Genomic DNA, 60,564 nt, shown 5'->3' with positions numbered 1-60,564 from the left:
ATACCATGGTTAATACGAGTTAACATATTTAAACAAACAAATCCGAAGGATGAGTTTGTTTAAATATGTTAATGAGTAAGACACATGGTATATAAAATTTGTAATATAAATAAAATGATTGACAGCTTCAAGACCTTCAACTAATATTGGAAATTGATCACGTTACAGTTTTATCCAATGAAATGGAAGCTCGCGCAAGTCACTTTTGCGCCTCGTGTATGATATTCTGTGTATTTCATGTAATAGAACCCCTGAATTTGCAAAAAGGAAAGAAAATGACAGATTTACCCGATTTTTATTTAGTTTTGCGCCCCGTGTATGGTTGTTTGCGCAAGTAACTTCATAATGTCATCAGACTGAGGTAAACAAAAATATCGGATTCCAGCGGCGGACAAGGATTTATTAATTATTCTAGTGACGGTAAGAATTGTTTTTGTTTTGTTTTCAAGTATGATACAAATTAATCATATTTTACAGAATTTTCATCTCATTGAAAAATGCATATTTATACATTTCTAGTTTTCGTACAAACTGCTTTATTCCGTTATTTCATTAATTTGATTATTAGATTATTTATTAAAACACAATTTTAATGATAAAACACTGTACTTAAACAGTAGCGGGTTTAGGGAGCGTAGATAGTGTACGTTCCCCTAATTGATCGCAAAAAAAATCAAGTTTTTTCAGATATTTGTAGTCGATAAGTACCCCCTTTTTAAAATCGAAATTAAATCTGAGCTTCGCAAAGGAAATGATAGTTTCACATTTCATTTTTTTCACAACTTAAAGAAGAAACATTTAGTAATTGTTTCCAAAATTAGGGGAATTCGTAACAATCCTATATAGTTTGAAAAAGGTTTCTTAAGATTTGAGTACACATAATTTATTGCTTTTTGTTATGAAATGAAAACAAATGAAGATCTCGACCTTTTAGTACGTTTACGTGACAGTTTCCTAAATATTTAAGAGGCGGATACATTTAAAAAAAAAAGGTGGAGCTTCAGCCATGGAATAACATGAATATGAATATGTTATACCATGGCTGAAGCTCTGCCTTTTCCCTTTGAATTCTAGTTGAGTTGCATATTTAATTAGCAAAGTATGGTACAACATTAATTTGCATATAATATACCATGGTTTTGCCTCACCACACTTTTTAAGCAAATTATTTCATAAAAACATCAAAGGAAAAAATCTAATTTATGTTACAATGAATATTAATGTATAGTTAATCACCAAAATTTTTGGCAGTTATACTTTATTTAACATATACATCAACTGTCCCTCAAGTGCAGACCAATTCAATCTGCATATATGTAGTATGGCTTTTTGACTCCTTGAAGGTAAGAAGAAAACTAACTTTACAGGTATCTTTTTATTCATTAATTTTTGGAAAAATTTGTATACTGTAACATTTGGATGCATCAAATCAAAATCAAAATGGATGCCTTCATAGTTTAAAAGTTTTGAAGTTTAAGATTATAATTGAAATAATATTATCATTCCAAATTCTGTCAAAAACAGTTAGCAACAAATGCAAAAATGCTGATAACAGTTAACACAGTGGGTTGAAAACAGTTAACAGTTTCAATTTATCTCAGATAACATTTTACAACACCATGAAAAAGGCCAAAACAGGTTAACATAGGAAGATATTGCCCCCCCCCCCCCCCCTACCCTCTAATATTTGTCAACATTTACATCTCTCTAATACTCAGTGTAAAAATATTTATCAATAAGGGACTTTTGACGAGGGCAATAAGTTATATATGGACCTGTTCAGATTATATTGATAATTACTTTCAACACAGAAGTGCTGACTACTGGGCTGGTGATATCCTCGGGGAATAAAAACTTCACAACTCAGAAGTGCTGACTACTGGGCTGGTGATATCCTCAGGGGATAAAAACTACACAAGCTAATGAAACTGTAGCACTTTCAAGAAGAAAAAGAGAATTGAAATCATGGTCAAAAACTTTGTTCAAATTAGTCCTTTGTTCCATAACCATAGGAGCTAAGATACGAAGCAAGATTATTTACCAGTTATCTCACTGAACATGGGAGATAACTGTTTGTTGATGATTATGGTCTAACATTTAGTTGATCTTTGTGTGCAATTACATGGAGTAATACCAAGAACTTCTTAAAAAATGTTTCTACCAGAAGAAATTGAACCTGCAACATGTACTAACTGCCAAGTTTGATTTCAATTATATTGTGTGTTTTATGATTCCAGAAGAAATTTAAGTACTTACAACAAAAAAGATCTCTAGTGTGTGATATGTCAGGTTCAATAGAATGATGTCAGGCAATAAATGGAATGTAACTCCCATAGTGTTTGGCCTTATGAACTAAATAAAAAAAAGATTAAAATCTTTAAAAATAATTGATGCGTTTTGTTTATTTTTTTATAAAAATCTTTGTTTTGTCTTGAATGAACTTTGTTCCCCTCAGAATGATAACATTTTAGTCCTAAGATACTTTTCTTTAGATTCTTTTGATGAGAGTGCCATGGAATTCCATTCAAATACAGGAATCTGAAGAAGAAGACGAAATTAAATTACATCATGTAGTTACCAAATCACATTATGTAGTTACCAAATCATATCATGTAGTTATCAAATCACATCATATAGTTATCAAATCACATCATGTAGTTACCAAATCATATCATGTAGTTATCAAATCATATCATGTAGTTATCAAATAACATCATGTAGTTACCAAATCATATCATGTAGTTATCAAATAACATCATGTAGTTATCAAATCACATCATGTAGTTACCAAATCACATTATGTAGTTACCAAATCATATCATGTAGTTATCAAATCACATCATATAGTTATCAAATCACATTATGTAGTTACCAAATCATATCATGTAGTTATCAAATCACATCATGTAGTTATCAAATCACATCATGTAGTTACCCAATCTTCCTGTTATGCCCTTTTAAACCACTTTGATGTAATGAACAATAATTTTGCTAAGATTATTATGATTATCTTTAAAGTTTCAAGCAATTACTAATTCATAAATTATAGCTTATGGCACAGATAAACACATGTATAACAGTTTTACATTTAACAGCCCCTTCCCCTCCAGGTGAAACATAAGCTACTAGACAGAATTAAAGGACACTTGAAGAAAAAGGTTTTCAAAAGCTTGCTATGGTGAATGGTAAATGAAAAGACAGAGTCTGAACCTTTATGATAGTGTACATACAATTTTAATTTTCAATAATTAAAACACTCTTTAATACAATCAGTCAATAATTAACCACCGATTATGTGGTATACAAAGCAAATATTTTACAAAACACCAAATGACAAGAATGCCATAAATAACATTTATAACAGATGGAAACAAATGGAAACCAATAAATTAGGAGCTGGCTTCCGACAAGCAAAGGAAAATATAGTAGGGTTAAACATGTAGTTAAAAGCCTTTTATCTTGAAAAATCCCAAAAACCTTTATAGTTTTGTCAATGTCACTGATGTTTTACCATTCTAATATCACAAATCACAAGTAAAGTAAACTTTCATTTGATAATAGTGTTTACCTCTACAACACGAGAACCTGATAATAGTGTTTACCTCTACAACATGAGAACCTTGATAATAGTGTTTACCTCTACAACATGAGAACCTTGATAATAGTGTTTACCTCTACAACATGAGAACCTTGATAATAGTGTTTACCTCTACAACATGAGAACCTGACATTTGATAATAGTGTTTACCTCTACAACATGAGAACCTGATAATAGTGTTTACCTCTACAACATGAGAACCTGATAATAGTGTTAACCTCTACAACATGAGAACCTGATAATAGTGTTTACCTCTACAACATGAGAACCTTGATAATAGTGTTTACCTCTACAACATGAGAACCTTGATAATAGTGTTTACCTCTACAACATGAGAACCTTGATAATAGTGTTTACCTCTACAACATGAGAACCTTGATAATAGTGTTTACCTCTACAACATGAGAACCTGACATTTGATAATAGTGTTTACCTCTACAACATGAGAACCTGACATTTGATAATAGTGTTTACCTCTACAACATGAGAACCTGACATTTGATAATAGTGTTTACCTCTACAACATGAGAACCTGACATTTGATAATAGTGTTTACCTCTACAACATGAGAACCTGACATTTGATAATAGTGTTTACCTCTACAACATGAGAACCTTGACAATAGTGTTTACCTCTACAACATGAGAACCTGATAATAGTGTTTACCTCTACAACATGAGAACCTGATAATAGTGTTTACCTCTACAACATGAGAACTTTGATAATAGTGTTTACCTCTACAACATGAGAACTTTGATAATAGTGTTTACCTCTACAACATGAGAACCTGATAATAGTGTTTACCTCTACAACATGAGAACCTGATAATAGTGTTTACCTCTACAACATGAGAACCTGATAATAGTGTTTACCTCTACAACATGAGAACTTTGATAATAGTGTTTACCTCTACAACATGAGAACCTGATAATAGTGTTTACCTCTACAACATGAGAACCTGACATTTGATAATAGTGTTTACCTCTACAACATGAGAACCTGATAATAGTGTTTACCTCTACAACATGAGAACTTTGATAATAGTGTTTACCTCTACAACATGAGAACCTGATAATAGTGTTTACCTCTACAACATGAGAACCTGACATCTGTATATGACGGATCTTTGCTTTAAATGAACCAACTAATCGTCGACTGTTCAGGCAGAAATGTCTTTGATCCATAAATAATACAACAACCCTAAAATTGAAAAACATTATTTGGTTACCTACATAATGCACAGTTTTATATTTCAATCTGGTCTTGCTGATCATTTTCATTTTCTGTCTATCTATTAAAGTTTTCAAATTAGGAAACAAAAGGGCAAACTATTGGTAAAAACTGTCTTTAAAGGGTTAAAACTAAGGAATGTCTGAATTTTCCTAGGAGTTTAGTATTTTTAATTTACTTGTTTATCAAGAGATGACCAATGATTTTGCCCCTTGTTGACTTATTTGTAGATCTTGTATTGTAAATGATTTCTGCTATCCAAGTTTCTCTCTGACTTTAATAGTTAAAGGTTGAAATCATTTGTGTAAATATGAAATATTGCCATTACTGACACTTGTCATTTATGCTTATTTAAGAAAATAGGCAAATATGCCAAAAAATAGAATAGAAAAAAATGGAGAATGTGTCCATGGGACACAGATGGATGGTGCCCCCTTTGTATATCAAGTTGTAAAGGGACATAACTAAGAATGATAAAAGTGATTCTACCCATATTCATACTTAATCTGAGTTTTGTGGTAATAAGCATTGTGAATAACATTCATAATATTTGGTGAGGCAAACTTAAGATAACTGAAACAAAAAATCAGCAGTATTTACATTTGTAAAGGGGCATATCTCTAGTAAAAACAGTAAAAGTAATGCCACCCAAATTCAAACTTGAACTTCATTGTGTACAAGTAACATTTGGTTGAGGCAAACATAAGATAGCAAATGAAAACCAATTTCAGGAGAGACTATTTCAGCCATGTTCAGGGTAAGTTATTTGAAGATCTTTTCATGTTGATAATTTAATGCTTTTTCTTTTAATGTTTCTTTTTATCTATTACCATTACAAGATAATAGACAAAAGAGAATATAATTGGTAAAATTCATCTTTCAAGGGCAATATCTCCTATAAGAAGTTGCCTGACAGATCTGATGTAAAAGGACAGTAGCACTGTTGACAAGTGGATGATGGTAACTGAAGCGGAGGGGAATCCCTGTAAAATCTTTCCCATTTAATTTCTTTGTTTTTACATGGATATGGCTACTATAACTCAGCCGTCGTTTGGTTTTTAACATTTGCAATGAGTCTGTCCGCCATATTGGAATCGTAGTAACTTCAGTGACCATCATCCATTTGTCAACAGTAGATCTCATTAATGGAAACATTTCTGTTGGTGTCAGATTTGTTATTTCTATGGTGGTTTTTAACATAACAGACAAACCTGGCATTTTACCACATGATGGCAATGTTGGTTTGCAAGTATGTCATCAGACACTATTTCTAAACTAGATACCCCAATGATGATTGTGGCCAAGTGTGATTTTAATTTGGCCTGGTAGTTTCAAAGGAGGAGATTTTTGTAAAAAGTAATGGGCTACCACAGATAATGGACACCAGTGAAACAAGAGGCTCTCAAGAGCCTGAATCGCTCACCTTAATTTTTTTGGTTAAATCTCTCATCAATGATTATTTGGGCTTTTCAATTTATTTAAATGTTCTTTGAATCGTCCTATTTTTTTCAAAAGCAAAAAAAAAAAATCATTTTCTCCTATGTTCTATTTTAGCCATAGGAGCTATGTTTCTTGACATACAAGGAAATAAAATATAAAATGTATACTAGATACTCTGAAACTCATTTAGCCTAAGTTTGGCTGAAATTGATACAGCAGTTTCAAAGGAGAAGATTTTTTAAAGTAAGTCAACATGATGAACAAATTGTGAAAAAAGTTTTTAAAGGGCAATAACTCCTTAAGGGGTCAATTGACAATTTTGGTCAAATTGACTTATTTGTAGATCTTACTTTCCTTAACATTTTTGCTATTGACAGTTTATCTGTATCTATAATCATATTCAAGATAATAACCAAAAACTGCAAAATTTCTTTAAAATCATCAATTCAGGGGCATTATACCTGAAAAACCAGTTACCCAATTCGGCTGAAAATTTCAGGACAGGTAGACCTTGACCTAATAAATACTTAAACTTCTTGTCTTATTTGCTCTCAATGCTGGAGTTTTTAAGATATAAGCCAAAAACTGCATTTCACCCTGTGTTCTATTTTTAGCCATGACAGCTATGTTTTTTGATGAAATAGAAAATAAAACACAAACTTTATTTTATACACCCTACTGATCATTCAGTTGAAGTTTGGTTGAATTTGGTTGAGTAGTTTTAGAGGAGAAGATTTTTTTAAAGTTAGCAAATATGATGAACAAATTGTGAAAAATTGTCATTAAAGGACAATAACCCCTTAAGGGGTCAATTGACAATTTTGGTCATATTAACTTACTTGTAGATCTTACTTTGCTGATCATTTTTGCTGTTTACAGTTTATCTTTATCTATAATAACTAGAACACACCCGTGATATCGCGGGTCCGTGACTGAATTAAAGTATATAACTATGTGCAAGCCTTATTTTAGTATTCTTACTGATTAAAATACTATAATGGTTAACAATTTGACAATTTAGTAGTGTCAACCCTGTGATTATGACCCGTGTATAAAGTATATTAATCGTGAATACATCGTTTGGTGGTGCACCTGCCAGATGCGGAACGTACAGATAAGGTAATCAGTAACAGGTGAATATATTATTGGTATCGGTATTGGACTCGACCCAGAACTTCTGAATTATTGGCAATATTAGTTACGTGGAAAACAAAAGGGCCTAGAGTGGTGTAATTTTTAATCTACGCCTTTGTACTATATTAGTTATATATACAGTTGAATTCTTTGATTCGTCGTTTTTACGTGATGACGTCTGACAAATTGGATCTCGTCATTTTAGTATTATAGATATTCAAGATAATGACCAAAACTGCAAAATTTCCTTAAAATTACCAATTAAGTGGCAGCAACCCAACAATGGGTTGTTTGATTCATCTGAAAATTTCAGGGCTGATAGATGTTGAACTAATGAACATTTGTACCCCTGTGTCAGATTTGCTCTAAATGCTTTCGTTTTTGAGATATAAGCCAAAAACTGCATTTGACCCCTATGTTCTATTTTTAGCAATGGCGACCATGTTTGTTAATAGATCAAAACTTTGGATATAATTTATAAACTAGATACCCTAAGGAACATTCAGTTAAAGTTTGGAAGTATTTGGCCTAGTAGTTTCAGAGGAGAAGATTCTTGAAATAGTTTATGACGACAGACGACGACGGATGCCAAGTGATGGCATAAGCTCACTTGGCCCTTCGAGCCAGGTGAGCTAAAAAAAAGCTCACTTGACCCTTTAGTGTCGTGTGCTAAAAAGGTATAGTACAACAAACAGCAGGTAATCATGGTAATGGCAATAGCTCACATAGTGTTTTTGGTCAGGTAAGCACAAATATTTTAACATAGTGTTTTTGGTCAGGTAAGCACAAATATTTTAACATAAGTGTTTTTGGTCAGGTAAGCACAAATATTTTAACAGTGTTTTTGGTCAGGTAAGCACAAATATTTTAACATAGTGTTTTTGGTCAGGTAAGCACAAATATTTTAACAGTGTTTTTGGTCAGGTAAGCACAAATATTTTAACATAGTGTTTTTGGTCAGGTAAGCACAAATATTTTAACATAAGTGTTTTTGGTCAGGTAAGCACAAATATTTTAACAGTGTTTTTGGTCAGGTAAGTACAAATATTTTAACAGTGTTTTTGGTCAGGTAAGCACAAATATTTTAACAGTGTTTTTGGTCAGGTAAGCACAAATATTTTAACAGTGTTAGTGGTCAGGTAAGCACAAATATTTTAACAGTGTTTTTTTTTTGGTCAAGTAAGCACAAATATTTTAACATAGTGTTTTTTGGTCAGGTAAGCACAAATATTTTAACAAACCTTTGTAAAGATGGATCCCTTGAATATTTTCCTTTTCTGTATTCCACAGGTCTTCTGTCTTTATCCAAATAAAACACAAAATCTTTGGGAGAAAACAAAAACAAAAAATCATTACAATATGATATATATATCTGTATATATGAGGCATGAATTAATAAATAAATGATTTTTTTTATCATCCTGCTTCATGTATCCATAAATATAAAATATGTCATAGTATTATTTTATTTAACACTATTTTGTCCCAGATTATAGTTTTCTTTCTGACATTGTACTTATATTGTGTCATAGATCAACTTTATTTGTGCAGAATATGTTTACTTGTTTTGTATGCATCTGTCCTAAGTTGGGAATCTGTTTTTCAGTGGTTGTTGTTTGTTGATGTGGTTTGTGACTGTTTTTCATTTCTTGGTTTTATAATTGATAAGACCATTGGTTTTCCTGTTTGAATTGTTTTACATTAGTCATTTTGGGGGCCTTTATAGCTTGCTGTTCAGTGTGAGCTAAGGCTTACTTTGACCTATATAATGCTTTACTTTTTACAAATTGTGACTTAAATGGAGAGTTGTCTCATTGGCACTCATACCACATCTTCTTATATCAAATAAATGTTGTATTGTGATAATGAAATAACAAGACATAGATAACAATAAATGTGCCTGTCAAAAATGTTAGGTGGGATGATTAACTCACCACCAATGTAATTGTATGGCAAAAAATCTGCTCTATTGTAAAACACTTCACTCCCTAATACAGAATGAATCACGGATTCCAAATCTTCAAATCTTCTTCGTCTAAATGTCTTTGTACTTTCAACTTTAAATTCTAGAGAGAAAAAAATGCAAATACTAGATTCATTTACTACAAAGTGTAACTTGGTATGTAAATAAGGAAATCATAAGTAGTTCCAGACAAATTCTACAGGGTCCACTGAATTTGGGAATGATGAAATTTGAAGCCACCTTTTTGGAAGCATGTACATGTATAATGTAGGGATGTGATCAAAAAACTTTCTGCCAAAAACAGTCAAAATTGGCTGCTAAACCCAAAGTAGCTTATAAACAATGTTTCTATTCTCTTACTCATACTTATCAAATTGTGCTCATACAGCTAATCAGGTTTATGAAAAGAAATTCATTTGTACATGTACCACCAAACTAAGAAGGTATAAAATGGGTAATTTTTTGGTTCATTGATTTGATTTGACTATGACGTTAAAGTTTCTTGCTTTCCTCTAAATTACCAATAATGAATTCACCCAAAAAAAATTGATTCTGTATGATTACATCACATAGAAAGAACATAAATTTTTAAGGGTTATTGAAAAAGAAGAATTAAATTTATCTGCCTATCATCTAAAAAATCAGTTAAGGAACAAATTTCACAACCAAATCGCAACAGTTCAAATTTAAACATTTTAAACTTTTTGCAAACCTTTCCTTTTAATTTGAATATTTACCAAGTATTTACTATAATGTCTCTCAAGGCGGGAAATATCTTATCACACTGGTGGACTAAGAATCTCTATATATTTCTAACTCTGACTTACCTGGTGGAAACTTTTTCATGATCCAAGGAATATTAAACTGTGGACAATCAATGACTACTGTTCTGTTTAGATTGGCCAACGCTAACCTTATCCTTAACACTTCTTGCTCATCTTTTAGACCTGAAATACAAGTTCAACTCGGAATTATTTCTATGAAGTTGTATAATTATTTAATTCTGGAAAATAAATTTCTAATTAAACAATTATCTGGATTGAATACTGAGTGTTTAAAACCAGCTTAATAACCTCAACTCTGATGGCAATTTAGTAATAAAAATATTGTATCACACCTGACTTACTAGTAGTTAATAATATAATTTCTAAGCCATTTGGTCTCTGGTGGAGAATTATCTCATTGCCAATCATACCAAATCTTCTTCTATTTTTTTGGTTGAATATAAGAGATTCTCTTGACTTAGGTTCAAACTATTTAAAGATTAAATTACGGAATTGTAAAATGGAATCTTCTATAGTGTCTATTGTGTAATGACTCACATAATAATATCCTTATCCTTTAGTTTCTTGTGGTAAGCTATAGTTGTATCATTGGAAAGTATAAAATAATTTTCCTATTTATTGACAATGCTACTTTCCACAAAGACAGCTATTCGAAGTTGACTTCCACCTTAGTGTTAAAGGGCACTAACAGTAACCTCTAAATGTAATTGGTTGTTGATGGCCTTCCAACTAACATGTATCTAATATCTCTATATATATACATACCATTTATAAAATCGCCTAACCCCTTGGAGAATTCTAAAGAGAATATAAGATGGATGTATTTCTCTGGGTATATTTGTAGTGTACACAGGTCTAAGACTAAATATAAATAATATACATACCATTTATAAAATCGCCTAACCGCTTGAAGAATTCCAAAGAGAATATATGATGGATGTATTTCTCTGGGTATATTTGTAGTGTACACAGGTCTAAGACTATATCAATTTGTTCATACTGAGATAACTCATCAAAACTCCGGTCCAGAATTTCCAAACATACAGATTCAAATTTGTGCTCTTTGATTTCATATCCTGTTTCCTCCATATAACCAAGAACATAGATCAGATGCTTTATCAATATGTTGTCTTTGTTATTTATAACATAGTTTTCTAGTATATGAAGTAGCTCCTCGTTATAGTAAGCTGTTACAGAAATCCTCCTTAGAAGATGTCCAAACTCAAGCAGAGTCATGTTTCTGGCCACATCAGGAAGCATTCTAGAGAATTGTATAATGGCTTCATTGTCCATTCTTAACAAAGGTATGTCACAAGAGATCATCATGTTGATATGTCTGGTTAATGTATCAAGTTGGCGACCTTGATGGATTTTTGTAGAAACAGATTTGTTTATTGCCATCATTAAATCTCCATAATATCGATAAAACTCTTTTTTTCTTTGTCTAAACATTTTCCTAAAACATACTGCTATAAAAAATATGTCCTTGACCTCTGCCCTGGGAATAGCTTGTATAAGGTCATTGATTACAAAATTAGGAGGGTCTATCTCTGGTGAAAGCAGTATAAGTGAAGCCCCAAGTCGACAGGTCATTGTGGTACTGTAAGTCTTGTGTTTGAACATATGTAGAAGTTTGGATACAAGTTGATTTCTGATTGGTTCTATATCATTTCTGGTACTGAAACCTAAATACCGTACAATTTTTTTGTCATATTTTTCAGTTAACCTTTCTAAACAAATATTATTCAGGTCGTAAAGGAAATCCATACTGACATTTTCTCTGTGAATATTGTATGCCAAATGGCTAATGATATACCCATCAGCATCTTTCAAACATTTCCTTAAAACCTGTTCTATTTTTTCACTATGTACAGATTCTCTTAAATTCTGAACATGAGGAATTGCATAGCTGACTTCTGCTGAAGTTAAATTTTCTCTATCAAGTAATTCAGTACATTTTTTGGTTAATGCGGTTTCAAGTAAATTAAATACGTCTGTTAACTGTTTTGGGTAAAAGAAAATGCACTGATTGATAATCCATACACCTTTTCTGATTGTTCTGTAATTATATGGTTCTACGTCATCAATATTTTCTACAATTGTCTCAGCAGACCTTAAACAGATCTTGATAAAAAGCTGAAACATCACATCAGAGCTATGAAGACTCTTATGACCATCATCCTTTGCAAAATTAACCATCAAATCAAACATGTCTACAGCTACCTCATGATCATTGAAAACTTCCTCTGAAGTTAAAGATGCAATTTTTCTCATGCATTTGATAATGATATCTACTGGATACCTGTCTGCAGCTCGAAGGAGTAAAGGATGAAAAGAAAGAAGCATATCTCGACTCTGTCCTTCTAAACCACTATTTTTTATCAGTTCATTAAATTTGGGATAAATAAGCATGTTAAATATGATTTCTCTATTTCCTAAAGCTCCTTCCATTACTAATGGAACAATAAATCTGAAATCTGACCAACAAAATGAGGCAGACTTGTCTAAAATTTGGTTAAGAATGGCAACACACGTAACATTTGACAAAGGCACTCCAAGATGAGCCAAGGCAGATAAAATTTCTGTTAAATGTTCTGTTTCTAAGTGATCTATGCTTGTTGAGAGAGAATGTAATAGTTGTGTGAACTCTGGTCCCTGCAGTGGAGTATTCACATCAGTCTGTAATCTCTTGTTATAAACAAGCTGTTGAAATGCAATTCTCCTTTCTCCATATAGCCAAGACAGGTGAGTTAATTCTTTTTCATAAACAATATCTTCAAGGTGACTGAAAATGGGAACAAGGTCAGTGGGATTGAAATTCCAATCTTGTGTTTTCCTTGAAGCAAGTGATAAAAGAGCTTTGCTGCTTTCACATGCTAGAATTTCTGTCATTCCAGTAGGGTGAAGTAACTGACGTCCTAAAACACTTGAGCTATCAGCAATTTTATTTTCAACCAAATTCTCTGAATCAGTGTTAGAGAATACTTTAGATGATTTTGTTAAAAATCTGGAAAATGATTTTTCACATGTTTGATATTGCTGGCATGTTTGATTTGCAAGTAAACAGTTATATATTGCGGAACATCGAGGCACCTTAGACCAAGGAATACATAATCGATTCAGTGCCATCCTACAGAGGTATCCTGTTTAATTTTTACCAGCACAATTTTACAGCATTTTTGTATTCCATGATGATCACATCTGCAAAGAGAAATAACATATCAATCATGACAGAGTTAGAGAGCAAACTAAGTCTTGTTTTTCATATGAAACAGAAGGAAAAGCTGATAATTTGGAATAACTTTGATCTATCAGATGACATAGGTTTAAATAGGTTCTGTAAACCAACTTATATTTTCATGTATTCTTTATTTGGGGATATTTCGACAATTTATTTACCCAGTCTTCTCATTTTTTATTTACCCAGTCTTCTCATTTTTAAGATTCAAGTTTTACGTTTTCCTGCCGATTTGAATTCCAGTTATTTTTACTAATGCAAGTTGTTAAAATAAATGGCCTTAGAAAATCAGTTGGTTTACAGCATTTTCCGTCACATTCTCACTTAAGGTATATATAAAGGATATGTTTTACTCAGCATTTTGAGTTATTTCCAGAATTATACAGATACTGAAGGTATAATTATACAATGACTTTTGTACTCATTTTTGTAAATTATACGAATCCATGATCTCCAGGTCCATATGAATGGAGGAATCTAACTTTATATATATATTATATTCAGTAATTGGACATTAAGTCAGAAATTTTATATATATAATATATTATATACAATATAGGACAAAAAGTCACAAATAATTTTTTGACAATTGTTTAAATATATTTTGAATAATTCTCCTTTAATTTCATATATATACATGTATTTTTAAATTAAGGAAATTGCTCATAAATGAACATATTAAATATATACGGTGCTATGCTTTTGCACCAATTGTCATTTCATTTGCGCCACAAACCATCTTTCATTGCGCCAAAAATAAAAACTTTCATTTGCCACAATATTACAGGTAAATACAGGTAAATAGTATAGAAATCTATTTAGAATAAAAGCCTTTTAATAATAAAGACAGTTTTGTTTGCATTTAAGAAAATCTAATTATCAGAAATCAGTCATCATAAAAACCATTAAAGTAATGTTAAAACCTTGATAAAACACAGTTCTTTTATAAACATGATAAATCAACGTGATCATAAAACCTAAAAGAAAGAACTAAACACAGGAGTAAAATTGCCAGACAGTTTTAAGAACTATACACTATAGCAAATTTATAAGTTATAAGTTTGGCCATATTAGTTGTTATTCTGACTTTGCGAGTTTGTTTATTTTTTTGGCACACCGAAACGACTTGTCTCCATTTTTCAGAATAAAGAAAAGCCTATGTGTGTGATCATAAAAAAAAAATGACAGAATCATTTCCTCGGTTTTTCTCTAAATTGTCAACCTCAACATTTGAAGGCAATATATATAATTCTAAACCTCAATTTTGATTTAAAAATGAGTATGACCGCACTCAATTATCCAAGGGAAATACTGTAGAAATAAATCCTATTCACGATAGAGCAATGAACATTTTACTTGACCTATATAACCTGTAAAATGGTGCATATGAAGTTTTAATATTTTGACGGAAATCATTAATGAAATATAACATTGTGGCGCAAACGAATAATTGGATTTTTCAAAAATTGGCGCAAATGCAATCTGCCCAAATTATAATCATACAAAGTATATATTTATTAGCAAAATAAAGCCATTATAAGTATCAAACCACTTTGACATTTTGTTTTCATAACAGCTACATCAAGAAAAATACAAAAAAAATGTTTTCAAAATAAGTGTTTTCTTGTTCAAAGAAAAATAATCTCAAAACTGAATTGTGACTTTCTGTCCTACATTCATATATTTGTATATATTTTTTCAAATAATGTTCATTGGCGGATCTAGGGGTTGGAACCCCCCTTTTTTGTTGGCCGATCAATCCATTTCAATGGGGACATATAGTTGAAACCCCCCCCCCCCCTTTTATAAAATGGCTGGATCTGCCCCTGATGTTTCACATCTTATATAAGATAAATTGTATTCAATTATTAGTTAGGGGACACCCATTTGATATTCTGGAGGGGGGCAGGAGGATTTGTTTTTGATCGGTTATTTATTTTTGTAAACTACTAAATTGTACTAAGAGGACAAATTATTCATTTTCTGCACTATTAAAGCAAGATTTTTTATTTTCATTAAAGCAAGGGACTGATTATTCATTTTCACAACTTTATTCATGATATTCGAAAACACACAATTTTAAAATGATTTGTATTTTTTATAAATAATACATGTCATGCATGTATAGTCAAGTCATTGTGTACCATTTAATTTGAATTAATCATCATCCTCTGCAGAAATGGATCTTTTATATTCCCAACTGCATATAAATGTATTGCATACATACATACATACATAGTATTCAAGTTTGGTTGTATTTATTTACTAGCCTCTTTTAAAAGTATTGGCAAACAATTTTCACCAAGCCAAGCGCAAATTTTTTTTTGAAAGGTTTTGGAGCCACTGAAGGACCAAGGTGCTATAGAACAAATGATGCAAAATCATGCTTTCTGGGTTTTCTGAAGGCCCATTCATAATCTGAAAATGCAAGTTTTGAATTAACAATTTTTTGACAATATTTGGTCTCAAAGCAAAATGTATAAATTCAGTGTAAGACTTTTAACAGTTTCTAGGGACAACATCAAAAGACCAATATGCATGAAAAGCAAAAATGGAATTCCCATAACGGTAGTTAAGTCTGTGGCTCCTGTTCTTTTTTTAAACTCATGATCAAGTTCAGAACAAAATTACTAGATTACAAAAGGAATGCAACGTACACTAACAAAATACAAAAGGGCAATCAATGAACAAAAGACAAATAAATAAGAAAAATTGATCCCGAAAAATCAGGACTAAGTCTGAGGGAAAACAGAACTTGCTTCTTGCAAGGCACTCGCCATGAACACAATTTAATATGGAGACAAGCGTTTGGTTTTGAAATTTCCTACATGAGGCGTAGTTACAACCTTGTTAAAATAAAAGTGAGGTAAGGTTTGATGAGACAATATACCTCAAGTTATAATTAAATGATAATCTGATAATATTTTTACTTTTATTATTAAAAAAATTGGGAAGTGTTTCTCGATTTTTTTGGGGAAAGATTGAACTTATAAAGAATCTTGTGTCATCTTATCTGTACAAAGAAGGGCCACAAAACTGGTAAAAAATATTTGTCATTTTAATTATGAAGACAGGCTACGATCATTGGGTTTACCAACTTTGGAATATCATAGGGATAGGAATGATATGATACAAGTCTACAAAGTGTTGCATGGTATAGATGACATCTAATAATACTATTTGTCACTCATTAAAACTTTTAAAAAAACAGTGTAAGGCCACACATAGACTAAATACTTTTTCAATTAGAGTAGTGGATCAGTGGAATAACCTGTAAGAATCATACTGACGGCAAGACTCTGAATGATTTTAAGTCTGCATTAAATGGCGAAAATTGGAACCCATATACATTCATATGTTCGTGTTAATTGTTCAACTGCGCACACCTTAATAAGTGTTTTTTTTTTTATAAGTTTAATTTATTATATGGCTAAGTATTCAGTAAAGTGCTGTTTTAATGGGTGTCCCAGAAAAATGCATTTTTTTCATATTTTAAATTATTTTTAGTTTTAATGCAGGTAGCTAATCAATTCACTGTATTATGAAGAGATAATATAAACAGTCTCATATGAAAAGTTTATTGTTGAATAAAGTATTTTATAAATGAAGTGGTGAATTCCCTATTTTTTGCATGCTTATTTTGTGACATGGTCGAATGACCCAAAATTAAAATTGTTTTATAAACCTTTTTTTTGGCAACTAGGTAAAAAGGATTTTCAGGTAATAAAATAGGTTTGGCAAGGTTTGGGACATTAATAAATGAAAAATCTTCGAAAAATAAGGACTAAAAACAATTTTAAATGGTCACGTTGTCGGACTAACATTTTCTGTCTTCTTCTTAAGTGAAAATGAAATATAAGTTATGTAACAATAGAGGGCAATTAAGGTGGTACCCAACACTTTCACTAAAATTAATTTGGCTCGTTTAATTTTCATAAAATTTTGGCAAAGTATTTACTTTGACCCTTTGACAAAAATGTAAAGTTTTCAAATATTTTTAACCAAGCATTTTATCAGAAAAAATACACTGGTTATATAGCAGTTTGGCAAGAACTCATTTTGATCATTGAGAAGCTTAATATTCCCTTAACAACACAACGTCATTAAAACGTTTAGATGATTTTACAGAGTTATCTCCCTGTAGTGTTAGGTACCACCTTAAATGCACTAAATATCTTGAGGCTTGGGCTTATCAACTAAAATATGATAATTCATCATGAAGTTACAGCAGAAAGTTTTATTTTTTTCAGGAATTGTCATTAAAGTTTACTCTTGAAAAATCTGTCCAACCGTTAAGGGCGAAAATTTCAATTTTTATTTGCAAGTTGCCAACTCAGTTTATTTATTTTTTAAATGTTTATGCCAATAAATTTTATGACAATCGCAATGCGCATACAATATTGCTGTCAACTGTTCCTTTTAACTCGAGGTCAACGACATTGAAGGAGTGAACTCTCTTTCTGTCCAACCAAGAGATGGAAGTAACATCCGAATAAATGTTACGTCCAACATCCAAGATATTCTCTAAAATGGCTAACTCAAGTCACGGAATCAATTTCGCTTTCACTTTGACAATAACTTAACCTTAAATACTACCGTATATATATGAAAAATAAAGAGGTTTTAAACTATTGACAGTCTAAATTTGACATCATTTTGAAAATTAGGACGGAACAAGAGTCTGATAATGTTCTGTTGGACGAACCTTAGGACAAAATCTTCTAACGTCGGACGTAACAGCTTTTAAAAAGTAAAAAGAAACTTGTTTTACAATTAACAAGTCCACATAAATTTAAAAATAGTTCTCAGACCCTTCCTCGTCTCTTCTTAAGAGGTGCCAATTTTTAAATTGCCATTAGATCGATCAGTAAAATAGTGAATTCTGTCCTATCTTTGTCCGACAGGGAATATAATCTGTCCTATGTTTGTCCTACAACAGATGAATTTTGTATGCTGTTCATCAACAGTTTTTTATGCTTTTGTTTTATCCATTTATTTAATAATGAACCATTTTACCTCTTGCTGAGGAACACCAGCTGTAGATATAAGTATTAACAGCATAGTTTTGATTTTGTTTCTGACTTTGAATTATGCAGAACAGAACAAATTCTCATCCAAAAATGTCCCCGTTTGTCCAACATATTTTAAGATTTTTCAAACTTATAAGTTAGTTTTTGAAAAATTTAACAAACTGATATACTTTAATTGAAGATCGTATGAACTGTCAGAGAAAAATCAATATATTTATTAACAAAGCCTTCATATAAAAGGAAAATATTCAATTTTCAATGTCCTGTTACGTCCAACATAACTTCTGTCCAACATGCTATTTAGGTCTAATTTTATGTTTTCTGACTAAATAAATTTAGGTTTAATTTATGTTTTCTGAATAAATAACTATCTTTTTACATGTAAACTAGAATCATTCTCCTTTCAGAAAATCATGTTATTATGATTGAAACAGCTACTTTTAAAATCATACATGTTGTCACACACTAACAATTACACTATAATGAATACTTAGACATTATAAATATATTAATTATGAGATGAGAAATCATATACGACAATCCAAGATGAGGGGTCAGTAGAAGCCTTTGGCTTATGTAACAACCCGAAGATAAGGTATAAAGGTATGGTATTATACTTTCGATTAGACCTGCTGAGTTATTTAGTTTCAATATTTTTAAAAATCATATTAATGATGAACATTGGAATGGGAAGAAGTGTAATCCTACATAATGGAATAGTCTTAATATTATATAGATTTCAACAGTAAAAGTTTGTGCAGAATCTGTCAATATTTAAAAAAAAATCATATTAATGATGAACATTTTGGAATGGGAAGAAGTTTAATCCTACATAATGGAATAGTCTTAATATTATATAGCTTACAACAGTAAAAGTTTGTGCAGAATCTGTTAATATTTAAGAAAAATTCATATTAATGATGAACATTGGAATGGGAAGAAGTTTAATCCTACATAACATTTTAATATAAATGCAGCAGTATGTAAATGTATGCGACAAGTATTTAAAATATTGTGGAAACCATCGTACATGTATAGCAGTACAGAAAAATTATTCGTTCTATTTATGCGCAAAGTTCACAGTTAAGATAAGAAATTTAATATAAAGTAAATTATGAGGCAGCTAAAGAAGTTTTCAACTTAATGATCAGTCAGAGCTCAGACATAAACAAGTCTATTTTTGTTTTTGACTTAAATAAGTCGAAACATGTATTTATTATAAAAATGTAGTTTCAATTTTAGACTTATCTAAGTCAGAAAATGACAGACTTGTTTAGGTCTATTTATGTTGGTGAAAAAACTTAATGTTACTTTGTGGCCAAACTACACCACCTATGACAGCAAAAACCTGTATGAGAGTTCACAAGGACTTGAGCTATCTATATTTAATTATCTAATTGAACATCCTTACTAAACACAGATGTTCTACCTCATTCAGTGTGATTCCAGGTGGTTGCATTGTAAGGTTAATTAACATTATCTCCAATTTTTTACACTCTCATTCATATTTTTCTTTAGAAGACAAAGCATTGGCTTTTAATGTTATCATTATTTGATTTAGATGCATGACCTTCTTATAAATGTGCGTGGGTCTTGAAGTTAACCAATTTTGATCACTTATCGACTTGTAGGAGTCGATATTTGCAACTTTTTGATTCTGGTCAATTATTTCTTGTTTAACAATATTGGACTTATTCAAGTCGTATTTTGTCTTACATTAAAGGGAGACAAATCCTAAAACTTACAAATTTAGACCTGATGATGATCGCCACAATAATCCAGGTAGTTTCGATTGCAAGTCAGGTAATTTATTTTCAGGTAATTTATTTTCAAACTGTCTTTGACAGTAACCAACACTCATCTCACAAGGCGTACGTAGTATGTCTTTTTTTTTTAGATATTTATATAAACATTATTCGTCATTGTGCGAAGTGCTCCTTTGAAGGAGGGATTTTCTCAAACAGAACAGAACAGAACTAGCCGCAGAACAAACCATTCATTTTTGTGATCATCAAGGCTGAGTTATTTATTTTCAAAATCCGCCTCCCCCTCAGAATATCAAATGTTCGTCCCTTTATATAAAAACTAATGTTGTATGTTGTGGCTCTATACAATTTTATTTATCACATGTGCTTGTTTCACTTGTATCCCTATTTTGATAAAACATGTTAACCTTAAGATTTTGTTGCTAGTCAGATTCTATTTTGAACTTGAAATTCTGCATTGTTTTTCAAAGATGATAAGACATCAGAAATTCATGCAGTTTGGATCTTCGTCTTCGTACTCTGGTATTATTAATACAGCGTGCTGTATTTTTTTTAGCATGTCCCTTGAAAATGTTGTGTAAAGTGTTGACTAATTCTGAAAGTCATGAGGTCGTTCTTTCGACAAGAAGTCGCTTATAATCCAGTTTAAATGATAGCACACATTGCAAAATGAAGAACTATCTTAAGCATTTCGCAGCTCTAGGACTATCACTTGGTGCTGCATACACTTACGCTCAAATTTCAGCTCGAGACAAGTATCGAGGTAGTAGAGGTGTTTTAAAGTGTCGATTTTTAGACTTTATTATGATAACCTTTCAAACCTGTTAATTTTGTATTGCTATTTGCTAATTCAGTTTCATATATTTTAAAATGAATATATGTCCTGAAGTGTAATTTTACAGCTAATGCTATTAAGGTTCCACTAAAGTCAAAATATAGGACACTTCATAAACATCTAAACTTTGCGTATTTTTCAACCTATAATGAATAAAGTCATAAACTATGAGAACATATGTTCATTTAGACATACTTTACATATACACATTGTGTAAATTGTAAATAAACTTGAAATTGTTACATTGTGGCCAAACCGATTCTTGGGGTGAACACTAAATTTTCAAAAATATCTGCAGGCCTGCAAGACGACTTAATTTGCTTAAAATTGGTATGGACGAATACTGGTATGGACGAATACTTTCAGTAAAATTGAAAATGAAAATTTTGAATGTATTAAATAGCTGCGGAACCGTAGCTCTTAGGTCCTTATGCTATTTATAACTATTTGTGGACCATGGTATAAAATAGTAAAAAAATAGCATAAGGACCTAAGAGCTACGGTTCCGCAGCTATGTATCAAAAAGACAACAACCAGACCATAGAAAAAACAACAGCAGAAGGTCACCAACAGGTCTTCAATGACAATGTAACGATAGATTCCCCCATCCGGAGGCGTCCTTCAGCTATAAATATATACTAGTTCAGTGATAATGAATGCCATACTTATTTCTAAATTGTACACAAGAAACTTAAATTAAAATAATACAAGATTAAAAAGACCAGAGGCTCCTAGCTGACTTGGGACAGGCGCAAAAATGTGGCGGGGTTAAACATGTTTATGAGATCTCAACCCTCCCCTAAACCTCTAGCCAATGTAGAAAAGTAAACGCATAACAGTAATTACTATCCAAATGATCAGATGTCCCATTACTAAAGATTCAACCACTGCAACAAGTGTGTTATGATATTTCTCCACATAAGACAGTTAAATTTTAAACAGTGTCTGGACATACCCGCATGCAGGTAAGCATAATAGCATTTGTAGGCTACGCTTACCTGCAACCAATTTTCTACATGTTCTTATATGCTGTCATATGATCGGAATAAAACATGATACTGATACACAAAAATTATCAGTTATTTCCTGATTTTGTGAATTCAGTGAAGATTATGGCAAATAATATTTTTAATTTGTATTTGATGTATTGATTTTGATCGGAAAAATAGCAAAACCTTATATAAATGGCTATTTTGCCAGAGCCTAAAAATTCTCGGGTATAAAAGTTATTTTCTAATAAAGTTTGAAACAACAATTTTAAAATATCAAAAACCACTTAAAACAAAGTTTGAGTGTTACACACAATTTAAAGTAAAATGATAAAATTCCATATGTCTAAATGTACATGATGTAGGATCAACTTTTGAGAATAGAGAAATATCGCAAAACAAGAGTTATAGTAGTTGAATCTGTTTTTCTAATGATATTTATCAGCTTCCTTTTCAAAGATTTGAAGAAAGTTGTGTACTTTCTATGTGATGTTATCAGACATGGTCGACATTTTTCATGACGTAAAAATAGGAAATATCAGAAGAAACCAAGACAGTTTAATGGTCAGAGTTAAATTTCGACATTCTTTTTGATGAGAACAGATTTTTCACTAGTGAAGAGAAATATTTTTCTCACATCGATCAAGAATATGAAAATAGCACAAAAATAGAGAAAGTTAGATTGTAATATTGAATGTAATGAAGTATGAGGCCTGTTGAGCTTTTTAAAGAATTTAATTTTAATTGTTATTGAAGGGTGTGGAGAAATATTTAAATACACATGTTATAGTGGTGAAATCTCTCTTTCTCTTGTGGTTAATTGTTACCCTTTATTTATTCCTCACAGAAACGATATATTCTTGTTTATCATCATGTTTTATTATCATGTTAATTATTCCTCTGGTGCTTATTTTATTTTGCAAAACTGTATAAACAATTTTTATACTTTGCCAATAACATTTGAAAAAAAATTGGCAATATTTATAGTCACTATTTTAGAGTGGACTCAAAGGAAAACATATTAAAACATTGTGAACTTTAGAAAAATAAAGATTTTTCTTTTAATTTTCAATGCTAAGTATAAAAAAGAAGATGTGGTATGAGTGCCATTGGGACACAAATTACTCTCCACAAGAGACCAAATGACACAACAATTAACAGCTCTGTACATCTTGTATCAAGTAGAATTCTAGGATGCACCCAAGAAAATAAAATATTCCTAAAATCATGAAAGTTGCAATGAATACAATATTAATTCAGAATCCTGCTATTCTTTTCCATCTCTTCAAATCAGATGGTTTCTCCTTTGAAAAATAGCTTTTAATATCAACAAAATATATTTTTAATTACAGTATTTATGGTAAATTCAGAACATTTTAAAAAGTCCGTAAATCTTCTGCAAGGATATCAGCCTGTTGTTGATTTGTTAGGAGATCCCATTACAGCTGACACAGTCGAACTTAATGATCCATATACACAAGTTGATGATTTTTCTGCACAGGTAAGTAATAATTCTGAAAAGACAATGATATAAATCTGTTCAACAACAACTGCAATTAAGTTTTCAAATATCTACACCTCTGAAACACCATGCCAAATTCAATCACACATGGGCTGAATGATCTTTAGGGAATCTAGTATAAAGTTTGTGTTTCTTATTCCTCACCAATCAGCCAATATGGAGGCAGTGTCTAAAGAGTGAATGCAAGGTTGACATAGAAGTTATTATCTGTAAATGATGATATTTTACTAATTTTTATGCTTTTGACTTATATCTCGACAAAATATGATAGATGGAGAACTAGCTGTAACAGACTAACAGCAAAAGTTATAAGATTTTCAAAATCTTTCTCAAAACGCAGAAATGATGTCAAGTTTTTGCAACCATCAAACATTTACCTGTAAGAGTTATTTATATTTTCCTTTATCATGTTAACATAATAGAATTCTTTAACATTATTCTGAAAACTATATAATAGACAAATGATAGACAGCATTTTTGAATTGCAAAAAGAAAAAGAAGTTGATAGAGGTGAATTAAAATTTAAAGGCTAATAATAGACTAACTGGACAAACAATAACCATGGTCAGGCTAATAATATACTGTATAACTGGACAAACAACAATCATTGTCAGGCTAATAATAGACTGTATAACTGGACAAAAAACAATCATTGTCAGGCTAATAATAGACTGTATAACTGGACAAACAACAATCATTGTCAGGCTAATAATAGACTGTATAACTGGACAAAAAACAATCACTGTCAGGCTAATAATAGACTGTATAACTGGACAAACAACAATCATTGTCAGGCTAATAATAGACTGTATAACTGGAAAAACAACAATCATTGTCAGGCTAATAATAGACTGTATAACTGGACAAATAACAATCATTGTCAGGCTAATAATAGACTGTATAACTGGACAAACAACAATCATTGTCAACTAATAATAGACTGTATAACTGGACAAACAACAATCATTGTCAGGCTAATAATAGGCTGTATAACTGGACAAAAAACAATCATTGTCAGGCTAATAATAGACTGTATAACTGGAAAAACAACAATCATTGTCAACTAATAATAGACTGTATAACTGGACAAACAACAATCATTGTCAGGCTAATAATAGGCTGTATAACTGGACAAAAAACAATCATTGTCTGGTTAATAATAGACTGTATAACTGGACAAAAAGCAATCATTGTCAACTAATAATAGACTGTATAACTGGACAAACAACAATCATTGTCAGGCTAATAATAGACTGTATAACTGGACAAACAACAATCATTGTCAGGCTAATAATAGACTGTATAACTGGACAAAAAACAATCACTGTCAGGCTAATAATAGACTGTATAACTGGACAAAAACAATCATTGTCAGGCTAATAATAGACTGTATAACTGGACAAACAACAATCATTGTCAGGCTAATAATAGACTGTATAACAAACAACAATCATTGTCAGGCTAATAATAGACTGTATAACTGGACAAAAAACAATCACTGTCAGGCTTATAATAGACTGTATAACTGGACAAACAACAATCATTGTCAACTAATAATAGACTGTATAACTGGACAAACAACAATCATTGTCAGGCTAATAATAGGCTGTATAACTGGACAAAAAACAATCATTGTCAGGCTAATAATAGACTGTATAACTGGAAAAACAACAATCATTGTCAACTAATAATAGACTGTATAACTGGACAAACAACAATCATTGTCAGGCTAATAATAGGCTGTATAACTGGACAAAAAACAATCATTGTCTGGTTAATAATAGACTGTATAACTGGACAAAAAGCAATCATTGTCAACTAATAATAGACTGTATAACTGGACAAACAACAATCATTGTCAGGCTAATAATAGACTGTATAACTGGACAAACAACAATCATTGTCAGGCTAATAATAGACTGTATAACTGGACAAAAAACAATCACTGTCAGGCTAATAATAGACTGTATAACTGGACAAACAACAATCATTGTCAGGCTAATAATAGACTGTATAACTGGACAAACAACAATCATTGTCAGGCTAATAATAGACTGTATAACTGGACAAAAAACAATCATTGTCAGGCTAATAATAGACTGTATAACTGGACAAAAAACAATCATTGTCAGGCTAATAATAGACTGTATAACTGGACAAAAAACAATCATTGTCAGGCTAATAATAGGCTGTATAACTGGACAAACAACAATCATTGTCAATGTAATATTTTTACTCCAGCATGTTTTAATAAAATTAACGGTACCAATTTTCTTGCACCAGATGCGCAATTCGACAATACATGTCTCTTCAGAGATGCTCGTGGCCAAAATATTTGAAATCCAAAGCTTATATATATAAGATGAAGAGCTATAATCCAAAAGTTCCAAAAAGTATACGGCCTAGCCAAGATCAGATGTGCATTTCATATTCGGTCTATGTTATAGGCTTCTAAAGACAAAGAGATAAACTTTACATAAGTAATACATCTTTGAACTGAAGAACAGAATGTAGGGTTTCACAATGAATATCAATTATTATGTATAGGTGTTACCGTTTTGAAAAAAAACCACTAAAAAACACGCTGAAAATGGGCAAAATTTCACGTTATGTTGTTTCATTTAAAATTTCGCTGTTTTTATCAATTGATAGTTAATAAGTGAACTAAATTTGAACTACTTTATTGGTTCACTGTCATAGACAATTTATTCATCTTTCTTTTACTGGTTGTTGCAACAAAAAATCTTCAGTGGTTACAAAGTTATGATAAAAAGTTGAATACTATGCGTTCGTTATGAAATTTTGTACTTTTGTTTTTAGCTTGCTCAGTGTAGTGATAAAACAAAAAAATGAATCAAATTTATGCTATTATGGGTATTGTTTTCCCTTTTGGTATATACATTATCAAAAACTACCTCATTTATCAAAACTGCAGTACCCTAGCTGGAGATATATGCCATCAAAGTTGGATATACAAATAAAGGGAAAAAATGTCTTGTCCGTAGACATGCATTCCCTAGTAAACTGGAAGCATAATTACATTAATGTTGCATTGCTAAGTTCCTGTTCTTTTGTAGATATGAAAATACTACAAAAAAAAATTCTACCATCTATTAATAGAGGAAAAATTTCAAAAATATATCAGAATGTCTTGTCCGTAGACACATGTCTTGTCCGTAGACATGTCTTTTTTCAATATTGCTTGGCTTTATGGGTCTAAATTAGGCCTATGTGTTGTTTAAACATAGAAATATCTTATTTTTATAAAATAAATGGTAATTCAAGTGTCCTCAATTTTTATAAAATTACTTTACAGGAGTGGATTTTAAAAAGTGGCACATTATCAGTCATAAGAGCATACCTTATTTTACTTCAATATTGTTTATTTTAGTTGCTGCATACCTTAAAAGATTAATTAAATCAATTGAGGAAAAAGTATTTCTCTCTCTCTATCTTTATCTTTTGATTTTTAGTATGAACAGCATAATAGGAAGTGTCTACGGACAAGACACTTGTACATATCAAGTATTAAATTCAATTATTTGTCTGCTATGGAACTTAAACATTATTTATAGGTGATGAAAGTTATCTATTCATATTTAAACTCAGCATTTTCAACATAAATATAGTCACAATTAATTCTAACAAAATTTTTTTTTAACTGAATTTGGCTTGTCCATAGACATTACCACGATATATTTGTATCCAATTTCCTTGAGTTCAGCCTAATTTGATAGGTAAAATATATTGTTATTTTTTCAAGAGAACACATTCAACTATGTCAAAAGTAAAAACACAAAAATACCGAACTCCGAGGAAAATTCAAAAAGGAAAATCAAAAATCAAAAGGCAAAATCAAAAGTCCAAACACATCAAACGAATGGATATAGCGTACTCTTATAAAATAGAGTTTTAATAATAGTTTGATTGTTTTAAACAGTCAGATGAATGGATTTCAGTTAAAAATATGTGTCTTCGTTTTGGCCTTATCAATAAATTATTGAGATAGGTTAAAATTTATGGGTACATTTTTATATTTTCCAAAATTTAACAAACACAGTTTAAAATCTAATTGGTAACTTTTAATCATAACTTAAACAATCATCTTTGAAAGCATTTAATTGAATATCAATAAAATGTCTTGTCCATAGACATTATCAAAATGTATTTGTTTTCATTTTCTTCGATGTTGAGCATCATTTGATAGATAAACCTGAGAAAATGTATGTTTTTTTTCTCTCAAGAGAACACTTTTAGCTATATCAAAATTAGGTTTTAATAATACATTTCATTAAATATGAATACATTGTCTTGTCCGTATACAAAACATATAAATTGTATTGCTAAGTTTGATTGTTTATTGTAAGAATATGCATCAAGTTATTTTAATGTTCTATACACCAAAAGAAAGGGTTTTTTTTGGAAGTTTTGTTATTTATGGATAAGTTTAGATACAGTTTTACCAGATAAGATTAATAATCAAAGAAAGCTACTGTTGTTTGAAATAACTGTGAGTTAAACATGTTCTTGTCAATCTTTTTTCAATTAAAATAGTTGATATTCAATAATTCTAAACATATTTTGTTGTCTTTGTCATTGACCAAAAATCTGACACTTGTGACCATGTCTTGAAACAACCATTAAAGAAAATTATACAGTTTTTAAACACCATTTATTTAATAAAAATATTAAATATTTCTTCCAAAAACTGCCTGTAAATATATAAATGCTTCCCGTGTTAGCCTAAAGATGGCAATTTTTCATAATTTAAACCATTTTTGAACCAAAATATCAAAACAGTTTTTCCCTGAGGTGATACTCATTTTTGACTTCATGTGAAACACAAAATGCACATCTGATTGTGGCTAGGCCGATAGCAAAATCCGTGAATCCGTTTAACAAATGACTACAAATATCATTGTAATTTCATTTTCTCATTTTAATTTTTCTTTTTTTCAGCTCTCAATTCCTCTTAATGGTACAAAAAAGAATGGCATCCTACTAACAAAATGTAGCAGACCAACAATAGATGATGAGTAAGTGTAATTATTACTTGGTACCAGGGTAAATACACTCTGCTACTGTTACAGCTTTGCCACCATCTTCTTAAATTTTACAAATTCTTCTCCTCTGAAATTTATGGGCTAAATTTGACCATACTAGGCCAATATGGGTACCTAGTTTATTAAAATAGATCACCGGCTTGCATGGCTTGCCAACCAATTAAGCAGGACAAGGCATTAACTGAACAAGGGGTAAAATGCAAGTTTTGTCAACACTATAAATTGAAAAAATATGACAAAGCAGAAATGTTCAGAATGTTGAAATCTACTTCTGTCTATTTACATCAAAACTGTTGGATGCCTTTTAAGGTGGTACCTAACACAACAGGGAGATAACTCTGTAAATTCAGCTAAACGTTTTAATTAGGTTGTGTTGTAAATGGTTGGTTCAAAATTTTTGAAATTTTTATATTTTTGTTAAAGGGTCGAAGTAAATGCCTTGTAAAAAATTTATGAAAATTAAACAAGCCAAATTAATTTTAGTGAAAGTGTTGGGTACCACCTTAATAGGAGTTACTATCCTAAAATAGCAATAATGATCAGCAAGACAAGATTAACATTAACATTATAGTTATTGCCCTTTAAATAACAATGTTTTCCTGTTTTGACTGAATAACTTGTCACATTAATTCATGAATATGTATTGCACGAAATGAGAACTTTTATATATTTCAATTCTTTATATTACATTTGTGCATTGCACCTTTAAATATTTTGTGGAAAATATATATATAAATTTACAATAGATTTCTCTGTTTTTCTCTGGAGAATGTTATGTATGCATAACTAAAATTTCAAAAACACAAATAGATTTTCATGAGTTGACTTATTTTATCTTTTCAGTTGGGAAGTTGATAGTTTGGATTTCAGGAGAGTTGATAATTCAAAACAGTGGACATTTTATGTTGGCAAAAGTAAACAATGTGAAGACAAAACAGCAACAAAAGCAAATGTGACTTAAAACAACAATTCAATATAATATCAAATTTATCATAATATACCAATACATTATAACATTGAATTGTGTACTTGTTTAAAGACTTGAAAGTTTGTTAATTTTTTGTATAATGCAAAAAAAAATGTGATTGTATTGTTGTCTGGATATGTTTTTATCTTTGTTTGAAGAAATAAATTGATAGAAGATAAAATAAAATAGTTGCCTGTTTGGGTTTCTGCTAATACCTAAGGATGTCAGAACAAAACAACTCTTTGTACTGTGATGTTACACAAATAGAATCTACCCCTTCATCCAGTGTGTTACAATATTTCTCTACTTGAAACAGTTCAGTTTTCAAATTCAAAAGATGAGGATCAGGTTGCTTTAGATTTTTTAAATTTTAAAGTCAACAGTGGAGAAATATTCATTATTGTATTGCACAAGATTTGTTGATTGAATGAATCTGTTTCTCTATTAATGTGAAAGCCATCTTAATACTTCTTTTTCAATGATCTGCTGAAAGATATGTTCTTTCAATGTAAGATCTATAGGCATGGTAGCCTATTTTCCTGACATCACAATAGGAAATTCAGATAAAAGCAATACAATTTAACATCATAATTATATTTTGACCAATATAGAACTTAAATCAAATAACCCATAAGTTGATAGAATAACCCTAAACATTTTTGTTTATTGGTACCATTAACAATATGTCATGCCAGACTGTTATGTTAAGTTTTGACACCTTATATGAAAATTTCTGTTATTCTTAGCTGATTTATCATTTTCCTGACCAGTTTGTTATTTTTATTTAACATTATGAAAAGGAAAGACCTCAATTGTTCATGACCAATTCAATTGACATTTTAATTGTATCCTGTTTTTAATGAAAACATAAATTAATTATCTCCCTTTGACAATCTACAATTTGTCATTTTAAATTATGTACCATGGTTTCTGTCTTGCTTACAAAGAAAGTTGCAGAATGTGAGACACAAGGATAAGAATCTGACAGCATTGGCATTTAACTATTTGTTAAAAGTTTTAAATTTTAGAATGTCGAAAATCTGGATGTTTCATACCTTGTGTGCAGATGCCTTATGATATGACAATTCCATCTGGAAGATGTCCAATGTCTTTGACCTCATTTTCCTGGTTTAGAAACTACTTAAAAAAAAGAAGGTTTCTTTGTCATCTGACCTCAATCTCATTTCATGTGTGACAGGATTGCTTCCCTTTACTTCTTTAGCTCAGTCGCAAAGTGCTACCTTGTAACTCAAGAGATCACAGGTTTGAGTCAAAATGATTTTGTATGTAGAATAATACTCTCCGGCTATATTTGGCATCCATCTAAAGACTGATTGTGGTTTTAGAGGATTTCTAGTTAGGGTATTAGTGTGAGAGTCATAATGGTATGATAAATCTTAGAGGGGAGAAAGTGTGGCCAGTTGCTTTCATTTATTAGTAGATACTTAGTCAGCTGTAAGCAGTTGAGCTAAGTAAGTCCTTCTTTAGCTCAGTCAGTTCAAAGTGCTGCTTTGTACCACAGAGGTCCCAGTGGAGCCCAAGTGATTTTGTATGTAGAATCATCCTCTCCAGTTACACATGGCCAAGTCTGTATCACAGATGCTATGAGCTCAGGTAAACTATATATAGTGTATGGAATAATTTTAGTGCTGTACAACTGTCTTGCAGGATTCATCAGTCCTTTATTTCTTTTTCACGACTCATTGGTCAACACTAATTTTTCATGGTTTTGTATGTTTATCAAATACTATAGGTTGCACCTTGTAAATACAACCAATTAACCAACCACGGCTTTATATGTGAGACATTGAATATTCATAGACAATTTTGTTTTCCTAGATATGATTTCTTTGATTCATCTCATAGACATGATAGAGACACGACTTGGGAATTCAACCATTATAAACACTGTAGGACAGAAGACAAATTGTATTCTCAGGAAGACTAAAAGTGAAAAGAGGGGTAGTACAGAATATTAGCACAAGTTAAAACTCCTAGAAATTCAAGGCATATAAATATTGAAAATTATGCAACACATCTAAATGTTCTGGCCGAAAAAATAGTTGTGTATATATATGAACTTTTCATTCCAAGATATGATATATATTTGTGACGCTTCTGTTTTAGCCATATGATTAATTCCTATGGGAAATTTTATTGTATATTATGAGTGCAACCAAAAAGCAAGGGGTCAACTATATTTGGTGTAAGAAATGTACATGTCTATCTGGCAGGTTTCAAATGACCATAACGTTCATTTGTCAATGTAAAGTTTTCGGGATTGTGTTAAGTTTTCAATACTGAAAGCAATAAGTGAAATACATTAAGTGAATTGAATGATGGCATGGTGATCATGTTGTCTGGCATTGTTCATCTTACAATGACCTTTTTCATGGTTTATTTTGATTTTTGTAATTAAAACCCTTTCTCTTATACCATAATCAATAGGAAAACTATATTTCATGTATGGTATAATTGTAACTTGTACATGTCTATAGAGCAGGGTTCATCTGACCTTGACTTCAATGGAAATATAGTAAAACCTTCGTTTACCACATTTTTAGCTCACCTGGCCCGAAGAACATAGGACCCTATGGGAAATGCATACAAATGACTTCTTTTAGAGAACCACTGAATGGAATGAAACCAAACATGGCATGAATGTTCCTTATGAGGTGCTGACCAAGTGTTGTTACTTTTTAGCCAATCCATTATCCAAGATGGCCGCCAGCGGAGGACTTAGTTTAACATAGGACCCTATGGGAAATGCATACAAATGACTTCTTTTAGAGAACCACTGAATGGAATGAAACCAAACATGGCATGAATGTTCCTTATGAGATGCTGACCAAGTGTTGTTACTTTGTAGCCGATCCATCATCCAAGATGGCCACCAGTGGGGGGACTTAGTTTAACAAAGGACCCTATGGGAAATGCAAACAAAAGTCTTCTTCTAGAGAACCACTGAATTGAATGAATCAAATATAGGCTGAATGTTCCTTTCCTTATGAGGTTGTGTTATTAGTTTTAGCCAAATTTTATATTTTTTTATATGATTTCAAAAACCCAAGTAGAATCAGGTGAGCGATACAGATACAGGATCTTGAGAGCCTCTAGTTAATAAATTCAATCATGGAAAAGAAAAGCAGGCGAGACATTTCAGCATGTGCTCTCTTGCAGCAGAATGGTGTTTTCCAGACCTTGAGGTTGTGACAAGTTTAATCAATTTTGAAAAACCACTTGTTCATACTAAATTTTGTGTCATGCAAGTTTGGTTTTTTCCCCTGATTTCTTGAATAACTTACTTGATTTAACCCATGCAGGAAAATATCAACAAAATTTGATAATTTTGGAAAATTACTTCCCTTTTTAAAAGAACAACATTTCTATATAATTGGTAGCTATATTCTTGCTTTATAATATTAAAGGCAGTCTTAATTCTTTATTTTTGTGTCATTTGAGAATTTGATGTAGATGGCTAACCATTGATCAAATCTTTGTAAGAATCAGATTGAAAATTGTACATAAAAAAGGCTGTTAGTTTTCTCTTTTGAACTGTTTTATCTTTGTTATTTCAGAACCTTTTAAAACGATGCAATAAAGAGGGCTTTGCTCATTGTTGAAGGCTATATTGTAACCTATAGTTGTCAATTTCTATGTCATTTGATCTCTTGTTAAGAATTGACTTACATTGGCAATCACATCTCATCTTCTTTTTTATAATAGCTGATATTCTCTTCGGATTTTATTCACTGGAACCCTTAAATTTCTTATAAGAGAAAATCATTACCGCATGAGATTGATGTTGTATTTATTTTATATCAATATATACATGTATTATCAATCTGTTAAATATAAACACTGATTCAAACATTAGAAGTTGATTTTTGATAAAATTTTCAGCATTGTTCCTTTTGAAATCATAATAACTGGAAAATGACTATGTTTAAATAAAGTTCTTCTTAAATTTTCATTCAAAAAAGCATTTCAATAGGAGCAATGTTAAATATTTTCTCAGAATATAACTGTTTATGATTAAATCAGTATAAAAATTGAACAGATTAAAAGTACAACATCTCATGCAGTTTTGTTTATACATGTATATATTTTTTTTTAATCTATTTGGTAGAAAATCATTTTCTTGAGGTAAACCAATGCACCTTAGGAGAAATTTAATTTTTCCTTTGTATTCTTTCAATTGGACAGAATATTGTCAAAAAATTAAATCGACACAAGTCTTAAGCTAGGAAACCTTGGCAAAGGTTGGTTGTGTCATTGGATTACTTCCTCTTTGACACAAACATTAGCTAACTAAATTATCTCTTGATGCATTAATATTTTAAAATGGAATTAATATCCCTCAAGGATAGAAATTATTTTCTGGAATTACTTCCCTTTTCAAGCAGAGCTCACAAAATGACAATTTTGTACACATCTTGTAATAAACAAAGTATTGACCTTCAATATTCAACCTCCAATATTATTTGGGACCAACTCTCTGGTGGTTGATACTTATAGATTATCGTTGATCATCTCAACGAGATTGATTTTCTCGCTTGAGCTGGTACAGCGAAAGTGAGAAAAGCAATCGAGTTGAGATGACCAATGATAATCTATTTATCGCTATTTTACCTATGACGACGTTGTCAATTTCATGTTAATTTCGTTAGCAACACCACGTGGCCTCCTTAGTTTCTAGTGATAATTATTTCATATCAAGCGAGAAGCATGATATGAAAATTATCACAAAAAAAGATCAAAAGAAAAATGCACAAAATAGCGATAAACAAAATTATTGACAATTATCATTGAAATCCTTCAAAGCATTCAAGTTTTATTTGGCTCTTAGTCTGAACTTAATCCTTTGAAACTACACACCAGATTTTTTTTTCTAAATTTAGTGCCAGTAAATTCAACATAGATTTTTTTACACACATAATACATAACTGACCCATGGATTGCAATTACCAAGTGACATTAATAGCTTATACAGTCTTGGGGCAAGTAAACTGAAAAGAATTTCCTACATTTACCTTAATTAAAACAAACAAATTTTGAATGTAAATGTTCAACTTCTTTTATCATTATTCATACTACAAAAGACATGCAATAACATATATATAAACTATAAAGTGATTCAAGTTATAATTTGTCATGTTTTTTTCACAATAAATTATTTCCATTCATACATCCTTCCACTGACTTCCAGTCATAATATACAAATAATACATTGTCAGCCTCAACTTTATCTCTATACATTGTCAGCCAGCCACAATCATTCATCTCTGTCCTTCCAATTCTTTTTGTCTTTCTTCTTGTTGTAAGACTCTTTTGTAGTACATTCTTTCTTTTCGTTGACCATTAACATTCTGCACAACACCAAGAAATCCTATTGGTCCAACTATAAACATTGTAACCCTGAAATAATAAGATAGACATTGTTATCACTTCCTAATTTTGTATTTGTATTTGTTTTGTGATATATATATTCAAATGCGTTTTGTTTAAATATACTTTTTCACTCTTTTGGTCTTTTGGAAAATGTTGTTTGTGCGGTTTTTAGACCGTTCTACAACGAAATTTGTTTGACATGCACACGTATAAAAATTGCGGTTTTTATCCAACGCAGTCATAGGTTTGAACATAGTTTTCAATTTAGACTCGTATATATATATATATATATATATATATATACAACTCGTCTAAACATCAACCCAACAATGTTAGATCTGTAAATTTGCTTTCGCAAAATTTTGGTTCTTCCCTGGCCGGGATTCGAACCCATGCTACTGTGATATCTTGACACCAAATCGCCTGCACTGCAGCCGTCCCGCTAGACCACACGACCACCTGGGCTCTAATATATATATACTGCATTTAATTGATTTTCTGCTGACGATAGGTGGATCTCATTAAAATGCAGCAGCAATAACTAACATGTTGTTGTTATAACTGGTTTCACAATAATCATGATAATATTAATAATAATGCTAATAAATTTCATCAGGTGTATAATTTGATAAAATTGAGAAAGGAAATGGGGAATGTGTCAAAGAGACAATGACCCAAACATAGAACAGACAACAGCATGGGTCTTCAATGTAGTGAGAATTCCCACACCTGTAGGTGTCCTTCAGCTGGCCCCTAAAAATATGTATACTAGTACATGTACAGTGACAATGGACGTCATACTACCTTTATAACCCAAAAATGAAACATCAATAGTTTTGCTATTGTAATTAATTGATGGAGCTCATCATAGAAAACTGACAGACACCATATAAAAAAAAACCCAGATCCATGATCAATTTTATGCTTTTCCCTCCCCTTTTCAAAATAATAATGGCAAAATATAGAAACCTACTGTTTAAAAATTCATTGTTTTGAAACAAAATTCTAACTTGATCTATGACCTGTCATGGTGTAACCTACTAAACAAATATCAAGTCAATATCTTCAAGCTTGACGAAAAAAAAAAGTGTGGAAAACTGATTATTTAACTAAATTTACCCCTCCCCTTTTTTTGGACTATCAATGCATTTGAATGGACCCCCCCCCCCCCCCCCCTTTTGTCCTGAGTTGGGAACCCTCTTTTTAAAATTGCTGGATCCACCCCTGAACCAATGACCAGATTTCTGAACAAAATTCAAACTTGATCTGTAATATGTCATGATACCAATTTTCAAATCAATATCTTCAAGCATGATGAAAAAAAGTGCAAAAAAAAAAGATTTTTCTGAGTGATTTCTCAAAGTCCAAGGACCCTAACTTGCACAAAATCATCAGAGGGAACAAAATTCAAAGCATTGTATTCTGGAGGCGACTGATGGCATTGGATCCTTATAAATTGGCCTCTTTTTGTTCATTTTTCTTTTACATGAAATCATCATTGTTATCACTTCATTTATGCAGTTTTATCTGGCATGCAGTTTCATGCCAACCTTTATTTGCTCATGTTTGGCTAGTTTTTACAGTGACCAATCGATTCTGGCATTTTATTTTAACGTTGACTAAAATGAAAGATTGTCACCTGACCAAGAGAAAAAGTAAGGTGCATTGGTGAATGTATTATGGGTGCTGATTTATGCAAATGAACCTAGATCAATTTGAATATATATAATCTAACACTTTATGATGCAAATAAGCTGAATTCCCTAGTGTGTTTCTATTGTTATCATGGTTGGCCACTGTTGGCTTCTAAACATCTGAAAATAAAAGTTTAAATTACTGAAATTACAGAATCTTTTGGTCACAATGAAAACTGGTAAATATGAGAAAATAAAGGTATGTGGCAGGCAGATGAAACTTTCATAAATGAAGAGGTAACAATGATGATTTTCAGGTACAATGTATATAATGTATATGAAAAAAAAAAAAAAAATGTGGACAATTTATACCGGTCAACAAAAGAAACGATACAAGACTTTAAAATAAAATTTATCAAAAAGTATTAAATACAAGAGGCTCTCAAGAGCCTGAATCGCTCACCTTAATTCTTTTGGTTAAATCTCTCATCAATGATTATTTTGGCTTTTCAATTTATTTAAATGTTTTTTCTTTCGTCCTATTTTCTTCAAAAGCCAAAAAAAATAATCATTTTCTCCTATGTTCTATTTTAGCCATAGTAGCTATGTTTCTTGACATACAAGGAAATAAAATATAAAATTTATACTAGATACTCTGAAACTCATTTAGCCTAAGTTTGACTGAAATTGATACAGCAGTTTTAAAGGAGAAGATTTTTTAAAGTAAGTCAACATGATGAACAAATTGTGAAAAAAGTCTTTAAAGGGCAATAACTCCTTAAGGGGTCAATTGGCAATTTTGGTCAAATTGACTTAATTGATGATCTTACTTTGCTGAACATTTTTGCTATTAACAGTTTATATATTATAGATAATAAACAAAAACAGCAAAATTTCCTTAAAATTATCATTTCAGGGGCAGCAACCCAACAACAGGTTGTCTGATTCATCAGAAAATTTCAGGGCAGATAGATGTCAGATTTGCTCTAAATGCTTTGGTTTTTTGAGTTATAAGACAAAAACTGCATTTGACCCCTATGTTCTATTTTTAGCAATGGCGACCATGTTTGTTGATAGATCATAACTTTGGATACACTTTACAAACAAGATACCCTAAGGAACATTCAGTTAAACATGTTAAAGTTTGGAAGTATTTGGCCCAGTAGTTTCAGAGGAGAAGATTTTTGTAAAAGATTTCTAAGATTTACGAAAAATGGTTAAAAATTGACTATAAAGGGCAATAACTCCTAAAGGGGTCAACTGACCATTTCAGTCATGTTGACTTATTTGTAAATCTTACTTTGCTGAACATGATTGCTGTTTACAGTTTATCTCTATCTATAATAATATTCAAGATAATAACCAAAAACAGCAAAATTTCCTTAAAATTATCAATTCAGGGGCAGCAACCCAACAACAGGTTGTCTGATTCATCTGAAAATTTCAAGGCAGAAAGATCTTGACCTGATAAAAAATATCACCCCATGTCAGATTTGCTCTAAATGATTTGGTTTTTGAGTTATAAGCCAAAAACTGCATTTGACCCCCTAGCAATGGCGACCATGTTTGTTGATAGATCATAACTTCGGATACAATTTACAAACAAGATACTCTAAGGAACATTCATTTAAAGTTTGGAAGTATTTTGCCCAGTAGTTTCAGAGGAGAAGATTCTTGAAATAGTCTACGACGACAGACGACGACGGACGACAGCCGACAGACGACGACGGACGCCAAGTGATGGCATAAGCTCACTTGTCCCTTCGGGACAGGTGAGCTAATAAAACAGAATGAGATACACTATTTTAAATAGCTTTCATTTGCAATGTATGCACATGTGATAATGAAAATCAAAACTTGTCGGAAAGTATCCGTGTAAACAATCATAGGATGCAAATTAGTTTTGCGGAAAGTTGAATAAAAGATTGACACATAATTATGTACTAAATAGAATTTCAAATTTGTTTAGCTTGACATGTAATGCGTAATGTTGCAAATATCTCATGCAAAACTTTTTTAATCGAGCGATAGTGAGTACAGAGCGCCGAATGGGACTCTTGTGGTTTTGTACAAAATTCAATTCTGTCATAACAAAATCATTTTTGTCTTACAAAACTATGTGATACAGACTTGTTTTGTGAGATCTTCAATTTTGTGATGACAAAATTCATTTGTAAAAAATATTCAATATGCTAATAAAGTTATGTTCATGTTGTAACTAATGGGTTGAAATATTGTTTTTTCAAATTTTTGGGGAAAAAAGGCATTTTTTGAAATCTCAAAAAATGCAAAAAAAAAAATATTTATTTAATTCTTCTCAAATCTACGCTTTAGATATGAAAACAACACACAGTAAATTTGGAACCTTTCAGATTAGTTTTAAGATTTTTACCCCTTTTTGAATATCACTTTCCACATACTGTCTAGATATACATGTATGGTAAATCAGTTGATAATGTATACATTTTAATGATTTCTCATGGGGCCAAACTTTGCTTAACAAATAACTAGAAACTGTATGATTTTTAAAAACAAGTTAATGGGCAAACATTGTTTTTACCTTTAAATGAGAGGTTTGCATCATTAGTTGGAACTTTTTTTTTAAAATTGTCGTTTTATGACTACTAAATTTTGTAAAAAAAATCACCAAAAACGTCACGAAAGCAAAAAAAAATATTTTGAAATGGATTTATATTTCCACAATGATTTAGTATTACTACCTTCAATATTGGTCTAATAAACAGAAAACTTTTATCTTTAATTTGAAAAAAGGTCTTGTATCTTTTCTTTTGTTAACTACATGTAGTATCATATATGTTGTCACTTCTCTTCGCTAAATTTATTCTTCTTGTCGCCAATTAGTGAGACTGTTTTGACATGGGAAAGGTACAGAAAATTGCTAAAATTACCAAAATTCCAAAAATTACATAAGCATAGAACGTTTCATCGTTTGTAGTAAGGACTTGTATAGTCTAACTGTCTTACTACTATACAAATCCTTGTTTGTAGCAATTATTATACTACAATGCATATGCCTTTATTATATTCATGAATTTCTTTTCAAATAGAACATTATTAAATTAAGAAGCACTGAAAAAGTATTTTAGAAGAAAAACCTCCAGGAGGTTGGAACTTCTCACTTATTGACCTTGGTATTTTTTCGGAGGATTTTTATCATCCTTATCATTAGTTTTAAATAAAAATTTAGATTGTACTACACTGAAATCCAACTAACCATGCTACGATAATTTTGCGATTGTGAGTTATCTTGAAACCCATTTTATAAATATTGAGAATCTCTTCGATTTCGTAATCATCAATGTAATATTAGTTATTCACAGCTCAATGCTTTTTAGCAAAGTTTAAAACATAAAAATGACTCTGATTTGAAGATAGAGTCTGGGTCTATTAGTCGTTTTTTTAAACTTAAAATCTTCTGTAATATAGAAGAAATGTTTGCACTTGAACTGACAGAAATGTCAAAATAAAGAACACGTGCATGCTTTTAATCAGTTTTTAATCTGTTAATTAATTGTATATAAAAAAAAGAGATGGAGAACGAAAATGTGGATGATACTGGTGATGCAGACTTCGAATTTGACGAAGATGAAATAGTGGAAATAATTGAAATCAACGAAGGCGATGGTAAAGTACAAAATGTAGATGAAGATTTTAATGTTAAAATCATGTCGTATATTAAATTTTCACTATTTGATGTGTTGCTATCAGTGTCACACTTTCCTTCAGGTTGACGAAATTTGTAAATCGGAATAAGTGTGAAAAGGGGTCTCTTCCGGTATAGATGAAATAAATGAAAGACTTTCTGGGTTCGGATAGTTTTATTACCAGAGAATAAAAACTCTGAAATAACAAGATTATAAACATTAATGATAGTTCATGTAACATAAAGAATATATTATACACATATAATATCACAGACAATTTAGATACAGTTCAAACGATTCCTAAAATAATAGTGTTACTATAAACAGTAAATACACATTTACTATGGAATGTTCATTCATTCAATCGTGTAGTGAAATATACATCACATGTCACATGTACTTTAACAAACCGGTTTCCCTGACCGACATTTAAATATAACGGTAATCAGTTTCATTTTGTTTACAATCAAATATACAAATACAAATATTTTATTGGCACAAACACAATTACAATAATTGGCAATGGCCCATACAACTGATATACAAATAGTTATAATGCATAGAATATCAATAGGCATATTTTGAACAATATCATCGAACGATATCAATATCATCAACAGTATTAAATGATTAAAAAAAGATATATCAATTACATAGTTGGTCAAACAAAATAAGTATTGAAAATAACGACAATATTAATATGTAATATTATGAACAATGATTATTAGCAATTTTATAGAGTTTGTTCTGCTTTACGCAGGTTCAAACTGTCGGAGATGAAAGAGGAAGTTAATTTTAGGATTGTGTATGAATTATTATTTAATAAGAAGATTATATTATTTTCATGTTTTTGAAATTTTGTAGGATCAACAATTATATTTGAAGCTTTATGGTAAAATATGTCCCTCTTAGTAGAGTATTTTTCACAATGTAAAAGAAAATGTTTTTCATTTTCAATTTGACCAGAATTACATACAGAGCAGTATCTCTCTGTTTACAATTCAACTTAATAAATATTACAACATTTAAAAAGCATTTACTATGTCTGAATACCGACATATAAATTATACCACTGATTTGCTAAAAACACGCAAATCATGAAAATAATCCATGAATAGCTATCAATCCTATGGTATAAAATAATACAAAAACTACAAATTATGCGCTTACCACTTGTGGAGTGAGTTCTCTAGTAAATAAGGAACTTGGCACAAAGTATAAAGGAGTAATCTAAATCAGAGTCCTGAAAACTAAAATACAATACATGTACATGTAATAAGAACGGACTCTTCGTAATTATATAAAATACTTATCACATGACAATTGTGTAGTGTACGTGCTCAAGGCACCTTGGAATAAACATACATCTTTATGGTTACATGGATTAATATAGACTAACTAGCATCTACAGCAATACACATGATTTTATAACAAGCATTAAAGATCATTAAGGAGAAATACATATCATGGGAATCTAAGATAAAGTCATAACTCATGTCACTGCATCTGGTGATGCATACAGTTATAGTACCGACAGCTGATTAACGTAAACAAACTTGAACTGATAAATATCAACAATGTAAATACATTTTGTACTACAAATTGTATTCAATTCAACCATATAAAAATAGCATTACGCGGACATGTAACTAGACTATTCTTTTCACAATATAATGTAACTTATCATACATGCCGCCATTTTTCTACATGCAGTATTCGTAAAATACTGTTATTACGATATCTCAAAACATTACATAATTACGCTATGATCAGTGGCAAATATTACATTACTTTATAAAAATATGACCTAGCTTCTTTACCAAAAATACGCTCATTCAAATCTTTCATTCCGATGTTATCAACATGCAATCTGAAGAGTATGTATTCGAAAAATAGAAAAGTTAACCAAATCTATTAATTCGTGTCAAAATGTTAATAAAGAAGAAATTGCAACTTACTAGTCATGTCTAGAAAACTGTCAAGCTGAATATAATAAATACACAATCTATAAATATGGGTTTCTGCTATAATAGTCTGAGTAAATAATGGACGTCTTTCACTGACCAGTGTCCAGGTGAATTCTCCCCAAGGTACACAAAGGAAAACTCAATTTAACCGCCAATAAATAAGAACCAATCAAAACAAGAGTTCAATTTCAACCCCCATGATTATGTATGAGTAACATTACTCAATACGTAAATTATATACTAAATCAAGTCATAAAGGATAAATATCCTTTATTAAAAATACTTTGCAAGAGTGAAATAATTAAACTAAAGACTCAATAAGAATTTGATAAGTAGATTTTTAATATAAATCAATGATTTCAAAAGTGCAAATTGCATAATTTATGAAGCATGAAAAATCACTCTGCTACATCAGGAAACGCCATGAAAAAAAACAATGATAGAACAAAACAAATATAAATAGAAAATTTGGTGTGTATCCTGTTTTATCATGCATGCACCAAAAAAAACGCCAAAGGTTCAGATTTCTATAGTTTACGGGACATATTATGGTGTACAGTTGTCGGTCCATCAGTAACAGTGTTCTAGCTAAAAAGTTTGAACAGGGCCAAATCACCGTTTTCACTGTAATCCGCACTTACCACACATTTGTTGTTCTCAATTGGAAACAAGTATATAAAACAGTACGATATAAATACCCTGGGAGGCCTGTACTATTGACGCCTGTGACTCTTTTCTGTCATCCCTCAGACGCCCTGCTGTTTTAATCACAGAAAAATTCAGACCTGTATCAAGCTGAGTATTATGTCAATTTTTGCTCTCATTGTTGGACCTCTGCAGTCGTTTCCAGCTGTGCTCGGGGGAAGGGGGGGGGGGGGGACAGTTTATTTTCAAATAGTTATCTGTTCATTGCCAAAGAAATGTATCCAAATATTTCCTTCAGAATTGTAAATATTATCAATGTTAGAATATTCAAAGCACATATAACATAACTTCTTGGTTCTCATTTGCTAAGAAAGTATTAGAAGTTTTTGAAATTAAACAAGAAGTAAAACATTTCGGACAATATAAATTTTTGAACATATCTAGCAAATTAATTCACACTAAATATATTAGTAATTGGTATGCTAGCCAAAATAAAGCTTCTGATGGAAAACTGTTTAATTATGTGAAATTTAAGCAGAATTTTGGTTATGAAAATTATCTTTCTTTAATTAAGGACTTTGATTTAAGAAGATCTATATGCAAATTACGTATTTCTGCTCATAAGCTTCAAATTGAAGTTGGACGTTATTCAAATATTCCATGAAATGAAAGAATTTGCAAAAAATGCTCCTCTGGCTGTGTTGAAGATGAAATCCATTTTTTAACTAATTGTGAAAATTTTAAATCAGATAGAGATGCTCTCTTTGACTTTGTTTGCCAAAGAATTCCAAATTTTTCTATACTTGATAATCAGCATAAATTTATTTATTTATTAAACTGTGAAGACAATCAGGTCCTTAATGCTGTTAGTAAATTTATTAAAGTGAATATGAGTTAGTAATTGTATTGTAAAAAAATGTTTGTATCTATATATCTATCAAATTAATATTCTTTTTCCTTATTCATGTATGCTCTGTATGCCCCTTGTGGGCCCTTAATTGGAAATAAAATATGTTCAGTTCTGTTTTGTTCTGTTCTATATAAAACATAGGAGTTCCAAACTTAAAGTGAGAAGAACTTTATGAAAAGTATATAACAAATTAAAGAGCAAAGCAGACAGATTAAGATTGAGGAGTTGATATGGTATGTTGGTTACACAATGTATGGTTGGAAACTCTTCATCAATTTGTTTATAGTTCAAATTTATCGAAAATAGAAAAAACACTTATTATTTGAAAAACATATACTGGTTGCTGTTATCTTTATTGCATGCAGAAAATTTAAATATTTTTATTTACAGTCAAAAATTACAATTTCTTGTCTTCTTTATTTCCAGTTTTGTAACCTGTTATGTTAATTTCAGGACTTTTAGAGAACTTAGACAGTATAGATATTGACGGTGGTGATGAAGAGGGCAGAGAAGAAGGTGGAGCAGATGGCTTGATTGACAGCTCTTCTTTTGTGTTTAAGCAACATACAGGTAATTTCTTTAGCTGACAAATCAATCTTTAAAAAGACAAATCTCAGATTTTTGGTTCACAACAAATAAAAGAATTTTTGGAAGTCTTCCAGATTCACTCAGCTGTTACCAATGACCAATAAAGTGACAGTAGGGATCTTGGTCTGGTTCATGCTGTGTGCTATACAAAATTAAACGCCTGTTATCAATGATGAGGTGTTTTTTTAAACAGTGGATTCTTGTAAATGTTGGAGAATTTATGTACATTTGTAGTTAATTTGACTTGACTTAGTGTTGCTCATCCAATTGCAATGTGTTTTATCATTACAAACTGAAACAGGAAGTTTTACATAATGAAATCAAAATAAACACACTTGCCATTGCTGGAAAAACAAAGAAAGTAATAAAGAAGAACATAAGAAGTACATCAATGATAATTTGTATATTTTATAATACTGACTCTGATCTGTTAAGAGCTTGAGCTTGAGCTTGACACACTGTACACATCTGTCATATTTTGTAAGTCTAATGTTAATAATAATGAATATTGTATGTTGACCTCTGAATTTTCTTCTGTTATTTGTGGGATTACACTTGAGTTGCTGTCTTATTGATGTACACATCTCCTTGAATTCATATTGAAGCATTATTTTACTTGAAGATGCTGTATTTACTGTGTCCATTGATAAGAAGTCAAGTAATCTTGTAGTTACCGGTGGACAAGATGACCGAGGGTTTGTTTGGTCAGCCAATACTGGAGAACAGATTATGGAATGTAACGGTATGTAATGTTATTTGTCTGTTCAGGACTAAAGAGAGTTGTTGCTGTAAAGTGCAAGATGTTTTGGTAATCATGGTAATCATTGGAAATCTTTCACATCAGTTTTCCAGATTGTATCCATTCTTTTGAGAAGAAAATAAACACATACCTGCCAACTGTCACTATTTGCTGGGGAATTCCCCCATGGAGGCTCACAAATTGAATTTTTTTAAAGAGCAATTATGTCCACAATTTTAACAAAACAATTAATTTTACAATGAATTGAGGCTTATAAAAGTATGAAGAAGTCAAAAAACATCATTACACTGTATTTGAAGGCCCCTTGAAGTTTTTTTTAGGAGTATGACAGCCATCTTGCACGTAAAACCCCCATGGGCATTTTGAAAACTTGGCAGGTATGTAAACATAGTGTATTGAGCATAGCATTTAGTACATACTAAACATGAACTTTTCAACCAAATATATATACTCAGATATTTAAGTTACAAAATGTAACAAACCTAGCATTTCAAGTATTTTGTTGAATTGGAGATATCTTTCTTTGGCTATAATTATAATTGAACCAACTACAACTATCTTTCCTTTCAATGCCTAATACAATGCAATGCTTTTTATTTGGGCTGCAAAATGAATGCAATCTTCACCCTTCAGTGCTCTCAAGTATATTGTATAAACTGTATGTTTTGTCATAAAAAATGAACATAGAATTGCAGCAGTAAAACATTTAATAAAAGTATTTCATTCTGAAACATAAAATAAGATGAGTATGTTGTGGTCATACATATATTGTTGGTATTTCTCACCTTTAATACTTGTATATTTATCTGCCTTTATAAAGCTTTTCATTTCTTTTGTTTGTCCGTCTTTTTAGTATTACTTACATATATTGTGTGATTTCTATTCAGATACAAAATGTTTGGGGTGACAATCGATTTCTTAAATTTACAATGATGTAATATAAGTACCTGTATTTCAAAATGTAACAGGTGGTATTTTTATGTTTACTTTTTAGGTTTTAAGGATTCTGTAACATGTGTTGGATTTAGTCCTGATGGCAGTATGGTAGCCATGGCTGACTTAAGTGGTGTCATCAGAGTATATGATGTAGAAACCAAGAAAGAAGTCTGGTCATTTGAGTGTTCTGATACAGAAGTAAGTAAAATTAATCACCATTTCTTAGTCTGATATTTGGTCATGAAGACTGGAAGGTCATATGGGTTTTATGCAATACCTATTGAAAGATTTCTTATCAGAAAAGCATGACAATCAGGATTCGGTTAATATGGCCTCGGGGGGGCCACTTCAAACTTTTTTTGGTAGGGGTGAGCAGCTGAGACATCAAGTACCCCACCCTTTTCATATATTTTGTTTATCAAAAATATATACCTTATCATATATTAATGAACAAAAAACAGACCTATACACATATTTGGATATTTTTCATCTTCTTGTACATTAGTATATGCATAAATTTTTAGGTCCCGCTCATTTTACGTTCTTGTTTAGAAGCAACGCAGTCACAATAATCACACCTTGCTTTTCCAATGAATTCGTTACATCTTAAACACTTTCCTCTATTTGCCCCTTTTTTATCTTTTATTAAGAAGAATTTTCAATTTCAAAAGACAATAAAATATGTTTTGTCAGATAAACGTAGTAGCACTTCACATAGTATCACTTTTACTGAGATTAACATTACTTAAAAACTGATAAAAAGTCACATTTGCCGTTCCCTCTTGAAGGACGCTGACACTATATTATGGAATTTCTTTAAATGTTTCATGTATACAAACTTTTCAATGTTAATTAGGTGGAAATGTCAAAATGATTGGATTTATTGCATCTATAACTAACCTCAGTGGAAATACCACATTGTATAAATAGAGTTTAATTGGGTTGACAAATAGCTGATGCATTTACGACTGTGGTTTAACCGCATCAAAAATAAATACGAACATTTGATTAGTTTCAGATACTTATGATATAATCCAGCAAGTGATAATATCAACCTATTGATATATTTAATCTGATTTTCTCACCCTTTTCATATATCATGAAGCATAAAATAGTGACCTATTCCAGCGGCTCATCCCTACCAGTCATTACATAGGAAGTGCCCCCCCCAAGAATATGGCCATATTTAAGTTTTTACTTGGAAGCCTATGATTGTAAATAAAATTGATACCAACTAAAGATCCCTTATAAAAGATATAAATAATTGAGAAGACTTGCATAATGGTCTAAAGAGTTTGGTTCTCATTGTTATGTTGTATTTGCATTATTTATTTTTGTGACAAACTTTTCAAGTTTCAATAACATGTTAAACATATTTGAATACTTGCATTTCAGTGGTTACAATGGCACCCTGTTGCTAATGTCTTGTTGTTAGGGACTACTGATGGAGATGTTTGGATGTGGAAGGTGCCTAGTGGTGATTGTAAAACATTTCAAGGACCAGGATGTACAGCAAATTGTGGAAGAATTTTACCAGATGGTAAGTTAAATGTATAATGATACAAGAAATAATAAAAGCAGTTCAACAACATTTATCGTATAACTAATCAAAAGACTCAAATGAAGAAAAATGTATATGGTTTAATTTATAATCAAAGGATTCAAATGAAAAAAAGTATTCACCAAGTGTACAGATCACATATTAATTATATTTCACCAGTCCAACATAATAATTTTTACCTATTTTGAAAATTGTGTATTTTATGACAGTTTCTTATTTGATTTTTCTTAAAGGTGTGTGTTAGTTTGATTATTTAAAAACTATAATAGATAGAGAAAAAAAGTCAGATTTTTTTTTTTAGAGTTATTGGCCTTTGATGACAATTTTACCATTTTTTTTACGTTTTTGCCCTGTATATTACAAATTACAATAAAACTTACGATAAGAAATATTGATCAGTAAGACAATTAAAACATTATTGAGGAAATCATCCAGGTGCTCCTTATTGGAATTATTGCCATAAATGACGGGTTTTACCTTTTTTTTTAGCATGATAATACATTGAAATAGATAAATACACACTTTAAATCACAAAATGATCGGCAAGGAAAGATCTACTAAGTCAAATTTTTGCAATATAGTTAGTAGAATCTCTCACTATGTAGGAGTGATTACTCTTCAATGAGGATTTTCTATACTCTCTTTTGTGTGTTTTGAGCAAAAACTAAAGAAGATTGAGATAAACTAAACATACTAAATGAACAGCAACAAAACAGATTTTTGTCATGAATTTTAATCTCATCTTCATTGATGGAGAGTGTCCTCTGTATAATAATATAATATGCTTTCTAAGGGAATAATATTTTTTAAAGTGTATTTGTATGACTGATAACTGTTTTCTTTTCCAATTTTTAGAAACATATTTGTCATCTTAATTTCATAAGTGATTATACTTTACATAGACGTTTGTATAGTCATTTAAGTTCAAATGCACAAATAATACAGTTGCAGTATGAATATAATTTAAAAAAAATTTGTTTGTCAGGTAAAAGACTTTGTGTTGGTTATGACAATGGTCTAGTCAAGATTTGGGACTTGAAACATGTAAACACACTACACAGTTTTAATCCAGGTGAGTAGAGAAAAGAAATTTCCATTTGATGGCTAATATCGTAAAAATTGAAAGTAAATATTTCCTTCCATTTTTCTGGAATAACAAATTGATATGCTAGGGACTATGAATTTGGAAACTGAAAAAAGTTATATACATAATATATTTTAAAGTAGAAATCAAACCATTGTTACAATTTGATGGAAATCAAATGATTGGTTGTTGGATACTTCAGATTTGGTTTTCAATATAGCCAGTCAATGAGTTTTAATTACCGTTAGACCAGAAGAGAAATTTAGCTGTATTTTGAACGGATAATGAGGAAATGTTACTTGGTTTTAGCATAGAAAGAAAAAGTCTGGATTAGCAACATGTTATAGATCCAAATAAGCAAGTAATGCATTTGATAAGTTTGAATAAACTCATCATAAATACGAGGATTGAAATTTAAATTTATTCTTAAACAAAATGGACCCACTATTGTAATGGAAATCAGGCTGTAAATTACTAAACATTTTTAGGCATCACCAATGGGTTCATCACAACATCTAAGTCTTCTAAATACTATAATTTTCACTTTTACATCATGTTGCACCAAACAGTCAAAGTTAACACTGAGTCCAAAGAAAAATATGTAAAGTTTGACAAACATGTCATCCAAATAATGAGCCACCCAAGCTTTGTCTCCTGAATCATTCAGGCTGAGCCACCCAAGCTTTGTCTCCTGAATCATTCAGGCTGAGCCACCCAAGCTTTGTCTCCTGAATCATTCAGGCTGAGCCACCCAAGCTTTGTCTCCTGAATCATTCAGGCTGAGCCACCCAAGCTTTGTCTCCTGAATCATTCAGGCTGAGCCACCCAAGCTTTGTCTCCTGAATCATTCAGGCTGAATGCATTATTTTCAACAGAGAAACAGAAAATACATGAATCTGTTCAAAATCTTCTATTTACTAAATCCCAACCTTGATTCAAATATCCTTCTGTTTACAATGAGCATTCACCCCAAAAGATCAGAATCAACTAAAGGAATTCAATGCTAAGATTTGAGATATCTTATGACACATAACTTATGATTATTGGCATGATTGGTAGAAATTTTAATGCCATAGCATTTTCTACTTTAATAATAATTTATAAGACAATTATTATTTTGAAGGTCGAGAAGGACATGGGTCATCTGTAGTTTGTATGGATTGTCACCATGACAATACTGCAATAATGACTGGATCAACAGATGTAACCAGCAGACTGTACAATGCTAATACAGGCAAGGTATTATGACCATTTAGATCTTCTTATAGCAAATGGTAAAAATGTATGCTTACCTTGATTTACAAAAGGATGTTTAAAAACAACATGAGATTGGTCTACATATATAATGATATTATAAAAGATAGTAAAATTTTCAATTAACTTTAGATCACAGTTTGCAAAACAAATATTAACAATGGCAGAAACTAGTATTTGAAGTAAATTCTTTTTTAAAAGTCAGTTGATTTTGAAACACAAAGCTATTATAAATTAACCTGTAATTTTGCATTTTTTAATCATTTTTCTGCACATTTATTTTGATGTTTGATACAGACAAGATAGATAGTGTAGTATGTGAAATGAAATTTTGTTAACATGCAAATATCTTTCAGTATTTATTGTGTTGTATTACCATAGTTACATACATGTTTTTTTTACATTTTGTTTTATTTTGTAGTTTCTAGGATCATTAGATTGTAAAAATAAAGACTCAACAGACGAAAACTCTGTGGAAACATGTGGATTTTCTAAAATGTAAGTTCAAAGAGTATACCTCCTAAGATCTTTTACTGTACTGCAAAGATCTTTATTATTTATCCAATAATTATTTTAGCTCATTTTCTCCACACTGCTGAACAGAATGATTTCTTACTTGGTTAGCAGCTCAGCATTAATCAGTTGTAATGTTTTTGGACCTGATAAGTAAACTTCTAACCTTAAGGGGGCTCCCGAATACAAACAAATTCAGCAAAAAAATAAATATTTGTTTTTACAATACAAATTTTATTTATTACACAATTAGTTATTACTTTATAATATCTACAAAAATCACCCAGACAAATCAATTTGGTTAGGCCACAAATGACTAAAAATGTTTATATCATTGAAAAAGTTCCAAATTATCTGCCTTTAGTGCAAAAATTTTTTTTTTTTACATTTGAATTGAAATTACTTTATTAACTCATCAGTGACCTATATTTTTTATTATTGTTTTCAAACAAGCTGTACATTAACTAAATAATTGTAAAATTTTAGCGATTTTTGTAATGAAGTTCTTTTTTAATTTCGATATTACCAATATTTCTCCTATTAGTTCAGCAGAAAAAAATGACACTTACAAAAATGTTATTCTTCTTTTGGAGGCAGATTGTGGGCTTAAATGAACGGTGACCCCACATTTTAATTTTTATTTTATATTTCTATTAGGTCCAAATCAACGTTTAATCATAGAAAAAAATTCCAAATCCTATATTAGAAAAAAAAGTTGATTTAGACCCGTGATCCTCCTTAACATAAAACTTCTGTATTTGATATCACAATGAGAAAGCCTATATGTACTGTCATGCCATTTAACAACTGGTTAGGTTTATGTTGGAAGAACCACAGAGGGGGGATAGAAGGGGTCCTGATCCTGAAATCCCGGACTTAAAAAAACGAAATCCTGAGGTTCCGAATTTAAATAAGATAAATCCCGACTTCCTGAAATCCGAAAAAAAAGTTTCCCGGATCCTGAAAGAGTCAATCCCGAAATCCCGAGCTTAAGAACACCTGATCCCGAAGTCCTGATAAAGGTCCTATCCCCCCTCACCACCATAACTCTATATCAACAATTATCATTATATCATTTTAATTTCAAATTTAGTTTTCAGAATAGCCTTCTAAAAAGTGCGATCGTTCCTAAAGAAATAACTAAAAGTAAAGGTCACCAGTTATTACAATATTGCATGTTCTTTTATCAGGGAAAGTGATATTTTTAAATATACATGTAGGTCAGTTGATATACTCTGATCTTGATATGAAAAAAAATCTTGTTTTCAAATTCCAATAGGGAAGGCCACATTTAAAAGAATGTCTGTTTCCCCTCCCCCGGGTCTACTCTTTGTAAACAGACCAGGCAGGCAGGCATTTTTTTTTTTTCCAAACTGGATGGTTTGACTTGACCACTGGAGGCCACTTATCAGTTGTTAGTGCTCAATTTGAGTGTATTTATTTAGATTATCAATCCTTTTGCTTTCAAGCACTATTCAAAATATGCACATTTATTGCATAAAACTAATTTAGCATTAAAGTGTATATTTACTACTTTCTGATTTGACAGTTATTAAAGCTTTTATTAATAACATATTAATACATGTATGCAGGGTTTCCGCTTGCGGTTGCCATATTTTCGCAATTTGCGAAAAAATAATAATTTTGGCGATTAAAATTCGTCATTGGTGAAAGAATTTGGCGAAAGAAATATATATAACGATTTATTTTCAGCCATCTTGTTCATGTGTTGTTTAGTAATTGTTAGTAATTGGGCCATTTCAAAAAAAATGAAGCTTTTTACTTTTTGTGGTATATTTTTACACAGGTGTTATAAAATGCAGGATAGTCAGGGCTAGCTTGCTCCCAAGTTTCATGAAGATATCTCAAACAACTTCAGAGAAATGTTAAAAAAACAGGCCATTTTTGTCAGGAGTGTGACGCTTTTAGCGTGACATTTAAAAAAAATAAAATTTTTAAAGTAGTATTGAAAAAAGTGGATTGTTTTGATGCAATACTGAAATATTTCTGGTAGTTGCTACATTATTAGTCTTAAATATTTTTGCAGTTTTGTGCAATAAAATTGTAAAATAAGTAAACACTGACCTTTATTGTGAAGGTATGTACAGAAAAAAAATCTTCTAAAAAATGACACTTTTAAAATTAAAGCTTAAAGGATCAGACAATACTCGGAATTCACCTTGAACTCGTTAAGATTTTGACTGAAAATCAGTAATCAGCTGATTGCATTCATAGCTATCGACATCAAAGGACTAATTAATAAAGGTGTTGATTGGATGATATGACAAAATGATATGGTTAAATGGCTTCTGTCACATGTCACAAAAGGGATTTATTAACCACTTAGCGACGCAAGTGTTTGAAGCAAAAATGTTACGCTTCCTCTCCTTCTTTTAATGATAGTCCAGAAAAGAAAATTATTGTTATGACGAAAAATGTTCAAAATCAAGAAAGGTCTCTGATTTAAAACTTTGTCATTTAACTTTCATATAGATCATTGATTTGAGTGGGTACTTTAAAGTCATTTCAGTGAGACGCGTGTTTCATGCATATAAATTTACTTATTTACGATGGTCTAGAAAAGAAAACTGTCGTTATGAAGAAATCTATTCAAAAGATTGGCATGAGAGTAACCCTCCAATGTAATGACTACACCTTACACGAGGGATCAATTCCAAGTGATAAGATGCTTCGTTTTGTTGTAAAAACCACTTCTTATTTAGGGGGGGGGGGGGGGGGGGGCTGGAAAAAAAGGCAAATTTTGAAAGAAAAATATTTGTTACTTGGCAAAAAAAATAATAAAGTGGCGAAAAATATATTGTTTTGGCGAAAGAGGTGGCGAAAAAAAATAATTGACCCAGGGGAAACCCTGCATGTATGACAAGATGTAGATTCCAAATTGCCATAGTTTGTTGCTTGTTAAAATGTATACATGTATACTGTATTCAATTCCAGGATATTTAATACCCTGGCACAAAAATCTCGAAAATATAAAACTGGAAATAACATTAAGAAAATCAAACTTTGCAGTTATATAATAATACATTTAAAGTTTCTGACTAGAACAAAATGTCTGGTTTGAACAATAGAACACACAATGACTAGAATGAAAAGAGGCACTGAACAAACTTTTATATCAACTGTACTAGATTAATAATTCAGAGTCTGTTTCTTTGGATTCCTTCCAAAATATAGAACTGGAAATAAAAGTTTTTACATATATGTACTTTATCAATTAAATATTAAGTACAAGGACCTGTCAAAGGTGTTACCCATCTTGGTAAATAGATTATACAGCTTTTCAAAAAGGTGCACATGGAACCACGTGTTGAACGATTTAACTACAGATGATGGTCACAACATAGGTAAATTAGATGAAGTGATAGTTTCTGTGTCTGATAAGATGGCTAATGGTGTGACTTTTGAGTCCAATTTTGCTGAAGAAATACGAGTTGTTCATGGTTTTGACAAGAGACTCAATTTGACATTATATAGGACGCACCACCTTCAAATGACAAAATCAATGTTGTGACTAGTCCGAGATTACTCTGACGTCCAAAGCCTGTTTTGCCAGACAAGCTGGGGCCGTGGGAAAACAGCCGTCGGACGTCAGAGTAATCTCGGACTATGTTGTGACCATCATCTGTAGTTAAATCGTTCAACACGTTGTTCCATGTGCACCTTTTTGAAAAGCTGTATAATCTATTTACCACAATGGGTAACACCTTTGACAGGTCCTTGTACTTAATTCGTACAGAAGACGACAATGCGATCTTGTCGCCCATCTTTCAAGCAGACAGTTTACCCTGGATACATACTGGAAACAACATGTTTTTTATTTTGGCTGAACATACTATTTATTATTGTAATATGAAACCAGTTTTGAGATGTGTAGGCCATTGGCCTTCTTCAGTTCTTATTGAAAAAAATTAGCTTGAGAATAATTTATATCTGTTTTTGCAGACAAAATTATGCAGCAACTGGCACTTTACTAGGCACATTGTGTATCTGGGATGTACCAACACAGACAGCAAGAAACGTGTGTCCACATCAGGTAAGGTACTGCAACTTTATTAGGCACATTGTGTATCTGGGATGTACCAACACAGACAGCAAGAAATGTGTGTCCACATCAGGTAAGGTACTACAACTTTATTAGGCACATTGTGTATCTGGGATGTACCAACACAGACAGCAAGAAACGTGTGTCCACATCAGGTAAGGTACTGCAACTTTATTAGGCACATTGTGTATCTGGGATGTACCAACACAGACAGCAAGAAACGTGTGTCCACATCAGGTAAGGTACTGCAACTTTATTAGGCACATTGTGTATCTGGGATGTACCAACACAGACAGCAAGAAACGTGTGTCCACATCAGGTAAGGTACTACAACTTTATTAGGCACATTGTGTATCTGGGATGTACCAACACAGACAGCAAGAAACGTGTGTCCACATCAGGTAAGGTACTGCAACTTTATTAGGCACATTGTGTATCTGGGATGTACCAACACAGACAGCTAGAAACGTGTGTCCACATCAGGTAAGGTACTGCAACTTTATTAGGCACATTGTGTATCTGGGATGTACCAACACAGACAGCAAGAAACGTGTGTCCACATCAGGTAAGGTACTGCAACTTTATTAGGCACATTGTGTATCTGGGATGTACCAACACAGACAGCAAGAAATGTGTGTCCACATCAGGTAAGGTACTACAACTTTATTAGGCACGTTGTGTATCTGGGATGTACCAACACAGACAGCAAGAAACGTGTGTCCACATCAGGTAAGGTACTGCAACTTTATTAGGCACATTGTGTATCTGGGATGTACCAACACAGACAGCAAGAAACGTGTGTCCACATCAGGTAAGGTACTGCAACTTTATTAGGCACATTGTGTATCTGGGATGTACCTACACAGACAGCAAGAAACGTGTGTCCACATCAGGTAAGGTACTGCAACTTTATTAGGCACATTGTGTATCTGGGATTTACCAACACAGACAGCAAGAAACGTGTGTCCACATCAGGTAAGGTACTGCAACTTTATTAGGCACATTGTGTATCTGGGATGTACCTACACAGACAGCAAGAAACGTGTGTCCACATCAGGTAAGGTACTGCAACTTTATTAGGCACATTGTGTATCTGGGATGTACCTACACAGACAGCAAGAAACGTGTGTCCACATCAGGTAAGGTACTGCAACTTTATTAGGCACATTGTGTATCTGGGATGTACCTACACAGACAGCAAGAAACGTGTGTCCACATCAGGTAAGGTACTGTAACTTTATTAGGCACATTGTGTATCTGGGATGTACCAACACAGACAGCAAGAAACGTGTGTCCACATCAGGTAAGGTACTGCAACTTTATTAGGCACATTGTGTATCTGGGATGTACCAACACAGACAGCAAGAAACGTGTGTCCACATCAGGTAAGGTACTGCAACTTTATTAGGCACATTGTGTATCTGGGATGTACCAACACAGACAGCAAGAAATGTGTGTCCACATCATGTAAGGTACTGCAACTTTATTAGGCACATTGTGTATCTGGGATGTACCTACACAGACAGCAAGAAATGTGTGTCCACATCAGGTAAGGTACTACAACTTTATTAGGCACATTGTGTATCTGGGATGTACCAACATAGACAGCAAGAAACGTGTGTCCACATCAGGTAAGGTACTGCAACTTTATTAGGCACATTGTGTATCTGGGATGTACCAACACAGACAGCAAGAAATGTGTGTCCACATCAGGTAAGGTACTACAACTTTATTAGGCACATTGTGTATCTGGGATGTACCAACACAGACAGCAAGAAACGTGTGTCCACATCAGGTAAGGTACTGCAACTTTATTAGGCACATTGTGTATCTGGGATGTACCAACACAGACAGCAAGAAACGTGTGTCCACATCAGGTAAGGTACTGCAACTTTATTAGGCACATTGTGTATCTGGGATGTACCAACACAGACAGCAAGAAATGTGTGTCCACATCAGGTAAGGTACTGCAACTTTATTAGGCACATTGTGTATCTGGGATGTACCAACACAGACAGCAAGAAACGTGTGTCCACATCAGGTAAGGTACTGCAACTTTATTAGGCACATTGTGTATCTGTGATGTACCAACACAGACAGCAAGAAACGTGTGTCCACATCAGGTAAGGTACTGCAACTTTATTAGGCACATTGTGTATCTGGGATGTACCAACACAGACAGCAAGAAACGTGTGTCCACATCAGGTAAGGTACTACAACTTTATTAGGCACATTGTGTATCTGGGATGTACCAACACAGACAGCAAGAAACGTGTGTCCACATCAGGTAAGGTACTGCAACTTTATTAGGCACATTGTGTATCTGGGATGTACCAACACAGACAGCAAGAAACGTGTGTCCACATCAGGTAAGGTACTACAACTTTATTAGGCACATTGTGTATCTGGGATGTACCAACACAGACAGCTAGAAATGTGTGTCCACATCAGGTAAGGTACTGCAACTTTATTAGGCACATTGTGTATCTGGGATGTACCAACACAGACAGCTAGAAATGTGTGTCCACATCAGGTAAGGTACTGCAACTTTATTAGGCACATTGTGTATCTGGGATGTACCAACACAGACAGCTAGAAATGTGTGTCCACATCAGGTAAGGTACTGCAACTTTATTAGGCACATTGTGTATCTGGGATGTACCAACACAGACAGCTAGAAATGTGTGTCCACATCAGGTAAGGTACTGCAACTTTATTAGGCACATTGTGTATCTGGGATGTACCAACACAGACAGCTAGAAATGTGTGTCCACATCAGGTAAGGTACTGCAACTTTATTAGGCACATTTTGTATCTGGGATGTACCAACACAGACAGCTAGAAATGTGTGTCCACATCAGGTAAGGTACTGCAACTTTATTCACAAAAAATCTTAAGAGTGAAAATACTTAAGTCAGGATCATTTCAGTATAACTCAAAATACGATCCATTTTTGTCTGAAGTTTTATTTGTGAAAAGAGCCTCTGACACACAGGGCTTTACATAATATTTATATTCAAATGGAAGTAACACACTATTGAAAATGAAATGCAATATGAAAATAAGAATGTGTGGTATGATTGCCAATGAGACATTTCTCTGTCAGATACAAAATAATGTAGAAATAACAACTGTAAATCACTCAGACACTATGGCTGCCAACAATGAGCAAAACCCATAACTGCTATAAAAGACGTGAAATGATAAAGTTGAAATAATTCAAACTAGAAAACAAATGATCCGATTTATGTTGAAAACAATAAATGAAAAACAAATAAGATACACATAAGTATTGTGGATTTATTTATTTTTCGTGGGTACCATTTTTTGTGGATGATGGATAATTTGCATGACGCATGTTCGTAATAGACATTTAATTTCATGGTTTTGACAAAGTCTTCATACAACAAGCCTTAAGAAAATTTGTCATTCATTGAACATTTAATTCGTGGTTCACCTATACCCATGAAATCCACCAAAATTGGTATCCATTGAAAAATAATAAATCCACAGTATACAGCAACCCAATTACAGACTTGGGGATAGAAAAATACAGAATGTGGCAGTGTTCAATGAAATAGTATTTGTAATTGATTTGTTAGATTGATTTACTTGAATTCATGAAAATATCATTTGATTGATTTCTATGAGACATTGCAGGACAAAAAAATTATAATTGATGTAAAAGATAAATGTCTGATGGCAAAGTCAATGACAAGTCTTCAATTAATCATTTGAAATAGTTGAGGGTTTAACTATTTCCATAAATTTAAACATCTGATTGGCTCTTGCTCTCTTATTAACGCAAAGAACTCCAATCAAAAACTGATTCATGACACATTTTTGTTCAAGGAGGGACTGAATCTTTAGGTAATTTCACCATTGATATATGATTGAATATAATCTTTGTTTTAGGCTGGTATAGTGAAATTAAAATGGGATGCCATATCCCCGTTGATTTATACAGCCTGTTTAGATGGAGTGTTAAGATTATGGGATTCCAGGAATGGCCAATGTGTCACACAGTGGGCTGGACACAAAGATGCAATCTTAGATTTTGATATTTCAAGGTAAAGTAATAACCATTACTAAAGTAACTAAGATGGAACATTTTATATTGATGATACACACACACAAAAAAAGAATCTTCTGGGTTGAAATATAAAATCGAGGTTTCATACTAAAAAGATGAGTTCAACCATTCAACATGATTCACGAGTTAATGTTTGTCCTTCACATTGTCATGTTTTATCTTTGAGAGAAGAAGAATCAAAAAGTCTTTTTATCTGAAAGTGCTACACCTAAAGAAATAGCCTGAAATGAAAAAAATATGTTATATAGATAAACATTGCAAAAAAAAACTATACAACAATGTCTACTAAACTGTACACATAAAACAAAAGATTTGTTGAGAACAATGCTTTAAAAAAGGTTGTTTATGGTGTTTTCATTCTTTGAGTGGTCCTCTGAACTATAGACATTTCTCTAAAGGACTTGACTAGACTCCTTCTGATCTAAAATTGTTTCTTACATCCTATGAAGTTAAATATTTTCTTCAGCAGTGATAAAATTTATCAGTCAACTTGTGATTCACGATAAAGATATTAGACAAGCTTCTTTTCTACAAGATGTACACTTATTCAAATTTAAATTCATTCACACTAGCAAATAACTATATGATATAAGAAAGTGGTAACTGAGTCTTTATTTGAGCTCTTGAGCTTAAGTACTTTAAGATTTACTTAGACCTTTGAAGTTATTAATTTAAAAAAAAGACAATAACTTTAATTGAACTAATTTCTTTACAGTGATGGAAACACATTAATATCTGTATCAGAGGACCAAACAGCTCGTGTGTTCTCCTTACACACACCAGACAGATAATGATGACATTTGTCATGTTTTAATGTAAATAAAGGAAAAAAGTTTATATGTGTTCATCATATCATTACATTAGAGTGACTCTGTACAATATAGAACTTGAAATACTGTATAGACACTTGTGGGTGAATAAAAAAAAAGATGGGGAATGTGTCAAAGCAACAACAACCGGACCATAGAGCAGACAACAGCCAAAAGCCACCAATGGGTCTTTAATGTAGCGAGAAACTCCTGCACCCAGAGGTGTCCTTCAGCTGGTCCCTTGAAAAAATATGTATACTAGTACAGTGATAATGGACGTCATACTTAACTCCGAATTATACACAAGAAACTAAAATTAAAAATCATATAAGACTAACAAAGCCCAGAGGCTCCTGACTTGGGACAGGCGCAAAATTGTGGCGGGTTAAACAAGTTTATGAGATCTCAACCCTCCCCCTATACATCTAGCATGTAGAAGAGTAAATGCATAGCAATACACACATTAAAATTCAGTTCAAGAGAAGGCGGAGTCCCATGTCAGGTAACAAAAGAAAATAATTAAAATGACAATAATAAATAGGTTGTTTTCTTGGATAACTTTTGATTATTTAATTTTTTCTTTATTCAATTAATATAAAAAAGAAGATGTGGTATAATTGCCAAAGAGAGAACTCTCCACAAGAGACCAAATGACACACAATTTTTTTAACCAGATTTTTGTGACAAAAATGTCGGTTATTGATTTGGGGATGCTCGGCCGGGCGGGCGGGCGGGCGGCAATCAAATGTTGTCCGTGCATTTACTCATGAACCGTTCAACCAAAGCTTTTAAAATTTTAATATGTTGTTACTGACAACTACATTAAGGTCAAGTTCAATAATGGTGATTTTGACTTTTACCGTTCAGGAGTTATGGTTCTTGAAAGATTGAAAAATGGCGTTTCCAGTCGTGTCCGTGCATTTACGCATGAACTGTTCTACCAAAGCTTCCCAAATTTTAATATGTTGTTACTGGTGACAAAATGAAGGTCAAGTTCAATAATGACGATTTTGACTTTTACCATTCAGGAGTTATGGTTCTTGAAAGATTGAAAAATGGTGTTTCCAGTCGTGTCCGTGCATTTTCTCATGAACCATTCAACCAAAGCTTTTCAAATTTTAGTATGTTGTT

At 31.7% G+C, this 60,564-nt stretch overlaps 3 protein-coding genes and 1 long non-coding RNA gene across 4 annotated transcripts; 2 read left to right on the top strand and 2 right to left on the bottom strand.

Moving 5' to 3' along the window:
- Positions 1-2,401: 2,401 nt before the first annotated feature.
- On the bottom strand, positions 2,402-20,761 carry LOC134695475 (FAST kinase domain-containing protein 1, mitochondrial-like). Its single transcript, XM_063556746.1, has 7 exons — positions 20,592-20,761; positions 11,035-13,351; positions 10,193-10,312; positions 9,337-9,468; positions 8,644-8,725; positions 4,684-4,798; positions 2,402-2,538 (listed from the first exon to the last, which is right to left on the bottom strand). Exons 2-7 carry the CDS (start codon positions 13,277-13,279, stop codon positions 2,452-2,454), a joined length of 2,781 nt encoding a protein of 926 aa, XP_063412816.1. The 5' UTR covers positions 13,280-13,351; positions 20,592-20,761; the 3' UTR covers positions 2,402-2,451.
- On the top strand, positions 20,759-29,683 carry LOC134695476 (uncharacterized). Its single transcript, XM_063556747.1, has 4 exons — positions 20,759-20,947; positions 23,361-23,509; positions 28,490-28,566; positions 29,437-29,683. The coding sequence occupies exons 1-4, from the start codon at positions 20,854-20,856 to the stop codon at positions 29,552-29,554; spliced, it is 438 nt and encodes a 145-aa protein (XP_063412817.1). The 5' UTR covers positions 20,759-20,853; the 3' UTR covers positions 29,555-29,683.
- A 4,938-nt stretch (positions 29,684-34,621) lies between these two features.
- Positions 34,622-39,955, bottom strand: LOC134693961 (uncharacterized). Its single transcript, XR_010102532.1, has 2 exons — positions 39,821-39,955; positions 34,622-34,978 (listed from the first exon to the last, which is right to left on the bottom strand). It is a non-coding gene; the product is annotated as an uncharacterized LOC134693961 (long non-coding RNA).
- A 25-nt stretch (positions 39,956-39,980) lies between these two features.
- LOC134693960 (angio-associated migratory cell protein-like) lies at positions 39,981-59,461 on the top strand. Its single transcript, XM_063554938.1, has 11 exons — positions 39,981-40,230; positions 44,226-44,342; positions 44,983-45,102; positions 46,115-46,254; positions 47,452-47,596; positions 48,603-48,689; positions 49,825-49,940; positions 50,377-50,453; positions 54,432-54,522; positions 58,447-58,601; positions 59,340-59,461. The coding sequence occupies exons 1-11, from the start codon at positions 40,137-40,139 to the stop codon at positions 59,413-59,415; spliced, it is 1,218 nt and encodes a 405-aa protein (XP_063411008.1). The 5' UTR covers positions 39,981-40,136; the 3' UTR covers positions 59,416-59,461.
- Positions 59,462-60,564: the final 1,103 nt, after the last annotated feature.

Source organism: Mytilus trossulus, chromosome 13 (assembly GCF_036588685.1).
Source record: "Mytilus trossulus isolate FHL-02 chromosome 13, PNRI_Mtr1.1.1.hap1, whole genome shotgun sequence".
Lineage (NCBI taxonomy): Eukaryota > Metazoa > Mollusca > Bivalvia > Mytilida > Mytilidae > Mytilus > Mytilus trossulus.
This window is presented reverse-complemented; position numbering and strand designations above follow the sequence as displayed.

Coding starts and splice junctions, on each gene's coding strand:
- LOC134693960 (XM_063554938.1), top strand. CDS start 40,137: ATGGAGAACGAAAATGTGGATGATACTGGTGATGCAGACTTCGAATTT. Junction 40,231..44,225: donor TGAAATCAACGAAGGCGATG/GTAAAGTACAAA, acceptor TGTTAATTTCAG/GACTTTTAGAGAACTTAGAC. Junction 50,454..54,431: donor ACATGTGGATTTTCTAAAAT/GTAAGTTCAAAG, acceptor CTGTTTTTGCAG/ACAAAATTATGCAGCAACTG.
- LOC134695475 (XM_063556746.1), bottom strand. CDS start 13,279: ATGGCACTGAATCGATTATGTATTCCTTGGTCTAAGGTGCCTCGATGT. Junction 10,313..11,034: donor GTTAGGCGATTTTATAAATG/GTATGTATATTA, acceptor CTTGTATTTCAG/GTCTAAAAGATGAGCAAGAA. Junction 4,799..8,643: donor AGGGATCCATCTTTACAAAG/GTTTGTTAAAAT, acceptor TTTCAATTTTAG/GGTTGTTGTATTATTTATGG.
- LOC134695476 (XM_063556747.1), top strand. CDS start 20,854: ATGAAGAACTATCTTAAGCATTTCGCAGCTCTAGGACTATCACTTGGT. Junction 20,948..23,360: donor AGCTCGAGACAAGTATCGAG/GTAGTAGAGGTG, acceptor TTTTAATTACAG/TATTTATGGTAAATTCAGAA. Junction 23,510..28,489: donor TTGATGATTTTTCTGCACAG/GTAAGTAATAAT, acceptor TCTTTTTTTCAG/CTCTCAATTCCTCTTAATGG.